General features: G+C 39.5%; 1 long non-coding RNA gene across 1 annotated transcript; it reads left to right on the forward strand.

Moving 5' to 3' along the window:
* The first annotated feature begins 7,952 nt into the window (after positions 1-7,952).
* On the forward strand, positions 7,953-29,951 carry LOC115836648. Its single transcript, XR_004031646.1, has 2 exons — positions 7,953-7,996; positions 29,298-29,951. It is a non-coding gene; the product is annotated as an uncharacterized LOC115836648 (long non-coding RNA).
* Positions 29,952-72,089: the final 42,138 nt, after the last annotated feature.

The raw sequence follows: 72,089 nt of genomic DNA on the forward strand, positions 1-72,089 counted from the left end.
GGGTTACACAGGATTTTGTTTGTTTGTTTGTTTGTTTTTGAGACAGAGTCTCACTCTGTTGCCCAGGCTGGAGTGCAGTGGTGCAATCCTGGTTCACTGCAGCCTCTACCTCCCAGGTTCAAGCGATTCTTGTCCCTCAGCCTCCTGAGTAGCTGGGATTACCGGCATGTACCACCACGCCCAGCTAATTTTTGTATTTTTAGTAGAGATGGGGTTTCACCATGTTGGCCAGGCTGGTCTCAAACTCCTGACTTCAGGTGATCCACCTGCCTCGGCCTCCCAAAGTGCTGGGATTACAGGTGTGGGCAACTGCGCCAGGCTGGGGTTATTACTTTTTTGTAATTAAAAAGTAAACTTTAATGTCGAAAATGCAAACTTGAGGAGGGCAGAAAGATCACACACAAGGCTGTCGCTTCACACTTGGAGGGTTGCACAGCCATTACTCTCAATGGCAAAAACTGCAATTACTTTTGCACCAACCTAATACAAGAAGCATGATGCCAGCATCTGATTGGCTTTTGGGAGGGCCTCAGATTGCTTCTGCTCAGGGCAGAAAGTAGAAGAGGAGTGGGTATGTACAGAGATGACATCTCAAGAGAGAGAAACTGAGGAAGCCAGACTCTTTAACAACATGCTCTCAAAAACTAATCCATTCTCAAGGAAGGGAGAACTCACCCCAAAGGAGAGCACTAATTTATTCACGAGGGTCCTGTCCCCATGACCTCCCTCTAGGCCCCAGCTCCTAACACTGCCACATTGGGAAACAAATTTCAATATCAGTTTTGGCAGAGACACCACATCCAAGCCATAGTGCACAGTGAAATAAAGCAGTATTCGGCTGTTAGATGATACTGTTATTATCACTATTGTATAGAGATGACTTCCCTTTAGGGGTCATAAAGGGCCTCAGAGCAGCTATACTGCTGCAATTTTATGATTTTGTGCAACTTGTGGACTAAAGATAAAGCAAGGGCTGCTCTGCCCTCTGGGGAAAGAATCTTAACTCTGAAAGGGCCAATTAGATTAAACATCCTTTCTTGAAAGAATAAACTAACAACTAAATGGAATTTGTATTTTGTAAAGAAAAGCAAGTTAAGTTTTCTTAAGATGAACTTAGAATCAACTTCCAGGTCTTTTTCCTCATAGAAACCATTAAGCTAGACTCCAGAAGTAAATATAACAGGTGATAATCGTGTATATGAGGTAAAATAGAGAATTGTGGTTTTATCGAGAAAATACAAGCCAGAAATAGTTCTAAAGCACTTCTTCATTCTAGACATCTAGTCAATATTTCGGATGGCAGAATGACAGAAAAAAATCCTTTCATATCTTTAATTTGTTTTGTATATATAGATTATAACAGGTGATCATAATAACACCTATCATAGGCTTACTGATTTCTAAGTTGCAAAGTTTCATCCACATACTTTATCTCCTTGGATTCACACTATTTCTGAAAAGTGAATAGAAAACATTATTCTCATTTCGCAGGTGAGGATAGTGGGATAATAGATACAAAGCCACATAATTGAATACTGGTTGAACTTGTGCCTAAACCAAGACCTTTGATTTCTAGGAGATGATTATTTATTATAATTTTTATACAGCTGTTGGTATATTTTGAATATATACTCTCTGTCAAGGTTGTGAGTATCATTCTCATGAGGCTGTTTGCAAATTCTAAAAGTTCATTTGTAATGAATTGGATATTTATTTGTACTTAATAAAATAAATTTGAGGGTGTGGAAACAGTGGTTTTCTGCCATTCAATTAGATGACTCAACCAGCCTGTTGTTAGTGAAGTCTGAGCAAATGAGGTATTGAGATGACAAAAGAATGAGTCAAAGATGGAGGCTGAAAAGGTGTCTGCAAAGTCCAGGACCTGGAATTATCAGCTATGAATTAACGTACTTTGGAGGAAGAGTTATAGTTCATGTTGTAAATACGGTGATGCTTTTATTCTAAGTATATTTTATGCAGTTCACTTGAATTCAATCAGGAAGCCAAGGCACAGAGAGTGATATGGTTTGGCTGTGTCCCTACCTAAATCTCATCTTGAATTATAACTCCCATAATTCCCACATGTCATGGGAGGGACCTGGTGGGAGGTAATCAAATCATGGGGACGGATCTTTCCTGTGCTGTTCTCGTGATAGTGAATAAGTCTTGTGAGACCTGATGGTTTTATAAAGCACAGTTCTCCTGCACGTGCCCTCTAGCGTGTGTCATGTAAGATGTCCCTTTTCTCTTCGTTTGTCTTCCACCATGATGGTGAGGTACCCCCAGCCTCACAGTGGAACTGTGAGTTCATTTAACCTCTTTCCTTTGTAAATTACCCAGTCTTGGGTACGTCTTTATTAGCAGCATGAGAACAGACTAATACAGGGGGTTAAGTTGCCCACAGCCTCCCAGCTAGTAAATGGATGAACCAGGATTCCAACCCTGGCTGAAGAACCCAGGCCCTTAAAATAGTTTTAATAATAATACCAACCTCACAAAGTTTCTATGAACATCAAAATGAGTTGATAGATGTAAAATGCCCAGTACTGTACCTGGCACATAGTAAGCATTTAATAAATATTTAAGAAATATTTTATTACTAATAATATTATAGTCTGCTATCTCTCAAAATGTAAAATATGAAGCCAGTGACAAATAAAATCAGAACGATCCATGTTCCAGAAAAATTTCATTAAAAGAAAATGAGGAACATTTACTAAAATGGGGGATTTTCAAGGATAAATCAACTCAGAATTAAGCACCAAAGAGTTTTAATGCTCAGAAGAAATGCATACAAGATACTGGGACATAAAATGAAAAAGAATGATTGACCAGAAGAAAACTAAACTGACTACTGACTAGCACAGTAGGAAAACCAACATATCCAAGTTGGTGTGTGTGGTTGCGTGCGGAAAGCAAAGCAACGCAGAACGTTCGTGGTCCTTCTCTCCCCATCACTCCCCAGTATCCTCCTCTTGTCTTCTGAGTTCCCAGATATGCAGACAACCAGAAGGCCTTTGTTCTTTTTTGACCCTATTTTTATTTTTACTTACTCATTTGTTTTCTGAGACAAGCTGTTGCTGGGGGACCCAGGCTGGGGTGAAGTGGCACAATCTTGGCTCACTGCAGCCTCTACCTCCCGAGCTCAAGTGATTCTCCCACCTCAGCCTCCCAAGAAGCTGGGACTACAGGCAAGTACCACCACGCCCAGCTAATTTTTGTATTTTTTGTAGAGACGGGGTCTCCCCATGTTGCCCGGGCTGGTCTCGAACTCCTGGGCTCAAGCAATCTGCCTGCCTTGGCCTCCTAAAATGCTGGGATTACAGGTGTGAGCCACCGCATATAGCCTTGACATTATTATTATTATTATTATTATTATTATTATTAAAGAGTTTTGCTCTTGTTGCCCAGGCTGGAGTACAATGGCACAATCTCAGCTCACTGCAATCTCCATTTCCTGGGTTCAAGCGATCCTCCTGACTCAGCCTCCCGAGTAGCTGGGATTACAGGTGCCGGCTACCATGCCTGGCTAATTTTTTTGTATTTTTAGTAGAGATGGGGTTTCACCATGTTGACCAGGCTGGTCTTGAACTCCTGACCTCAGATGATCTGCCTGCCTCCGCCTCGCAAAGTGCGGGAATTACAGGCGTGAGCCACAGTGCCTGGCTGGCCTTGACCCTATTATTAACAAAGAGGAAAAATCAAGCCATCCAGTGCAGAAAACCTACAGGATGAGCAGGAAGGTCAAATCAGCTGGGTCCCTGCTCAACTTCCTGCTGGCATATGTGAGCGTCGATGTAGCCTTCCTGATGAATATCAGTTTTATATTCCTGGTTTGGATTTCCAGCAAGATGAAGGGTAGGCAGTCTGTCAGCCCGAGCATCACAGAGCAGAGAACTCCTGTTTGATCTTTTGACCTTACTTCGTTGTCAGAGATGGAATTGTGTTGACAGCAAGGCTGGATGTGTGAGCTTGCGACCTGTGCAAAACCAGCAGACCCTCAGGCTCAGAGGATCTTGCACTTGATTTAGTGCTCTGCTATCACTGTCTTGAAACTCTTAATAATTTTATCTTTTTCTAATGTTTTATAAGTCACATCCAATGAGACAATGGGGAATAGGCATGAGCAGCAAAAATACTCACAACATGTGCTTCCTCTGTTCCTTGTCGCCTTATTCATATTGAACATTTGTGATGCCCCATGACCCATGGTGTGTAGGAATTCGGAGAGACTCAATGAGAGCACAAGATCAGTGTGTTGTGTTATTAGAAGGGGCATGTATCAAGAAGTGAAACTGTAATCCCAGCACTTTGGGAGGCCAAGGTGGGTGGATCATGAAGTCAGGAGATCGAGACCATCCTGGCCAACATAGTGAAACCCCATCTCTACTAAAAATACAAAAATTAGCCAGGTGTTGTGGTGCGTGCCTGTAGTCCCAGCTTCTCGGGAGGCTGAGACAGGAGAATCACTTGAACCCGGGAGGTGGAGGTTGCAGTGAGCCGAGATGCTCCACTGCACTCCAGCCTGGGTGACAGAGTGAGACTCCGTCTCAAAAAAAAGAAAAAAAACAAAAAAAATATGAGTTAGTTCTGTGCAGTGCTTCCTCTGTTCTGGTAACTATAACTGCATATGCATACATGAGCTACAAAACATGCATTGTGTAATTTCAGTCATTTTGCATACTAGTTAAATGCTCTTATCTCAAAAAAATATATGAGTTAGTTCTGTGCAGTGCTTTCTCTGTTCTGGTAACAATAACTGCATATGCATACATGAGCTACAAAACATGCATTGTGTAATTTCAGTTATTTTGCTTACTGGTTAAATGCTCTTATAATTTCATGCAAAACTAGCATCGTACAATATTAAAATGAGTGGTGAAATCCCTACTAATAATTGACATTTTTAAATTTTCTTTACCAAGAATGGTATTAAACAGCAAATAGGAAACACCATGACTCTCGAGAGAGGGTGAGTTCCTGGAGGGAAAGAAAAAGCTTTGTCTTATAATGCCTTTCATAGAACTTTTCTCCTGCTTTTTTGAACAAGTGGCCTTGCATTTTTATTTTGCTCTGGGTCTGCCAATCATGTGGCCATCCCTGGTTGGCACATTCTATGTGCCTGTGAGCAATGTGTTTCTGAGGTACCCCTTTCTTGTTGGAGTTTATTCCTGCGTGTCGTGAGTCACTGCTTGGCACAGGGGACTTATGTGTTTGGGAAGCCAGGCCACTTAGATTCCCACTGCGCTAGAGCCTCGGATCTATCATACCTGTTACCTCATTCCCTAGATATCCCTCACCTTGGCTGGGCTAAGTCCACTTCCTTTGTGTTCGCCACGATCTCGGTGAGCTTCACTAAGAAGCACTCTTTATTCCATTTGGCTTTGTTCCTACATTTTCTCTTCCTCACTGGACTATTAAGTAGCTCTTGGATGATGAAGACAAGGAACTGCATCCTTCATCTTATGTCCAGACCCTGAACACAGGCCCCTGCAGATGACAGTCACTCACAGACTAAATGACATCTCATCCTCCCAGTGCCCACCTCCTCCCACCCTTCATACACCTCCTCACACGTGTGCAATAAATAAAACCCTTTTCCCCCTAGTGTCTAATTGTAGAAGATAGAACTGTTTTGTTGTCTCTTAATTATCCCACTGGACTAAATACAAGGGCAAATAATCTAATTCTACCTGACATGCCCTGGCAACCGACAAGCCTCTTCTTCCTTCTCATAGTGCATTTCTCAAAGGGAAATGCAGCATATAAATGACAGCGTCAAGTTTTACAGACCTGAATCTGAGTCCCAGTTTGGCTTCTAACAAATGCCTCCAGCCAAACCATTCAAGTTATCTGAGCTTTAATTCCTTCATTTTATTAAACGGTGTAATAATAGTACCCCTGATGTGAAATATGCATGTCATTTCTGTAACATCTTCCATACAGTTTGTTGATTCATAATACATAACTGACTTTATCATTGTTATCCCTGCCTTCAGGGAGGTTAATATATTTTAGGTTCTACATTGGTGTTATATCCTCTGAATGAGTAGATTAGAAGCAACAAAGACCAGAGAAGTTTGTCAAGCACCAGCTCCTGAACCTGAGCCAAGGAAATCAGTGGGTCAAAGCACTATTACGATGCACCCTGCTTCTCGGATTGAGAGGAGTCCGTGGATGAGCTGGATCCTGAAATAAATAAATACTGCTGGTCTTTTATGAGAAGTAAGGGGTAGGCATTCCAGGCTACAAGGAAAGCATAAGCAAGAGTGTGCACACGACTGTGTTCGTCCATCCCTATGACAGTCTATGCACAAGGGCAGGCAGTAAGCACAGGGGGCAAAGGGATAGGTGACCCAGGAACTTGTATTATGTGCCAGCTTCGAGAGCACATGGTTCCTATACTTTTGGAGTTGAACAAAACAGTCACTACTAACGCTTGGCCAGTGAATCCTGCTAACTGTGCATATGTATCAGTAGAGAATGTCCAGTATATTTGCTTAGACTCTGTGGTCTGAATCTGAGCACAGGTCACTTACAGGTAGAGACTTCACCTCCTTTAGGCCAGGTTTCCTTTTATAGATCAGGCCAAAAGCTACTTGCTTAATTGCATCAAAGACTAATAAATGTCAGTGTCCAGTGAGACCCTGATCTCCAGGCACTCTGCTTCTCTTAGTTGAAAATAATAGTTCTTAGAGAAGGGCATTTTTAGGAGGGATCTTTTCTTCTTCAATATTTAGTGGACAGCAACTTTGAGGGCAGAAGGATAAGCAAGGCAATGTCCCTGCCCATAAGAAGACTCAACTCACAGTCTTTCATGTAATATCAGAACAAGACACCAATTTTATTCACCAGCTAGAGAGTGGACTTCTTAAACTGAACACTGGGACTTATGTTACCAAAGTAAGGGCCGTGTGTGTGTGTGCACGTGTGTGTATGCATGCATGTGCAGATGAGAGCAGATGAGGGAAGCATGATCAGAGTTTGGGCAGAGATGAAGTAACAATGACAGCTAATGAATCGACCAGTGGCTGGTGGTGGCAATAGCTTCAAGGACTGAACACAGAAGCAGAAACTATTTTAGGCCATACCTTTTATTGCTGATGCTTTGCAAAAGACAATAGATTTCCTTCATACATCACTGGCCTTTTTCTCTGGCTTTTCTCTTCCTTATCTGTAAGTAACCTTTGGAACAACGAATATTTAAGACCCATCTCAAAGTTTTTCCAAGATTGAGCTTTGATGTGATTGGCTGCTACTTAACAAACACAAGGAAGCTCCTTATTTTATCAGCCATTTATTTGATCTTCTTTCTTAGCCCTCTCCAGGACAGCACTCATAAGGAGACAGTATTCCTGAAGGCCCTTTATGGCCATGTGAAGAGAAACTTCTCTGCAGACTTGGTTCTGCGTACACACATCGTTCCTAAAATGGAATGCCAGCAATGTTGCCTAAAGCAACCCGACACACACAACAATATGTGTATTCATTGGAACATTAAACAGTAAGACAATCCTACAGCACAGGCTTTCAATCTGTAGATTACCAGCCCTTAGAGCCTAGCTTCGGCCCGCTCCGCGCCATCACCCTCTGCCCCCAGAAAATGCATTTTACTGCACATTTTGTGGCAAAGCTTATGACAATTATCACCCAAATCCATAATTAGCAAGTGGTAACATATAGGCAGATAGATCCACTTAAGGTGACATCTCTGACAGATTGACATCCCCCCCACCCACTCACCTTCAAAAACCCCTGCAAGGCTCTTCATTTTAAATGTGACCACGCTCAAACACAATGCTGGCAAGCCCAGTCTCGTGTTCGTGGAGGGGGGAGGGGGTTATAAAAGCGACATGTTCACACAAGCATGGCAGAGCCCATGCATAAACCATTTGGTTTTGCAATTAAAAACAGGTTTGACTTCCTTCTGCAACAGTAAGACAACGTCAAAGCAACAATCATCCCGAAAATTTTCCCTTGTGAATTCAAATGAACTGTGAGTCTTGGGGTTCTCTTTGTTTGCATGTGCATGCCTTGAGAATGAGTTTCTGGAAGGGTTCAACGTGTTTCTTTTTGGGGTAGTGCCGTTGAGGTGTGTGTTGAATCACTGCTACCAGATGGGTCTCGGTTACACTCACCATTTCGGGTTCCTTAGGTACAGGGTTAGCGCGTTTTGGATTTGTCCCATCAGGCTTATTGCTGCAGGTAGACTAACTCTCCAAGACCCATCCCTTTGCCCTAGAAAATAATCACTCGTCTTGAAGATCTGCCTGCAATCCATCCTTATAGACTGGACCTGAGTTTCAAAGGGACTAAAAACACAAATGTGCTTCCTACTAGGAAGTGTAGTAAATTTGACTACAATGACGGCTAATTATATCTTTATTGTTGTCATTCTTGAATGATGGATTGAACGATTAGATCCTATGATATTGGGAGAAATCTCTACCTTAAAGCTAAAATCCTACACTGTACAAGGAAGGGCTGAGGAGGATGCTATAAAAGCCAATCCTAGTTCCAGGGAACTTACCCATTTTCTGTAAGGTCGAAGATTACTTCCATTTTCCTTTCTCTCATTCTTTCTCCATTCAATGCAACGTAATATTGCCCATTATTTCAGTGTTTATTGTTAAAATGTGAGTTCGAATTTTCTGCCATATTAAAAAAAATGCAAAGTAACCGGTCCTTATCCATGCCTCAAAACTGTCAGAGCCTCGGTGACTCTGCGTTTGAAGAGATCGGAGGAACAGAATTGTTTGACAGCACCCTCAGCCCATCCTTTGATGTACAAGGAAAGTTCTGTGAAAAGACAATATATTAGAAATGTCAAATTTTGAATGATGATGATGATAATTAATATTAATTAAAAGAGAGACAGACAAAAAAGAACAATTAATCTCAGTGCAGTATACTTGATCTGAAAGTTATCGTGGAATGAATTTGCCTCTATTTACTTTATTAAAGCCTCACCAACTTCCTCTTAAGAACGTTTAGTTTATTGGTGTTTCTCTGGAATTATCTTATCTTACAATGTCACCATCAAAAGTTATTCAGTAAAATAATTTCTAAAATGTAGGTCAACTTTTATTGCATCATTCTGAAATTCATAATTTGAGATAAATATAAAACCTTCACAGTGTGTGAAGTAAAAATACTATTGACACAAAGTAAGTAAGATACACTAATACATATGAATAATATGTGTAGTTGCATTTAAAAATTCAAAAATTCCTTTAACCTATTTTGTCCTATATTTTACCTTTATATAAAAGTATAATTCATACACATAATTGTATATTTCCCCAAAATACATGTTTTGCTTGCTTTTGGTCTGTGGACTAGATGAATAGGAAAAGAGAAATGAAATTTTTCTAAATATGAATTTTTATTTTTGTTCTGATAAAGAAAATTGATTTTCTCAATTAACAAATTATTAACAATAAATAAAAATATTTTCAATATTTATTAATTATACATATTGGAAATTTTTTATTGATGTTGGACTCTCATTTGCTGGACTGTTTTCTAACCTTATACATAAAAAACAAAGCATAAAAAGCAGTTTTAAATTTAGTTTAAGGCAAAAATAAATTCAACTTTTAACATAACAAAAATAACATAATTTTGTAACAAAGTCAGACACCTAAAAATAAATACATATGATAATGAAAATAATTTTATAAAGCTTTATGTAATTTGAATTTTCCCCTCCATTTATCAAAACATTGCTTCTTATTGAAAACATTTTTTAATGAGCAAAAAACTACTATCACTTAATTCAAATATTGATTAGAGAAAACAGACTATCTGTGTTTTCTACAAGCTTCTAAATTTTACTAGAGGACCTACTTATTTAGGTTTCTTTTTTTAACTAATTTAGAGTTAATAGCTCCATTCCCTAACAAACAGCTGTGTATCTGAGGTGTTGTAAAAGAAAGAAGGGAATTAAGGGGTTATTAGGTCTTTAAACTCAAGTTTTCAAATGTCCAATAAAAGATGCAATTGTGACTAAAGAAAGTTTTAAGTTGGAGATGGTTAAATAAAGAAATATTCAGAACTCACATAGAATTGTGATAAATAGTTTTTGTGAGAGCTTAAATAGGCCAAACGTAAAGGATTGCTTCTAGGAAGGGGGCTGAAGAATCAGAAAGTTATTAACAAAAATTCTTAGATCTTAATCACGAGCTTGTATTTCAGTAAATTAAACACCTTTCATGTAAAGGATAGATGTACATAAGTCATTATATCATATGCTAATTTGTCACCTATCTGCACTGAAAAATCATATTGTGGGATTTATTCCCAACAATCAGAATTACGTGGTAGTTTTTTAAAGTTTGGAGTTGTTTAGGTTTTAAGCAACACATTCATCCTTATGAGTTGGAGAATCAACTTTCCCAAACTTATCATAAATTGCATTTCTTGAGGAGGTTTTTTAATAGAAACAGAATGAAATGAAAGCATCTGCTCATTGAAATGACGTCACTGAAGCTGCTCATAGCACATCAAACGTGAAGAAGCAGGCAGGTCCTCCCTTTTCTCCCTGTGGGTTAAAGTAAGGCACTGAGTTTAAAAATGGGATTCTGTCTCTCCTCTTTGTGTTTCTGCTCATACACTTCCCATAAAAACATGACTGAGAGCACAGACCCACTCCACAGGTGTGCCGTGGAAGCCGCTAGTAAAAAGTGATTTTAAAACATTTGGAAACTGCCAAGCTCTTGAGAAAATGCTTATTAAAGACCAATAAAATTGTGAAAATTGAGAAGAAAACATACAGTAAACTTTTTTGGTATGCTTTAAAGAAGGCAATTTCATCTCCAGTCACGTGGGCTTGGCTGTGGTAAACCCAGGCAAGAAAAACAAGCTTGTCCATGATTTCCTAATGAAGGGCTAAGGAGAGTTGAAAACAACAGTTCCATATTCACTAAGTCACCCATGTAGATATAAGCCACTTTCACCCGTAGCCACCATAACCCAGAATTTTGCAAGTGATTGAAAATTCTGCAAACACTCCCAGACAGAGTCCATATTATCAATAATAAATGAAGTGTGAGTACTGTCAACTGAAATTCAAAATGGTCATTGGGTCTATTTCTGCCAGACACCTGGACCATGATGCAAGTGAAAGAGAGAATTTGGTCATTTTAACAACCAGTCTGGGATTGTTTCATCAATAGCAACTGTAAGGAGAATCCACGTTGCATGGTCTCATAGTTCCTGATACTGCAGATTGACGATATGCTCCTAAAAAGCTACAGTTCTACAAGGACCAAAAGGAAAGATGAATTTTCTTCCAATTTTATAGCATTTGTGTAGAATGTTTCATTCTTTATTTTAAAAATTATTTTTCCCAACTCAATTGATTAGTACATTCTTGGAAATGAGATCGTGATGCAGAATTAGCTGATTCTGGGCTTTCCTCAATGACACTATTTTCAAATCTGCTTGATCCTAAGAATCTCCTGTGTACTGCCTAGACCTAAAGAACAAACTCTCAAATGAAAACTCTGAACATAGGCATTTTTTAAGCACTCTATTTTTTAAAGACACCCCAGGTGAGGATCAAACAAGTTTGGAAAATCCAGCTTAAGTTTAATTGGAACAAATTTAATGCTGACAACACAAAATACCCAAGAAGAAGAGAAAGGAGTCTTCATTGCATTGCTCCAAGAAGCATGGTGATCTTTCTCCTTAGAGACTTTCTGAGTTCTGTTATGTAGATATAGATCAGCACAATAACCAGTAGTTGGTGTCCCATTTAAACACTCAAGTACTATAAAAAACTGTTTTGTTTTTTTTTTTTGAGATGGAGTCTTGCTCTGTCACCAAGGCTGGAATGTAATGGCGTGATCTCGGCTCACTGCAACCTCCACCTCCTGGGTTCAAGTGATTCCCCTGCCTCAGTCTCCCGAGTAGCAGGGACTACAGGTGTGTGCCACCATGCCTGGCTAATTTTTGTATTTTTAGTAGAGACAAGATTTCACCATGTTGGCCAGGCTGCCCTCAAACTCCTGATCTCAAATGATCCACCTGCCTTGGCCTCCCAAAGTGCTGGGACTACAGGCATGAGCCACCGTACGTGGTTCACAAACATTTTTAAAAGCCATCTCAAAAGCTTTAGAGGAGTATCCAGGTTAAAAATTGTAACTCAAGAACTTCAAACATAGCAGTCAAAAAATTGTTAAATAATGTTAAGCTAAAGGAAAAAAATTATCTTCTGATGATATGTAATTATCCAATAGCTATTGGACTTTTTTAGTATCAGTCCCAACATAATGAATTGAATATGTCATATGGATTTGAGTCTAAGCACAGTGTGTATTCTTATAGAATAGCCTTGCAAGAATGCAACTTCTAAAGATAAGAGCTTGTAACATAGATTGCTTTGAGGGAGATGAAATAGCACAGTCACAAAAATATAGTGCTTTGTTTTTGAATTATTTTTATATTGAAAATAATATTCATTATAGAGCCAAAAATGCCTACAAAAATAGCATATAAAAATTATTTTGTTTCACCCTTTGAGAAAACTGCAACCAACTACACCACACACTATGGTGATTAATAACTCTGATTTACTGTAGAGAACATGAAATCATCCAGGCCTTCTATCCACTAGTTTGCATAATAAACAAGTTTAAAAAACAGCATCAGTACAAGTAGGAGGTCAGTTCATAAAAATTTCATGTAATACAAGTTTCTCTGAACTAATAGGTCTCATAAGTCAAACGCAGCTTCTCATTCCCCATCTCTACCAAATATGCATAAAGTGGAAGTAGTGGGGTGTAGATGAACAGATTTTTCTCTCAATATGGAATTAATATTCTAGATATTTTGCCCAGAGAAGTCTTCTGAATAAATTGTTACTAGCACTCCTCATAGTAATTCTCTGTTTTTATGAATCAAAAAGATAGTAATATTTAATAAATCAATAGTTTCACATCACCTTCTTCCAAATGGAGAAACTGAGGCCCAGGGAGCTGACTATAGTCACAGGAGCTGTCAGGTATTTTCAGATGAGTGAAGCTGATCAATATCTCAGAAAGACCTAGTAACGATTATGCAGAGAATAGAAATTAGTAGAGTTTTATCTGCATATCCGAATAAATAGTTGCCATTTTCATAAAACTTCACAAGGGAAAAGCCATTATGAATGATTTAATACAAAAGAAATGAAATAAAAGTTTCATCTCCAGAAATTTTAGTGACTTTGACTGCAGTGGTAGCTTGTGCAGTAGATCGTTTCTTGTCATTTTACTTAGCTTAAATGCCCCAAAGGAGATCCTAAGAGCTATACGATATTTCACTTTGGAATCAGATCTATTTGCTTTGGAATCAGATACTTGGAACTGTTAGCAGGTGACCTGAAAACTCGGTGATAAATTCAACCTTGGCCATTTGCTTATATGTCACCTGTATGTCATCATTGAACATTTCCAAACACTGGCTTTAAAACTAAGAGTCTGGAAAAATGTACACATGATATTCGTGGGTTGAAGTCAATTGCATTGATTTAACTCTGTTTCCAAATGGGGAATAAAAGAAGACATAGCTGTCTCTCCAATTTTTTCCCCTCTCTCTAGACAGAGGGGTACATTTTTAGACCTCCCGAGAGCTTCATTCATTGTGAACATAAATTTTCACCCTCGAGCTATGCCTGCCTCTTTCTCCTTTGCCGGGATTTGGCTATGGGAGAGAGGGAAGAGAGATCAGACCACAATCCAAGAATCTTCTTCTTTTTCTCTTCTCATCTTTCTAGCCTCAGCCCTACCATGCCCTAGTGTGAACAAGGTCATGTGTAACTCTGGTGAGAATTTACAGACAAGAATGTCATTTCTCCTGGGTTCACAAGAAAAACAAACCTAGGATTGCTCCTCATGTGAATCTGTGAATAGCCCAGTTTATGACACATCAATTATTAGCAAAAGGGGAGGGCTGAATCCAAAATGGGGCCCATCATCGCCCCCTCCTTTTGTTGACAGAAAAAAAGTTTAGTTACTGGCAACCACCCAGCCCCTGCCAATGAGAAGCTGTCCTGCTGTTGCTGGGTACAAACTCACGTGAGAAAGATGTCTAGGTATACACCACCCATCAGGCTGCAGAGACCTATTGAGAAGCCTATTATTATATGTAGGAGACTGCTGCAAGGAGAAACATCAGCATAAGTTACAGTCCAGACTTCTCATCTCATGAGTAAATGAGATTTACACATGAGAAAATCTTTGCCCCAAAAGAAAAAAACCTGACATGTGAGGGTTATATGTCTTAAGTAATAACTAAAGCAATAAATACATCCTATGTGATTGCTCAGAAAAGTAAGATCACAAGTTCCTAAGATGACTGGGATAGAAATAAATCAGATTTTGAGCAGTTCAACATCTGAGAGAGTTCGGAGGTGGGTAAATAATTACTTCTGATGTAAGAATTTGCTCTGACATCTCGTTTGTGACTCTCCTTAATTCATTTAAAATACTTTCTAACCAAGGAAAAACTGAGAGGTGAGATCATCATAGAGGAAAAGGCAATAGAAACAAACATTAGAAGATACTTTCTTGTGTTAGGTTTTTAAATTTTGTTTGGTTTGACTTATTTCTTCCCTGTCGGAATGTTCGGTGTTGAATTTGCTGACTTCTCTAGAAAAAAATGAAGCAGGATGTCTCAGAAGTCTCTGAGTGCACTGAATAATTACACTCTGTTTTTCTTACTCTACCATTCCAATATTACAGCAATGGTAATTCTAACAAGTCGGTACAGATTCATCAAAACAAAGTTAATGAAGAAGTGGAGACTACATTCAACTTGTCATTTTTTTAATGTTTCTTTGTTATGTGTAGCCATTTTAGGCCAAACTTTCTCCACTATTCTCTGCATGTTACTTACATTGATTTAATGCATTTAGACAATTTATCTATCATACATTTTCACAATTCAGGGCTGACAGGAATTGTCAGGTTAAAGCTGACAATTGAAAAGTTAAAGCTCTTTAACCTTTGTGGCAGATGAAAACCTACACTTTTGTCACTGCCTATTATGCATGTGTTGCCAAAGTCGTTTTGTTGGCTATTTATTTGAAGAAAATAGAAGAGCTGATTACCCAACATTCAAAAGAGGAGTGGAGGAAATGAAGAAGTGAAGAAGGAAGGATTGGGAAGAAGGGGGAGGGAAGAAGAGAGATAAGAGGGAGAAATGGAAAGAGAGAGTGATGAATAAAGAGAGGAAAGAAGGAAGAAGAGAGAAAAATAAAGAAGGAGAAAAAGAGAAAGGAAAGAAAGAAGGAAAGAAAAAGAAGAAAAAAGGGGAAAGAGAGAGAGAGAAAGAAGGAAGAGGGGGAGAGGGAGAGGGAAGGAAGGATGGAAGGAAGGAAGGAAGGAAGGAAGGAAGGAAGAAGGAAGGAGGGAGGGAGGGAGGAAGGAAGGAGGGAGGGAGGGAGGAAGGAGGGAGGGAGGGAGGGAGGAAGGAGGGAGGGAGGGAGGGAGGAAGGAGGGAGGGAGGGAGGAAGGAAGGAAGAAAGAAAGGAGAAAGACTGAAAGAGAAAGAATGAACGAACAGAACAGTAAGCGTCTATTGTTGCAGAGCTCTGTCTTGGCTTGTCATGGAGATATTTCACTTGACTGAAATAAGAGTGCAATAAAGTTATAACATCAGTTACCTCAACAACAAGCCTGCCACCCACACAACCTTGCCATTCAAATGTCTTGCTCATTTTTCTCGTTACATTATTATGATCAGCCTCTTAGTCAAGTCTCAATTTGGCTAACCTATTGCCACGGGCTACTAGTTGGTCAATTTTCATCATATTTAACAAAAGCAATGAAATGGCCCTGGACACTCCCGTTGTTTCCACTCCTCTCACAACCTTGACAAGATAATCCAGCTTATCAGCTATGGCTGAGATTGAGGGGCCCTTTAGGACCACCGGCTCTTCTTCGTTAGTACTTCCTTTTATAACGAAGGGATATGTTCTCAATGGCAACTGAACATTCAAAATGCAACAACGCATGTATTAAAGAACGTGTTTTTCCTTGTTCACATTTACATTTGGAAGAGGGACATTCCAGTAGCTTGGAAGGAACTGCGAATTAAAGTAAAAATAACCTACCTAACATGTTGCTTACCATATACCAAATGCAGTTCTGAGAACGTGGCTCACGTGGACTCGTTTCACCTTCATCACAGTTCAGAGAGGAGGGTGCTAGCCATAATTACCCATTTTACAGACCAGAACATGAAAGCACAGAGAAACTAGTTGCTGTGCCCAAGGTCACAGAGCAGGGAAGTGGCATGGTCAGAGTTGAAAGCCAGGAAGTTTCATTCTAGATCCACACTCTTAACCCCATGCTCCACTGAAAACAATAAAGATACATTGTTTAGTAAAATTGTAAAATCGGATCCAATAGAAACTTTAAATACAAAAGAGTTGTAGGAAAAAACAGAGTCGAGGAATGATTTCCCAAAATCAACATTAAACTCTGAGAATCTCAATCGATGTATCAAATTTTCTATGTCTGAAGCCTCCTTTGAAAAAAATATGGGCCAGGTGCGGTGGCTCACGCCTGTAATCCCAGCACATTGGGAGGCCAAGGCGGGTGGATCATCTGAGGTCAGGAGTTTGAGACCAGCCTGGCCAACATGGTGAAACCCCATCTGTACTGAAAATACAAAAATTAGCCGGGTGTGGTGGAGCGCACCTGTAATCCCAGCTACTCAGGAGGCTGAGTGGGGAGAATAGCTTGAACCTGGGAGGCAGAGGTTGCAGTGAGCTGAGATCGCACCACTGCACTCCAGCCTGGGCAACAGAGTGAGACACTGTCTCAAAAATAAAGAAAAGAAAACAAAAAATATGTTTCACAGCCAAGAAGGATTGAGTCCTGGTTTCCTCATCCATATAGGGGAAACAACACAGCCCTCCTTATACAGTCTTTGGGATGATTATGATAATGTATGCAAAGCCCACGGCATGGAGTTTGATGTATGTTAGATGATCGATAAATAGCAGCTACTATTTATAACTGTTATTGGATCTTTTCCCCCTGTGTTCCCCTGATACATCCTATCAGATGTATCTTGCATTTAGGTGCCTCCTTTCACTTCACAAAGCAAATAAATGTTCCCACTTTCCCATCAAAACAAACCGCAATGCTGTGAAATGATATCTTGAACAGAACTCCAATTGGGAAATAGCAAATACATCAGCTAGTACTCTGTGGACTTAATAAACAGGTTTCAAAGTGAGCACTTGTATATGATGGTGAAAGTTATTTTAGAAAGATCTGTTAGAGCAGATACAGAGATGGAAACTTGGATAGGCACACTGGCTGAAAGAAGACAGTTACAGCCATGTAGTTATAATTAGATAAGGCGCCTCCAAATACATGCATGAATCAGCCACTGAACTCCTTAAGGTTGGGAACCATTGAAGCATGTGTCTACAGAAGATTCCTCTCCTGCAGACTGATTCTCTCTCTCTCTCTCTCCTTCCTTCAGAGAAGGAGAGCAGATAGACAAAGCACGTGAAGGAATGCGGTTCTGAGATTTGCACAGGAAGTGGCCTGAACTGGTCTAAGTGCTTCTGTACCCAAGTATTTGTCCCATTGCCCTGGCCAGGACTTCCTGTTCCACTTTGTTAACAGATTTGGAGTCCCACTGTCAGGAGTCACAGAGCAGAAGCCCTAGATTTCAAGGAACAACCAGACAGGGTGTTTTACATACTGTTGATGCATAGAATATAAAATTAATTACAGTGCAAATGGCAAATGGTTACACATAACCTAATTCACACATCCTGATTTCTGTTTACTACTACCGTTTACAACTGAGACAGAGAAAAGTTTTATGTAAATAGTGATCAACAGAGATCTAATACAGTGGGCACACATGTATGTATGTGTTTGTAAAGACATGTACAAATTCAGACACATGCATTCATACATGTGGGCACACACATATATGTATGTATGCATACGTGATCAAATAAATGCTCTACTGGAAATCTTTGCAAAATTATAACACTAGTAAATGAAGTGTAAAGAAATATGCATTACTGATGCAAAATGTTGATTTGCCAAAATGAAACCTTGCAGAGTTGCAAACTTAAATGAAATTTTTTCAACAGCAATAATTATCCTGTGCAGTAGAGATCTTCTGAGCTATTCATAAAAGCTTCTGAGGAAATTTTTTTTGAAATAGACCTTACTCAGAGCAGTTTTGGGGTCACAGCACAATTGAACAGAGGGCACAGAGATTTCCCATATGCTCCCTGCTCCCCTACACCCACAGCCTCTCCAATTAACAATATCTCCCACTAGAGTGGTCCATTTGTTACATGGATGAACCGACATTGACATACCATCATCATCCAGAGTCCAGAACATGAGGGCTCACTCTTCGTGTTATACATTCTGTAGGTTTGGGCAAATGTACGATGACATGTGTCCATCACTGTAGTATCATACAGAGTAGTTTCACTACCTTAAAGTCCCTTGTGCTCCACCTGTTCCTCCCTTCCTCCCCCAACCCCTGGCAACCACTTATCTTTTTACTGTTTCCATAGTTTTGCCTTTCCCGAAATGTCATATAGAATGCAACCTTTTCAGATGGATTTCTTTCACTTAGTAATATGCACTTAAGGTTTTTCAGTGTCTTTTGGTGGCTTGATAGCTTACTTCTTCTTAGCACTTAATAACATCCTATTGTATGGATGGATCACTGTTTATTTATCCAGTCATCTACTGAAAGGTATCATGATTGCTTCCAAGTTTTGGCAATTATGAAGAAAACGTCTGTAAACATCTATGTGCAGTCATTTGTGGGCATAATTTTTCAACTCCTTTGGACAAATACCAAGGTGCATGAGTCCTGGATCCACGGTAAGAATATCCCTATAATCCCAGCACTTTGGGAGGTTGAGGTGGGAGGGTTGCTTGAGCCCAGGAGTTTGAGACTAGCCTGGGCAACAAAGTAAGACATCATCTCCAAAAAATTTTCTTAATTGGCTGGGTGCAGAAGTGCACACCTGTAGTTCCAACTATTCAGGAGGCTGAACCAGGAGGATTGGTTCACCAGGAGGTCAAGGCTGCAATGAGTCATGACTACACCACTGCACTCCAGCCTAGGCAACAGAGCACGGCCCTGTCTGTAAAAAATAAAATAAAATAAATAAATAGAGGGCTGGGCACAGTGGCTCATGACTGTAATCTCAGCATTTTGGATCGCTTGAGCCCAGGAGTTCAATACCAGCCTGGGCAACAAAGCAAGACCCCATCTCTAAAAAAAAAAAAAATTAAGAATATGTGTAGTTTTGTAAGAAACCACCAAACTGTCTTCCAAAGTGGCTGCAAATGGACCATTTTACATTTCCATCCGCAGTGAACGAGGGTTCAGTGTTCTGGATTTTAGCATATCTAATAGGTGTGTAGTGGTTTATCATGGTTGTTTTAATTTGCATTTCCCTGATGACAGATGATATGGACCATCTTTTATATGCTTATTTGCCATCTGTAGATCTTTGGTGAGGTGTCTGTTCAGAACTTCAGCCCATACCATTTACTTTATCTCTGACAAATTTAAGTGTATAGAGTTGACACAATAAACCAGCAGACACTTAAGACAACCCTGCTGAGACAACCTCAGAAGAGGGAGAAGTCCTGATACAAATCCTGCCTTTACTTTTTGAAATTTGATTAAAAAAATAAGCAAATAATTTGAGGGATCTCCAATCACAAGGCTTTGGAAAAGACTGGAAAGTCTTAATTGGCTGCTGATAAATGTTTGATTAGAAATATCCTCTTAAAAATGTTTAAATTTACTCACCTGATGAAAACTTTCGCACACTGATTTTGGCTTCTCATTACGAAGCTAATACTCAGGATGGTTTCTCCTGGTATTTTATTTCTCAAATTTTCACTGTTCGTTTTTCTTAGGACAATTTGCAAAGAGCGGAATTTTAAACAGCCAAAATCACATCTAATCCTTTACTCACTTGTAGTAAAAAGTACTATAATGTGGTATAAAGAGAGAGTGGGTTGGTGGGGGAATTAGGTGATTTGAAAGATAACTTTGGAAAGTTTGTAAACCAGCATGATTGTGTGGTGTGTGTGTGTGTGTCTGTGCGCGCGCGTGTGTGTGTAGTTAACACCGGATTTAGACATCAAGGCACAGTTTACAACTCCTAGGCTGATAATCTCATCTGGCCTGAATTCTCATCTTTACACTTCACTGATTTCTGATTTCCTGATTGGCCTCAGGCAAGTTACTTCCAGTTGCCCACAGTGGTTACAATGGCCCTGCTCAACCAGTCTGTGTGGATTTGAGCTCTCTCTCAACTACTTATGAACCGTGTAACTTTGGGCAAGTTTCTTACTTCTTGTGCCTCTGTTTTCTCATCTGTGAAATGAGCATAACAGTCTCTAGTCCACAGAGCTGTAACAGGGGGCAGGGGGGAGCGAATGAGATCATGCGTGTACAGTATTGCTTGGACTATCATAAGTACTCAATAAATATTGGCCATTGTTATTAGCTGAGTCATAGTTTCCTCATATACTTCATGAGAGGGTCGGACCAAGTGACCTCATGAATTCTTTCGATCAGTCTTAAGGAAAACCCTATCATATAGAATGTAACTAATTACCCAACCTCCCAAAATCTCTGCAGCCACAGAGCCCTCATCACCACACTGCTGGTTGCGCAGGCTTCATTGATTCCTATTTTACATGCAATTCTAACAACTGCATTTATTCGATTTCTCAGACTACAGCAAATCAGATGCCCGAATTAGGAAGGAGAAAGAATGCTGAAAGAAAAATGCCTTGGGAGCCAGAGTGATTGCAAATTGTCTGGCATTAGGGAAAGACAGACTAAACAATTGCTATCACAGAATAATGTGGCTGTGCACAACCATAATGCCAACATCACTAAAAACTTTTTTTTTTTTTTTTTTTTGAGATGGAGTCTCTTGCTCTCACCCAGGCTGGAGTGCGGTGGCGCAATCTCGGCTCACTGCAAGCTCCGCCTCCCGGGTTCACGCCATTCTCCTGCCTCAGCCTCTCTGAGTAGCTGGGACTACAGGCGCCCGCCACCATGCCCGGCTAATTTTTTGTATTTTTTAGTAGAGACGGGGTTTCACCGTGGTCTCGATCTCCTGACCTCATGATCCGCCCGCCTCGGCCTCCCAAAGTGCTGGGATTACAAGCGTGAGCCACCGCGCCCGGCCAAAACTTTTGAATTACATTTAGTATATTGCTTACGGCAGTGATCAATTTTAAAACTATTTATATCAAAAATTATTAGCATGTTATAGGTTTGGGGATTATCAGTTTCTGGTTGTTTTTCTTATGGGAAAAATGTCCCTGGTTGTTGTTTAGGTCTCTCCCAGACTGGCTGGCCCTCTCTGATCCCTCCTGGTGGGGCCTCCCTGCACCACACCGACTGGGGTAGGGCTGTGCACAACAGTTCTCTCCCAATAGGAAGGTTGACATGGGATTAGAGAATAACAACCCATGTAGCCAGCACTGATACAGCAGTGCTGTTCTGTATATGTTTGACTTCGAACTCCAGCCACATTCATGCTTACACCTCAGTAGTAAGGGTGAGTTTACCATTAGAGTTTACTATCTATTAGTGCCATTAGCGAGTAACAACTACTTACTATCTATTGGTGTTATCAGAGAGTAACAACCCAGGTAGCCAGCACTGATTACAGCAGGGCTGTCCTGTGTACATTTGACTTCAAACCCCAGCCACACTCACGCTTACACCTCAATAATAGTGATCTCTTTCCTTGGCCCTCACATCACCTGCTTCTTTTCCAACCTAGGAGGTAATGGGTTCAATGAAGACTTTGGTAGACCTAGATAAAGGTCTGAATCCTGTCTCAATCACTTGCCTGCTACACAACTTTGGGCAAGACATTTGAACTTTGCACATCATTTTCTCATCTATAAGATGTGGATAGTAATGCCATACCTCCCAAGGCTCTCAAGGGGAGTCAATGAGACTGTGGAGGTCAAGCACAGAGCTGGGAGAGAGGAGGTGTTCAAGGGGGAGTAGCAATTCCTGGTGCCCATTTTAACTGCATCTAAGATTTTGACAGGCCTTCCCAACCACAGCTCATCACACTACATAGGACGCATAGTGGGTGAAGCATAGGTTTGGAGTCAGATAGACCCAGATTGGAATGCCCATTCTATTGGTTGCCATCTGGGTGGCCATGGGCAAAGTGTTTAGGCTTTCTGAGGCTCAGTTTCTCCCACGTGTATATTGAGGATACCACCACTCTCCTGCAAGATTTGTTGTAATGATTTCATCAGAAACATGTTTAAGAGGAGTCTCATAGGAGTGGGTGATTAACATTTAAAATATCTATATTGAGGCTGGGCGCGGTGGCTCATGCCTGTAATCCCAGCACTTCGGGAGGCCGAGGCGGGTGGATCACAAAGTCAGGAGATCGAGACCATCCTGGCTAACACAGTGAAACCCTGTCTCTACTAAAAAAATACAAAAAAATTAGTTGGGCATGGTGGTGGACGCCTGTAGTACCGGCTACTTGGGAAGCTGAGGCAGGAAAATGGCCATGAACCCAGGAGTCAGAGCTTGCAGTGAGAGCTTGCAGTGAGCCGAGATCGTGCCATGTGCTCCAGCCTGGGCAACAGAGCGAGACTCCATCTCAAAATATATATATGTAAATATATTTATTATATACATTTTATACATAGAAGAGATATATATATATACATATATATATATATATATATATATAGAGAGAGAGAGAGAGAGAGAGAGAGAGAGAGCCTGTACTCTTCAAAGCAGTTTCACTGACATTATCCTATTTTATTCTTACAGAAACCCTGTAAGGTAGTTGGGGCAGGTATTTTCTATCCATTTAAAGAGAAAGAAAGAAACTAAGTGATGCTAAGTGTTTAATCCAACATTACATAGCCCATAAATATGCCAGGGCCCAAACTAGAGTCCAGGCTTCTGCCTCCTGCACTAATGCTTTTCTGCAGAGTTAAGATCATTTCTGCACTGCAGATTTCCATTGTAAACATAGAGGAGAAGGCAAAACAAGTGAACCCATCTTTCCTCACACTCTTCTAGCAGCTTTAGAATGTCTGCGATGACCTTTTCAGCAGCAGGTGATAGAAAGCCCCATCACCAACTAGCTTAAATAACAAGGAAATGTACTATTTCACATAACTGCAGATTCAGAGCGTGAAAGGAGGGCTCCAGGCTCAGTATGATCATCAGCACAATCGTGTCAACAAAGACTGTGTTTCTTTCTGTCTTACCTCCCTACAGGCATCAATTTCACCTTAAGGTTGGTCACCCTCATGGTCATCAGGTGGCTGCCCATGGCAATTAGAACTACAAAGCTCTCTTGTTCATGTCTGGCAGGACCAAGAGAGAAAGCTCTCCCTCAAGCACTGGGTGCAAGTGCTCCCATCAGTCTGTTCGGTCTACTACTATAGACCTACCCCTGGGCCAGTAAGAGAAAACAGAGAAATGCCTGCACTTACTGTCCCAGATTAAGCATGATCTGCTCCTACGGTGGAGAACGAGGTCGTCTGCTCCTTAGTCATCAGAGGGAGGGGTGAATGTATAAGTAATTAGGTTCTTAATTAATGAGTACAGGAGCACAGGTGTTGGGTGGATAACCAACAGTATCCACAATGTGGGGCAATAATAAAATTCACTACCAAATTATTGCAACACATTTCCATTTTTAGTCCACCTGCATTCTTCTTCACTGAAACATTGATTTCACGTGATTATTGAAATAAAAATTGTGAAGACAGCAGGCAAAGATACTTGCTCACAAATTATTTTTATGTCTTTTGTGACTTTATTATCTTAACTTAAAATCAAACACGAAGCCCTTTCAACATTTTCTATGAAATAGAAGAAAGGCGATGAGCATTTTTATAAACCCAAGTTTTATTGAGAGAAATCAACCTGGAACAAAGACAGATTTGATATTTCTAAAAATAAAATTTAATGGTACAGAGCCATTTGATTGAGAAGAAATATATAAAATAAAATTGGGAGCATGATATGATGGGGAAAATTTAAGGCTAAAAATTAGGGGAACCTCTGTTTTTAATCCACCTCTGTCACCAACAAATTATATGTCCATGAGTAACTCACTAAGAATAGAACTAAATCAGTGGTTGCAAACTGGCAGCCCACAGGTCAAATCTGGTCCAAGACGTGATTTTTCTTTCTTTCTTTCTTTTTTTTTTTTGGCTAGCACTTAAGATTCAGTTGCATCTCAGATAACCCTATGGTTAGTAGCATAAGAAAATTTCTGAAAGTAAACACAGCCACCAAAACTCTAGAGACCAGATACCAAAGGTTCAAAGTCACTTACAATGAAAATATACATACAAGTTATCCCAGAGCCAATAAAAATGCATCATATTATCAAGATATCAAGAAATAAATATCTTCACTCAGAATTACTGTTGGTCCATTGTGGTTGAAAGATCGTTTATGTAGTTCAAGTCAAAATCTTTGTATTACCTGTATTATAGGACCCAGATCTGTTAGAAGAAGAAGAAGAAAATACAGTGTTTTAAAGAGACAGTTCCCCAAATTGGTTACTCTGGAGGATTTAATTTAACTTTATGCTGGAGTAGAATGAAGTCGATCCTGCCGAAGAGTTGATGTGTTCTGAATGTGGAAATTAGCTCTTCCGTGGAATCAGAAGGATTCGCAGTTTGTATAAATGAATGTTTATTTTCCTCAGTTTACTTGCAAAACAGTGCCTGACTCAGTTTCACCAAGTAATAGTGAAACCTTTGTCGAGTTGTAAAGTACTCGCCTTTCAAAGAACCACAGAGCTCTTTTGAGACCATGAAATGTGTTTCCTGATGAGCGTCTCAGAATCTATGCTAACATAGGTAATGCATTTTTCTTTTCACCACTCAGAACTCATTTATCCTGATTAGAAGCTTTTGGCACACCTTGAATATTACATAATCAGACATCAGTACAGAAGCTTTTAGCCTCTCGTCACTGTTCAGGCTAAGCCATCGCCAATGTTGTAACATCATTGATATCTCCAGAAGATAACCCAAAGTTGTCTACTGGCTATATAATTTGTCAGACATTAATAGTGACTAGAGCTATCAGTAAACATACAGCATTTTTTGTCATCTTTTCCTGATAGTGGTTTTGATAAGATTTAAAGTAGACTCAGCTTTAGCTTCCTTAAGTACTAGGATGTGTGTGTGTGTTTTAAACAGGTGGCTTAAAATGTCGGATGCCATCATCGTCTCTAACTGTAAGCCAAAGAATTGCCACATTTTCTGACTTCTTTTGTCAGTTTTTGACATTTGCTTTCCCTGGTTGGAAAAAGTTGTCTTTTTCAATGTGTTAGTGCTTGATCCATTGAATGTAATGAAAGCTAACCTCAAGGAAATTCTCTGGAAAGTCCCCAAAGAAGGGAGGTTCTCCATTAGCAGGTAAAACATTCTCCAAAGATCCTCAGCAGGTTGCTTTTTGAAAACCTCAGCAATTTAGTAGAAAATAGCACATAAATTATATGTTAAACTTTTATTACTTAAATGCAGTTGATTTCTAATGGAGGAGGAGGGAAGATTTTCCCTAACTGTGGTTAGGAAGCTGAACAACGAAATGAGATTAATTTTTAACAAACAAATCAATCAGTACAGTGAAATTTCAGAAATCTTCCACTGAATTAACCCATGTGATTTTTTAAAAACTAATCTTGGCCAAGCGTGGTGGCTTATGCCTGTAACCCCAGCACTTTGGGAGGCCAAGGCGGGCAGATCACTTGAGGTCAGCATTTCGAGACCAGCCTGGCCAATATGATGAAACTTCATCTCTACTGAAAAATAAAAAAAATTAGCCGAGTGTGGTGGTGCCCACTTGTAATCCAGGCTGAGGCATGAGTGCTTGAGCCTGGGAGGCAGAGGTTGCAGTGAGCTGAGATCATGCCACTGCACTTCAGCCTGGGCAACCGAGCAAGACTCTGTCTCAAAAAAATAAATACATAAAAAATAAACAAAAACAAACAAACAAATGAATCTGATAAAATAAGACAGGTTAAAAAAAACTTTACTAACCCTCTTAGATTAATATTTCAAAGCTCTTTAACAACTGCCCACTTTACCTCTACAGAATTTTCAACATAACATCTTTGCATAAAACATCCATTCCAACCAACCAGTTCTACTCCCTGCCAAGCAATCTTGACTATCCCTTCTCATTGCCATTGTGCCCTGTGTGTGTCCTGGCCTTAGCTGCTTTCGTTTTTCTCTCTGATTATCTCCTAGGCTAAATTCAAGTCATGCTTCCTCCACGAAGTTTGCGCAAATGACTTTCTCTCTGAATCTCTAGAGCACTGATGGTCCATCCCCAAGGGTTTAAGATCTCTTAGATTATTGCTATCATTTTATGTCTCTATTACTATTTCCAATTGACTAGGCACTTTTATTTTATGTGCTTCAGGTAGATTTTCAGTTCCCAAAGATGTCTTGTACTTGTTATTGTGTCTCTCCAATACCTTACCCAATGGCTTGCACATGGCTGATTGTCTCATACATTCGCTAATCTGAATAGTCCAGCTGATCTAGTTAAATCATTTAACCTGAATCAAAGGACTAAGTGATGGACTGTTGTGGAATAGTGGTAAAAATTTTAATCCTATTTGTAGTCCAGATGCCTTAAATAGATAGATTTCCAGATCTGCCACTTCCTAGATAGTGACTTATCTTGGACAAGTCATTTCACCTCTTATAGCCCCAGTTTTCCCATCTGTAAAATTGAAAGAATAATAATGACTTTCTTGCCTATTTCACTAGATTACTGAGAGAGGCAAATGATGTAATGTCTTTGAAGGTGTTTATACAAAGTCAAGTACCTTACAAAATGAATGATCCTAGTTGGGCAAATGAAACACTATTTTTAGAAATCCCATATCAAATGCAGTGAGGAACCCCTAAACTGATCAAGACTGGTGATCAAGATCATTTTAAGGTATATTATGATCAATTTTAAACAGTGTTGTGTGTCAGATTGCTATCCTCACCTTACAGGTGGAAGTTTGATGTTATCTAGAAGCAAATGGTTTAAGTAAAATCACTGACAGCACAAGTATGAGATGTCTTTACTGTTCCAGTTTGTAGCTTTCAGTCTATTTAGCACCACTGCTTCCTCCTAAACTTGTCTTTAAGCCTCATTAAAGTTCTGATTCTTAGGGATTATAAGAAGACACTGATAATATCAAGCTCTCCTCTCTATAATTCCAAGAACCCTTGGAATTAGCATAAATTACATTCCTGAATCCATATTTGGTTCCATATCTCTTCAAAATCTTTTCCGACCCTTCTCATCACCCTCAAATCCATGTTCCTTTCTCATAAGCTCAGTTCTTTGCCATTCCATCACTACTAACTTCCTGTAGGACATCTCCACTTGGATGTCTCACAAGAATCTTGAATTTAGGAAAATCAAGGGGCTAAGGCAAGCAGACTGCTTGAGGTCAGAAGTTCAAGATCAACCTGGCAACATGGTGAAACCCCGACTCTACAAAAAATACAAAATTTAGCCAGTCATGGTGGTAAGCACCTGTAGTCCCAGACACTTGGGAGGCTGAGACAGGAGGATCACTTGAGCTGGGGAGGTCAAGGCTGTAGTGAATGTGTTCAGGCCACTGAACTCAAGCCTGGGTGACAGAGCAAGACTCTGTCTCCAAAAAAAAAAAAAAAAAAAAAAAAGAAAGAAAGAAAAAAAGAAAAGTACATAAAAGAAAAGAAAAACTAAACAACAAAAGAAAAGCTAAACTTGTTGCCTCTTCCTGTCTCACCCCTCCTGTTCTGAAACCCACAACTCTTTCTGTGTTGTCCAACTCAGGACACGCAGTGTCATCCATCCCATGGCCAAAACCCGAAACCTGGGAGTTAGTCTTGCCTCACTCTTTTTCAAGCCTTACTCACTGCTGCGATTCTGTCTCCTGTTCATCTCATTAATTCGCACACACTCCTGTATCTCCATTGAGACCTTGGCTTGGCTCATTGATTGCTTAGATTACCGCAACAGTCTTCAGACTATCCTCACCTTCAGTTTGTCTCTCTCCAATCCATTGTCACTTCTGTAACCAGTGTAACCCCTTTAAGATGCAAACTTAATCCTATTAATTCCTGGCTTGGGATCTTTCACTGGGTCCCCATTTCCCTCTGTAAGGGGGACGTAAGATGAAATGTACATCCAAACTTCTCCACGTGACAGCCAGAGCCTCCTGTACCCGGGTCATCTCTCCCCTTCCTTTATGCCTTAACTTAGTTGCCAATGTCTCCTAGAAGATTTTTCTATAAACTCACATCCAATAATCAACTGGTTAGTGCCCTACAATTGCCCAAATGAACATTCTCCCACGCTTATAATTGACTTCAACTTGCCTAGGCACCCTGTAAGCTTGAAACCTCCTTCATGACAGGACCATTCCTTTCATCAACTTATCTCAGTTACTCTTCATCCCTAAACACCATCTCCAGGTTTAGGTGGATGATATACTCTCAGTAAATGAGAAAGACAATGTACTCTCCCTTCCTCTTGCATATTTCCCTTTATTCCCAAATATTCTACCTCTTCTGCTCTGTTAGATTTCATGAATCACTGCCAGCCTTGGTGGCTCACTCCTGTAATCTCAGCACTTTGGGAAGCTGAGGCAGGCAGATCACCTGGGGTCACGAGTTCAAGGCCAGCCTGGCCAACATGGTGAAATCCCATCTCTACTAAAAATACAAAAAAAAAATTAGCCAGGCATGGTGGCAGGTGCCTGTAATCCCAGCTACTTGGGAGGCTGAGGCACGAGAATTGCTGGAACCCAGGAGGCAGAGGTTGCAGTGAGCTGAGATCACGCCACTCCACTCCAGCCTGGGCGACAGAGGGGGACTCCACCTCAAAAAAAAAAAAAAAAGATTTTGTGAATCATGTTTATTTCAGGAAATCTTCCTAATGCCGTCTGCTCCAGTCAGCCCTTATTCTGCCTCACCTTTGAATGTATTCATCGAATGCGTCTCCTGTAGCACTTTTTGGAATGCTATAGAAGAAGATTGTGAAGTTCAGGTCTGGGTATGTAGTGTGTCCTGACATCAGTGGTAAGCTGCATGGGTAAGCAATCAGGGGTAATCTTCAGTTACCCCGATCTCCCACCTTCATAGCAGTCATATAATGCTTATTCAAGGCTATTTAGAATGTGCCATCACCCCTTCCAGTGTTCACATCCCAACCTCCTGTGATTCATGGTTCATTATGCGTCTTTCTCTCTTCACTCTCAGGTAATACCAATGGATGGTTCATTACGTTGCCCCATCGCAGAGATTCAGAGTGCTCATGGACAGGGCCAGAAAGGCTGAGTGGATGTGCCCTACTGAGAGCCAGTCTTGACTTTAAGAGAAAAGATGTGCTTTCTCGGAGATCTAGGGCTCTTGCTTTTATATTCGACAAGTTGTTTTCAACACTTCAGTCTTTTCAACTGTTGGGAGAAGGACTGTAAGCTTCCTGCTAGCTCTACACAAGAAATATTGCAAAAGTGCTCATCACCAAAACAAATGACTGATCTGACTGTCGATCTATGAGAGTCAAAATTAACTTACCACAATAGAGAAGAACGTCTTTAATATGTTTAAAACATGTTCTGAAAGGGGACAGAAAGGATGGAGCCAGAGCACCTGATATTGTTGTTTCACTGTCACACAGCCTGTGCCTGCAGCATGAATTTTCCTAGGAAATGTCATTCTGATGCCTTCTATGTAGAAGAAACTTGAATTGACAAATACTCACCAAACTAGCACAGTCTTCCAAAAATCGGGAAGACCTGGAACCAAACAGAAAACGAATATTCAGCCAAGCATGAAACTTTCAAAGAAAATAAACTGCATCTATCCGTATTAAACTCTTTGTTCATTCTGAATAAAAACAATTTAATTAATTCACTTAGGCAATTCCACACCAAATGTCTAGTAATTGAGGGAAACCTATATATGAGAAAAGAGGGAGTAAACAGATAAGGAGAGTGGCCTGAAAAACCTGTCAAGTTGACTCCATTCAATTTTAATTGTATACAGATAGTCACTGCCTCAGCCACAATATCACATGGTGTGGTCTGTGTTTTAGATATTCTTTTGTTCCAGTACCACTATCTACATAACATCAGAATTGCCATTTGATTAACTACAACTGCCACAGAGAGATTTCTTTTTATCTTACTTTAGTAACAATACTCTGTGTGTGTGTGTGTGTGTGTGTGTGTATGTGTGTGTGTGTGTGTGTGTTATTTGGAGTAATGACTCTTCAAGATATATTTTACAAATTTTAAAAATTAATAGAAACTTACCAATCCTAATTTCTTATTTTTGTATATTTGCACACTGCATCAGTCATGTTATTCTCATTTTTAATCTATAAAGTATCCATTTATGCTGCAATATGTGGTTACCTTCCATATTTCCTAATCTGGGAGTGTTTGAATTGCTTAAAAGTTGAGACTTTACAAATAGTTCTGCTATATATATCTTTACTCAGATTTCTCTTCTGCATACCTGCCTAATAATTGAATGAATGGATCTAGGTCTAGAAGAGTGTCTAGCTCCTTTTACATCATTGCAAGTTTGTGTCTAGCAAAATTAAACCAATTTATAAATTTATAAATTCCACCAATGGCAGTCATATATGAATGTATGTCCCCTGGATCCTAGCCTTCAGTGATTTTTTTAAAATATTGTCTATTGTTTTGCTAGGTTAATTGGCATACAAAGATACCTAAAATTTGAATAACTTTCATTTATTTTACTATTAATGAGTGTGTATATCGTGTTTGCCATGGTCCCTCACTACTTCATTTCTATGATGGAAATCTACAGACCACAACTGTGCATGAAGTGCTGTGTCAAGATCCTAAAGATGACCAGGGCATCCATGGTACCCTCAAAGGGCACATAGTATAAATGAAGGATACAAACATAAAAGGAAAACCACAACAAAAAATAAGTTACACCAAAAACAATGAAATACCATATAGCAATAAAAAGGAACGAGCTGCTGACACGTGCAACATCAGATAAGAACTTCAGAAGCATGAAGCTAGGTAAAAGAAGGAAGACTCAAAAAGCCATATACAGCACAATGCCACTTATATAACATTCTGGAAAAGTCAAAACTATATTAACAAAAAACACAGAAGCAATTGCCAGGGACTGGGAGAGGGGAAGGGGGCTGACTAGGAGTGGGTGATAGAATATTCTGTGTTTTGATTATGGCATGATGTCAAAATACATAGAGCTGTACACCTCAAAAGGAAGGATTTTACTAAATAGGATTGATATCTCAACAAACCTGATGTTAAAAAGGGAGAAATGAAATGGTTGACGGTATCTGCTGAGAATGAAGATTCTCAGATCAGGCTGCTGGAATTTGTATCTCTTTCCTATCCCTTACTGACTATGTGACTCTACACAATTATTTAACCTCTCTGTGCATCAACTTGTTCATCTTTAAAACGGGTATAATGGTGCCTACTTCATGGTATTATTAGGAGAGATAATCAGTGCAACGTATCTGGAATATGATAAGAGCTCAATAGATTTTGTTTCTTTTTTTTTTTTCCAAGTGCTACAATGGAATTTTTGTTTGTTTTGTTTTGTTTTTTTGTTTTGTTTTGCTTTTTATTGAGGGAGTCTCGCTCTGTCACCCAGGCTGGAGTGCAATGGCACAATCTCGGCTCACTGCAACCTCTGCCTCCTGGGTTCAAGAGATTATCCTGTCTCAGCCTCCCAAGTAGCTGGGACTACAGGTGCCCACCACCACAGCTGGCTAATTTTTGTATTTTTAGTAAGACAGGTTTTCACCATATTGGTCAAGTTGGTCTCAAACTCCCGACCTCAGGTGATCCACCCACCTTGGCCTCCCAAAGTGCTGGGATTACAGGCGTGAGCCACTGTGCCCAGCCTACAATAGAGTATTACACAATGAACAATGAAAGGTGGTAACACTGGGGCCGGGTGCAATGGTTCATGCCTGTAATGCCAGCACATTGGGAGACCAAGGCAGGAGAATCACTTGAGGACAGGAGTTCAAGACCTGCCTGGGCAACAAACGAAGACCTTGCCCTATAAAAAAATAAAAATAAAAGAATTAGCTGGTGGCGCATGCCTGTAGTCCCAGATACTCAGGAGACTGATGTGGGAGGATTGCTTGAGCCCAGGAGTTCCAGGCTGCAGCGAGCTATGATGGCACCACTGCACTCCAACCTGGGCAACAGAGTGGGACCCCAGCTCTAAAAGAGAAAAGTAAATGGGCAAATGGTCAGAAATGCCAATTCATAGAAGAACGAATACAGATACCCACAAGTAACAGAAAGATAACTTTAGCCTAACTACTAATCAGAAAAATCTATATTAAATATAAACAGCAGTTTTGTTTACAAAATAAGCAAAACTTTTCTTTTCCTTTCTTTTTTTTTTTTTTTAAATTGAGAATGAGACCCAGGGTGGAGACAGATCCGACACTGAAACAGATAAACCTTTATAGAAAACAACATGGCATGTGTACCAAGGGCAGGAAAATATTAAAACTCTTTATTCTTATCATTTTTTAAATTTTTTTTCCTAGAAAAGCATCAGCAAAAATCAGAGGGATCTATGTGTGAGCGCAATTATTGTGTTATATTTATAGGAGAGAAAAAAAGTGGCAACTCCCTAAATATTAGGGGAAAGGTTAAATAAATTTTGATATACGCATAACTGTATTATAACAAATATATATGTTTTTTGGAAATTACTAAATGGGCACAGGAAGATAGATAACCAGAACACAATCTTTTCGAAGTGGCAGAATCTGCCTCTTGAAGGAAAATAGAAGTTTCCCAGGTGCAGAAAAATGAGGACCTGGATTCCAGGCAGAAGAAGATTCTGTGCAATAGAGGCCAAAAAGCTAAGGACTCTCATGGCCTGGGAAGGTCACCTAATCCAAAGCAGTTAGAGTATAGAGGTCCCAGGAGGAAGCAACAAGATGAAAAGTAAAAAAACTAGGTAGCTCCAGGTAGTAAAAGCCTGTACAGGCTGGGCGCAGTGGCTCACGCCTGTAATCCCAGCACTTTGGGAGGCCAAAGCAGGCGGATCACCTGAGGTCAGGAGTTCAAGACCAGCCTGGCCAACATGGTGAAACTCCTTCTTTACTAAAAATACAAAAATTAGCTGGGCATGGTGGTGCATGCCTGTAATCCCAGCTACTCGGGAGGCTGAGGCAGGAGAATCACTTGAACAATCCGGGAGGTGGAGGTTGCTGTGAGCTGAGATCACAACATAGCACTCCAGCCTGGGCAACAAGAGCTGTCTCAAAAAAAAAAAAGCTTGTACATCAGGCTAATATGTCTGAACTCTTTTTGCAACCACAAACCTTTAGAGCTCGTAAGAAAAGGCTTAACACAATTGTTTGACTTTAGAAAGGCATCTTCAGCAGGTAGGAACATCTCATTTTCCTCCTTTGGACATTTAACAAATAGAATTAGATATTTTTAAAAGAAGCTTGAAAATGAATAGCAGGGGTTATCTACCAAGCTCAGTATACCAAGTAGGTGGTTACAAACGCAGCAAGAGGCACAGTGATTTAAAACACCTCCTCGGGAACTCACAAATATTTGTCGAATCCACTGTTTTCAAAGAAAGGCAATTCCATTATTGCCAGCACCCATGCTTGTTGTTTGGTTTGGATGATTTTCTAACAAAGACTTGCTTCCCCTACTTTGATCTGTTTTTCTCCCCTTCTTGGCTGTTCTGTCCCACTTTTTGAGCCTAGTTTCGCCTCCGGTATTTCTCAATCATATTTCTTTATTCTCGATAGGTTAATCAGCTAACACCTGTGCCGTGTGGTATCCCAAAACAGCAACCCAGTTAAGCTGAGTCTTTCCCCTTTACTTTCCAATCTTTGAATCATCATTTTGAAAATGGCAGTCACTGCTTCTAAACAGTGATCAAGGCTTGGGGTGGTTACACCCTGGGCGAAATACAAGTCTCCTTGGCCAAACTTTTATCAGAAGGCGTTGCAGAAACTCATTAAGGCACTTGAGTCAAAGATCCAGGTGAATCATTCTAAACCTCCACCCAGTTCAGCTTTCCCTCTGGTAACAATTAATTACGTTTTTCCCCTTTCCCACTGCCACCTCCACCAGCACTCAAGCACATGTTCCACCTGGCCACACACTCAGTCTGAGTTGCAAACTCACCTGAGGTTCACTTGCTTGGCACTCACAGGAGAGAGATAAGAAAGAAAATGTCTATGGCTTGTCTACATCATGCCTGGCAGTAGGAAAAAAAGTCTCAAAACCTAACCCTAAGAGTCATGCAGCTTGATCTTAAATAGCACATGCTATTCAGCTTCACAGTTTAATGCTCTAATAAGGAGAATGTAAGGAAAGTACTTCACCTGAAAATATTCAAGTGATAGTGTGCTACCTTATTAATTATTCAAATACTTGTTCTAACTTGCATTATTAGGCCCAGTCTGAATACAGAATTGATGGATCTTAGAAGTGAAAGTATTCACAGAATGTGCACGGGCTCTCCAGTTAATGAGACTGGATTTGAATACCTGCCCTCTCACCTATCAGCTGAGTGACCTTAAGCAAGTCCTTCTACTACATAGAGCCATGATTCCATCTATTGGGATAAAAACCATGTCAGAGGATAGCCATGTGGATTGATTGTAACAATCTATTCAATGCTGGACAGGACTACCTCTTTTGGAAATAATCATGAAAACAACAAGCAAACAACCTGATAACATTTACCCTTTTGAACATTCTAGCTAAATCAACTAACTCACTTAATTCTGTCAAAAACCTCATGTGGGGGACACTGCCAATATGCCTACTTTACAGATGGGGAAACTGAGACACAAAAAGGTGAATTTCTTCATTCAAGATCATGAAGATATGAATTGAATAACCTGGATCTGAACCCAGAATCCATCCACGACAATGCCTCTGAATTTATCCCCGTCTCTCCTTCAAGAATAAGAAGGGGTAAACTGACAGTCTCAATAATTCAAAGTCATACTGAAGTTCATTAATTGAATCAGAAGCTAGGACCTATAAGCCTAAGTCTGCCAATCCTATTCTAGTGCAATTTCCCTAAGAAACAAAACACAGATGAACAAGAGACAGAATAAAGCACTGAATAAATGCAGACAGTGGGTTTTGAATAATGAATGAGAACGTTTCACTACTGCTCGGCGACCGTGAGGAGTCTGTTACAGTGACCAGTTAGCTGGTAATTACTTATTTTGAAATAACCATATCAAGTCCTTACCCTGCTTAAGGATCAAATCTATAATACTCTAGAAAGACCCTATCTCAGGAGCTCTAAAGAAGAGGAAATCGTCTTCCATACTGACACTGTGGCTTATACTTTCTTTTTTGTTTTTGTTTTGAGAAAGGGTCTCTTCTTTCACCCAGACTGGAGTACGGTGGCACGATCATAGCTCACTGTAGCCTCTACCTCCTAGGCTCAAGCAATCCTCTAGCCTCAGCCTCCTGAGTAGCTGGGACTACAGGTGCATGCCATTGTGCCTTTTTAATTTTTTGTAGAGTCGGGGTCTCACAATGTTCCCCAGGCTCATCTCAAACTAATGAGCTCAAGTGATCCTCCTGCCTCAGCCTCCCAAATTGCTGGGATTGCAGGCATGAGCCACTGCACCTGGTCATAGCCCACCCTTTCTTTATGCCATGCTGATGTCATAATTGGAGTTAGCCCCTGCAACACTCTCAAGTAGGCAAGACTGGATTTCAGTGCCATGTCCCACTCTCCCTCCAAGTGTTCCCCACTCCCACTCCCATCCCCACCCCTGCCTTCATCATGCTGGTGAAGTAACGAATCCCTGAAGGTAGAATGACAGGTAATGGAGTTGACATGGCATAGTTCCTGACAAAGCCCCGTAGAGTCACCTCTTAGAAACAACTGCCTACCAGGTGGATCAAGAGGTCAAGAGACCGAGACTACCCTGACCAACATGCTGAAACCCCATCTCTACTAAAAATACAAAGCCTTTCTCCTTAAGTACTTTATTCTCAACAATCAAAAGCAAAGATTGATAAGCTTTATCTGTGAACGATCAGACAGTAAATGCATTAGGCTTTGCACACTGTATAGTTCCTCTCACAACCACTCAAGTCTTCCATTGTAAATCGAAAGCAGCTATCAACAATACTTAACAGGCTTTTCTGTGTTCCAATAAAACTTTATGTTTATACGAGAAAAATGTTTTTACAATTGACTTTCTTCTTTGCATTGTATTTACTTATAAATATGAAAAAATAAAAAACTTTATGTATAAACACTGAAATTTGAATGTCATACCATTTTCACATTTATTCAAATATTCTTTCAGTTTTTTTCAACAATTTAAAAACATACAAACCATTCTTAGCTCACAGTCCCTATGAAAACCGGTGTCAGGCCAGATTAATCCACAAACCATAGTTTGTGACCCTGATCAAGAGGATTGAAAGACAATAAAAGCAAAGACATTTGGAGGGAAATATTAATCATGTTATCTCTGCCACTTTTACATTGCATTTATTTCAACCTGAAAATGAAGCTGTCCATCCTTCCTTTTGATACCATCTGAACCCACACAGTCCAACTCCAGAACCTGGTTCAAATCTCCCTATTTAGCAAGCTGTGTGGCTTTGGGCAGTTTACTTAACTCTAAGCCACAACTTCCTCCTTACAACACAGTAGTTATCCAACTTAATTGGTTGTTGTAGGTTATATGGTTTGGCTCTGTGTCCCCACCCAAATCTCATCTCAAATTGTAATCTCCACGTGTCAAGGAAGGGACCTGATGGGAGGTGACTGGGTCATGGGGGCAGTTTCCCCCATGCTGTTATTGTGATAGTGAGTGAGTTCTCATAAGCTCAGATGGTTTTAAAGTATTTTGTAGTTCCCAAACTTGCTCTCTTTCTCTCTCCTTCCACCTTGTGGAGAAGATGCCTGCTTCGCCTTTGCCTTCTGCCATGATTGTAAGTTTCCTGAGGCCTCCCTAGCCATGTGGAACTGTGAGTCAATTAAACCTCTTCTGTTTATAAGTTACCCAGTCTCAGGTAGTTCTTTATAGCAATGTAAAAATAGACTAATATAGTAGGCATTAAATTAAATAATAAATGTTAAGCAATTATCACAGCTCCCAAGCAGTGTAAATTCTCGATAAATATTAACTCTTATTACAACTATTATTATTAGCAGTACTAGTATTATAAACGTCATAATCACCCCACACCTAAAAATCAAAAAGAGTGCATCCCCTGGCATGCACCTCTGCAATTTGCTTTTGACAAATTCTCTCCTCAGAGGGTGAATTTTAAAGGTCCTCTAAATCTCCTTTCCCCGGTCCCCACTATACTGTCACTCTATCACAACCCAAACATAGATCCACAGGAAAAAAAAAATCCACCTTACTCTATGCTCTCACCGTTCTAGAAAAAAGGTCTCCTATGTGTAGCATCTAACAGAGTTCTTGCTACTTTTCTCAAGCTTACTGTCCTACAATAATCAGATTCATTCTAATCTGCAATTCTGACATTTCACTCACCTGTCTTTAGCTTTTTTGGTGCTTATTTGCAATGCTCATGGATCACAGTAAGAGCAAGAAGATACAAGACCTCTGTAATATACCCTCTCTGAGCAACCACGTTGATATCTCATTTAATCAGGCTATATGTGTGTAGAATGCTACTTCGGGTTGGTAGCAAAGGCAACACATCTCCTGAAGCACGTTGCTTAAACCACTGAGAATAGCTCTCATCATCGCTGTTAGCCTCATTCTCTAATATTTATTGAATGTTTACTGAATCTCTGGCATCATTCCTCTAATCGTTTCTGTTATGGCAGCATTCGCTGCTACAGATGAAATGGACAAATAGGATGTTGATGATGACAAGGAAGTTACTGCTATCAATGTGTGGGCCAAGGAAACCATGACTATGCTAAAAGTCATGAGGCTGCCTCATTATCTCTGACTCTGGTCCTTTTCTTCTCAAAAGAAACTTGTGGGCAGGGAGCCTCAGTAAAGTTCACCATTTATCGGCTGGCAAATCAGCTGAGCATGACCTGGTTATCTGATCCCCTATTTCAGAGGGCTCATGGGTTATGTTCTCAGAAGAGCATGACAATTCATCAGGGAAAGGAGCGAGCGGCGGTTCCCCGAAAATGCCTTACTCGTCATTTCAAGGTTTCCATTTCACTGAAACCAAATGTTAGCTCTGGTGGTCTGGGACAGCAAGAGGCATCCTGGCCCTTTTTGAGAAAGAAATGGGCTTTTCATAATTTTGAAAGTGTGTTCATATAAAATCAAATAATCATAGCCCAGATGATTGGAATAATTCAGTATCTCAATGGGAAATGTTTAGAGCAAACCCAGATTATTCAGTGTACATTAGCAGACAAATGCCCACCCTCCTCTCTAGGACTAACCCCGTCATTTCAAACATTTTCTCTACAGTTGTTGTGTTAAGAGCTTTTCCTCCTTCCCAAACCAGTTTGGGTGTATGTGTGTGTGTGTGTGTGTGTGCATATATATGTATATATATTATATATGTATGTATATTATATATGTATATATAAAATATATGTATATATGTGTGTCTGCACGTATATACATATATGTACATATAATATACATATATACATGTACATATAATATGCATATACATATGTATATATAATATGCATATACATATGTACATATAAATATACGTATACACATACATATGTACATATACGTATGTACATACAATATACGCATACATATGTACATATACACGTGTACATGTAATATACATATACACATGTACATATACACGTGTACATATATACATATACACGTGTACATATACATATGTACATATACACATGTACATATACACATGTACATATACATATGTACATATACACATGTACATATACATATGTATATATAATATACACATCTACACATATGTACATGCTATATATACATATATATACACACATATATGACAATTCTGTTGATAAAATATTTTATTTGATTTGTTTTCTAGAACCACAAAATTATTCAATGAATTGAAGACTTGGTATTAAACCTAGTGGCCTAGCCAATGTCTTGATTTGATTGTAAAATTGAGCACCCTAAGGAATGAACAGAGAGATGATTCGACAGAGTTTCATCTCTTTTTTCCCCAGGAGATCAATCTCAGGCAAAAATGTGTAGAATTTACCTCTCACACATTCCCATCTCTAAGCTTCCAATTGTATTGGTCCCTTCTCTCTCCTTTCCTCATAGTTACTTTCTTTAACAAGAATAGTGATGTACACAAAGCAGGAAATATCTAATAATAGCATCTTACACATTTACAGCAATACAGTGGGAATGAAATTTATCAGCAGCACTCTTCCAAGGATCTCTCACCTCTTACCAGTAGGTCATCTCCTGATTTACTTGGTCTATGTGCATGATGCCATTTGGTTCACAATCCATTACACAACTTTGGGGTCATAATAGGAGAGATTAGTAAGCACCGTAAAGAAAGCTCTGAAGTCTTCCAAGGAATTAACAGATAATTGAAATGCAATTTACCATTCCATGTCAGAAGAGATGGGAGATTTGTGGGAAAGTCTTCTCGTTTTCCTTCTCTCTCTCTCTCTCTCTCCCTCACCCACACACACAGAGAAAGAGAGACTTTATGAAAGAGTAATTGGAGCAGAGAATACTGGTGCATACAGACAGCAAAGTATGTGTCATTATTTGTTCAGAAACATCCTTGTTCCTTACTTCATTATCAAGAATAGTGTCTAAGAAATGGTTAGCACATAGCAGCCGCTCAATCAATGTTTGTTAAATGACTGAAAGGTGCTTGCATATACCAAGTACTTGAAAGCAGCCTGAAGGCACACTTCTTTGCCCTGGGTGCCTAGTGAGTTAGGATCTAAGGAAGCTGTCATCCAAAAAGTTTTAAGTGTCAGGATACCCAGGATGTCAACAATGATTTCTTCTGTACATTGCTTTGTGTGTCATATTGATTCTTATTTCTCCACCTGAAGATAAGGAAATTTTAAAAATACAAGCCTACCCAAGAGAAATGAAAACTCATGTCCACACAGCATGTCCACCTGTACACAATGCTTATAGTGGCTTCATTTGCATTCACCAAAAACCAGAAAAAAAAATGTTCCTCACATGCAGAATCAATTAACTAACCATGGTACCTCCCAACATTGCAAGTACACTACGAAAATATGCAACAACATGGATGAACTCAAAAGCATTCCACCAAGTAGAAGAAACCAGAGTTCAAAGGCTGCATATTATACGATGACCTTTATAACCCTTTTGCCAAGGCAGAGCTATAGAGACAGAATTGCCTGTGATTGGGGGCAGGAGGAGACATTGACTAAAAGTGACGGGGGGATTTGGAGGGCATCATAGACTTGTTCTGTGTCTCAATTATGTGTGATGGTTGCTTAACTGTAAACATTTGTGAAAAGTCATGCCGAAGCATGCACTAAAAAGAATGACTTGTAAATTATACCTTAATTTATTTTAATGAAAGGAAAAGTGTGACACTTCTCTGCAGCTCAGTAAGGTAGATATTTTATAGGTATTCAATTTTTTATCTTGTTAAGATCCACGCTTTTTAAAATTTGGAGCCAGTAAAGGGAGTATCTCCTTTGAAACAGGAGTACTGTGGAAACCTGGTTACCACTGAAGGGACTTCTGTTTGGAGGCATTATTGAGAAGACCGAGAATCTAAGATTTTAATCACTTCTGGATCCCCGAATATTCTAATCCATGGTGATTATACCTGTTACCTGACAAGAGTGTTATAAGGACAAATTAGTTAATGTATGCCAAGAACTTTGAAGATGAAAAGGCTCAGATGAGTTTTTGAATGCCACTTTTAGCACTAAGACCAGACTTACTGCAAAAGCATTTTTGAAGCAGGTACCTGGGCAGTTTTTCTATCACTGATTTTCAGCTGGCTTCTACAACAGCTTTAGAACTGCAACAGAGACCTCTTGAAAAAGAAAGGGTCTGTGCAAATGCTGTAAAAACCATGGTGAGGTGGTAACTGGGCTAACAGGAAGTTTCAAATCAAAGAATAAGAATCTAGAAGTCAATATCTTAGAAGTAAACAGAGCAAACCATATTTCCAATGACGGAAACATGTCACCTCATGGAGTTGATGTGTTTCCAAAATGCACAGCATACAAAGACTTATTCTACCAAGAGTTTAAGTGGTGAAATAAAGCATCTATCCGTAATCACAACTGAAAGTATGTGATGGTTAAGTTCAGAGTTTATAAATTAAATTATTTTTAAGACGGCCAGGGTCTTCACTGGTGAGGTCTATAGCTATGGATTGATGCATGCAGATGCCAGCATTTGTGTCTCCTTTTGTAGTAACAACAATTGAACACAGCTAACTGCAATCTGCAGATCATCCAAACCCCCATGGCATGCTTATCCTCCCACATGGCTACACTAATTGTTTTGATCTTTATCGCTCTTTATTTCCCCATTCTTCTCTAGTTGAGGTTCAAAGCCAAGGAGTTGAAGGAAAAAGGAAGTGAAAAAAGGGTCATGGCTAAGTATGTGGTAGGATACCCTAGCCTTGAGTCACTGAGACTTTCCACTATAAGAGTGCTGCAGGTGGCCAGGCGCAGTGGCTCAAGCCTGTAATCCCAGCACTTTGGGAGGCCGAGGTGAGCGGATCATGAGGTCAGGAGATAGAGACTATCCTGGCTAACATGGTGAAACCCCGTCTCTACTAAAAATACAAAAAATAATAATAATAATAATAATTAGCCAGGTGTGGTGGCGGGCACTTGTAGTCCCAGCTACTTGGGAGGCTGAGGCAGGAGAATGGCATGAACCCAGGAAGCAGAGGTTGCAGTGAGCCCAGATCGTGTACTCCAGCCTGGGCGACAGCAAGACTCCATCTCAAAAAAAAAAAAAAAAAAAAAAAAAAATGTGCTGCAGATGAACCTCAGGTACGCCATTTAATTGAAAAAGAAGAGCACAACAATAATCAATTTTTTCCTCTTAAATGATTAACAAAATCATTGAAAGAATGAGTACCTACACACTTCTGATGGGCAATATGATATAGTACAAAATTATACAGGACCAAGTATTATGAGACCTGAATTCTGGTCCCAATTCTGCCGTGAAAAAAACTGTTGAGGACATTGGGTAAGGCATGTGGTCCTTCTGGAACTCACTTTCTTCATCTGTGAAATGAGGATATTGCCTGAGGTAAGCTCTAAGTTTTCTTCCAGTTCAGATTCTATGGTTCTTTTTTTAAGGCTAAAACAGCTATTTTTGAATATAGAAATAACTCCAAGATTTGTCTTTCCATTTTCCAATTTATAGAACAAGATAACAGGAAAGAATACCACTAGTGATACTGCAAATATTAGGTCTGTTCTTCTTATTTAGAAAGGGAATCTCAGACTGAGCTTAAACTAAACCTGTCATTGAAAGACATTCCTGAGTTTCTGAGTACACTTGGAGAAATAATAAAATGGCAAAGAATAAAAAATCTGTTTGCATAATGGCTGAGGAGACTCTTGCAGGATGATTCTTCCTTGGGGAGAATAGAATCATCATGAAAGCACACTTAGCCCAATTACAAAGCCTTAGTTTTAGAGGAGCAAGTGATTCTGACACAGCTTGGTGTCTGGTACTTGGATTTCCCTGCCATCTTTGCCCCTGTAAGACCCATAGTCAACCAATGGGATGTAGGATCTCAAGTAGAGAGAGGCATCCCATAGCATTGTGTGGTTTAAGCCCATTGAGAACATAAGTAGATCTGCAGGGGTAGAGAAAGGGCAGGACTTGGTTGAACTGAGTGCCTGGAAGCCATATCCAGGCAGCCAACTGTCACGTTGAAACCCAGCCTTGGTACACAACGGTATACACCGACTTATTCTACCAAGAGTTTAATTGGTGAAATAAGGCATCTATAAGTAAGCACAACTGAAAGTATGTGATGGTTAAGTTCAGAGTTTATAAATAAAATTTTTAAGAGAGCCAGGGTGTTCATTGGCGAGGTCTGTAGCTGTAGATCGTAACAGTAGCAGTGCCAGAGACCTAGTGAGCAAGATGTGCCCAGCCAAGGGACAGACAGAGGCTGAATTAAAGTAACCAATCTCCTGACTCCAAGGGAAGGGACACAGATGAGTTATGTTGTGTGTGCAGATGCAATGTCCCCAGGAACTTCTCGTTATGGGGGGCAAGTGGGGAAGGGGAGAGGAGGTAATTGGTGCAGGGATTTTTTAAGGAAATAGGAATACAATCCAACAAAATTCAGGTTGTAGTTGTGATTTTGCTTCAATTCACAATATTGCCATAAGACTATCAGTTTCACAGAAGAAACCATAGAGAAAAAGCTACAGCCCTTAATCAAATCCACTGTGTAGGTATTGGAAAGAGGGAGGCATGCTTCATGCGAGTAAAGACTTGAAAGAAAATTACAGAATGTCTTTTCTATTTCTCAGATGAGGAAACATTGAATGCTAGCAATTCCCTTGCCTCTGTTTAGAACCTGAGGACACTCTTAACCTTATTCTTTCTCCCCAAATTTTGCCTCTACCCATCTATAGCATCCAATATAATGGCATTTGAATTTTTTTCTCTCGCAAATGGTAAACACAACTGTCTCCCATTCAATTAGTATTTGGGGGATTGAGGATTTGGGATAAACTTAGTCCCTAAATTCAAAACTATTCTAAATCGTCTATTTTGAGGGAAAAAAATCAATGACTGCAAAATATAGTTACAGACCTATTTATTATATTTACAGAGTAAAGAATCAGAGAAAACCCACTGTGCTTGCTTAGAAGGAAAATTAAATCATAAAATTAGGATTGTCGTCCATACAGCTGTTCTGTTGTTTTAGAACTATAGCTTCTGTGTGTGTGTGTGAGTGTGTACGTGTGTGTGTCTGCGTGTGTATGTGTGTGTGTGTGTCCCTCTTTTGCTCTCTCCACATCCTTCCACCCTCCCATTCTTTTATTCTCCTATATTCTATGTTTCTCTAGGAAAGTCTTTTCCTAATATCACCTGATCACACTAAAGACGACTTCTCAAAGATTCTGAGGCATCTGCGTGGCCCAGGCTACCTCTTTCATCCCTGCACTAAGTCACCTGGTTGCAAGAAACCCTCTGTCCTCAGGACCTGGAGTAAAAGTGCAACATAAATGTTTCCCCTCCTGCAGGGCCGTCTGAGATTCCCCCAGCCAGATGTCACCAATCCTTTCTCTCATTCATTCCTTTGTATTTTATTCAATATTTTTTCCCAACAAATATTTTCAGTCCAACTGTTTATGAGATGAAATGGAAAGCACTCCATGGTTTTCTTGTGGCTTTCACCATGGTCTACTCTACTGTCCTGGCTGGCCTTTACTGAGGTGCTACTGTGTGCCAGGAACTGGGCTGGGCACTTCATGTACATTCATTTATTTCATCTTCACAACAAATCTGTGAAGCCTGGGTGTTATTCACTTTAAATAGATAAGCAAACAAGCTCAGAAGGATTAAGCAGCACCATAGTAAATAGAAGAGTTGTGTCTGACTCCAACACCTGTTATTTTTCTAGTACGTAAAATAGATAACATCAGAGCTACTCTGATTGAAGCAAGATTGTGGAATCCAGAAACCACACAGATTACCATCCCTTACTCCTGAGGAAACCGTGTCCTTTCTGGATTCCACAATTTGAAAACAATTTTACTACTATACTCCTTTAATCCCTGCGTAATTCGAATTTCCTCAAAGACAAGAACAATACCTTATTAATTATACTAATTTCAACAGCACTTTGCCCTGTGCCATGGATATGAAGGGTGCTCAGCAGAGACGAGCTGAATTCCTCAGCACTCCATCACATGCAACATTATGCCAGAGAACAGCCAGCATCCTCTATGAATTCCCACAGCCACCAAGTTTCATCATTGCTGTCTATGAGCACAAGAAAACTCTCCTTCAGGTAAGATGTTAGGACATAACTTTCTTGGAGTAGGGCTTTACATCATTATGGATTGCCAGGGGGCAAGTCCCTACAGGAATCTTTGTAATTATTCCAATAAATGGAATGTAAGAAGAGCTCATTTCTACTACTGCTATTTTGTAGTCATCTGGAAGGCCAGTGGGCACATAGTCATGCTCCACTAATACCTATTAGGGAAAGCCAAGCTGGCATAAGAAAAATAACTATCAGGATAAGAGACGAAGGAAAAATTCTACCTGAATGGCTTTTGGAGTTTGGGAGAGTGTCTGAAGCCAGCTTGTGTGGGGCAGACATCTGGTTTCAGGCATCACATAATCCAGTTGTTGTCATGGGGCAGGGTAGACAACATCAGAGACTCTAATCTCCCTGGGGAACATACCCAGGGATGTGTTCTGAAGATGGTAAGAGGCAGAAGTACAAGAAGCTTCTACGAATGAACAGGTTTGGGAAATGTTGCCTCCTTCATCTTCTCTTTGACATTCTCAATGCATTTTAAAAATTTTAAGTCCAAGAAGTCTCACCCGTATTTACCAAATTTCCTTAACCACAGACACATTTTTCGAGGAACACCAATTGCCACCTTGCAGAACACAGGCTTCCATGGGACTCATTTTGACGACTGTTAAGTAGCAAAATGCCACTCTTTAGTTATGGCTACACTTTTGTCATTGGTCTCAGTCTGGGAACATGGAAGCAGGCACAGGTCTAGTTGAGGCTTGGTGTGAGGCCAGAGTAATCTAAGACTGGGATGGGTAAACTGTGGCCCACAGGCCAAATCCAGGCTGCCTCATGGCATTATAAATGAAGTTTCATTGGAAAACACCCATGTCCAAGCATACTGACTACATCTATTTCAGTGCTACATTGGCAGAGTTGAGTAGTTGTGATAGAGATCATAAAGCCTGCAAAGCCCTAAAAGAAGTGAATATCTATCCCTACACAGAAAATGGTTGGCACTCTAGGTATCTAGATGTCAGGTCCAGGATATCTCATTCCTATTTAAATCGTGTTACACAAAAAAATTGAATTTTAAAAACCATGCTATGAACCTATTCTATCTTCTCTTTCTTAACTTCAAACTCTTGCACATATTTATTTTTTGCCATATTTCCAATGTGAGATCCCACACACAAGTACTATGAAAATACTGGCTCTTACAACTCACAGATTTAGCCTAAATAAATGACCCAATTCATATCATCTTCTTCTCCCTTTTCCTATGTCTACTTTTGTTGAGATCTTATTCTCCTTATTTCTAGTTAATATCCCTTACTCCCTAAGGCTTTTTAGTTCAAAGGAATATTCTAGAGAAACCTAGTGATTTCCACCAGACTTGACACAAATAAGACCCTTTGCAGTGCCCTCTGCCAATATGAAATGTGTGCTCCAAAGCCGCTTTCTTGATATGGGGAGAGAACGGCATGATAACGTCAGCCCAATGTTAGCACTACTTGCCCACTCTCTGTTTAAATGTGCTGAGGCAAGACTTTAGCAAAATAAATACAACTTGAATCCTAATGATGTTTTTTTCAATAGATCTCTTGGGACCATCTTTCTGTAGAAGAGAGTCCCAGGACGAGGCTGTTCCTTTAAGGAAGTACATGTATTGTACTTTCTTTTTCCAATATTCAAAATTAAGCCCCTCCAAATGGCTTACAAACCGAAGTTTATAACCTCAGCCTACACAAGTTCAGTGCAAAAAGATCTACAGCCTGCAGGCAGAGCGAGGAAGCTCTTTAAAGATGAATCATTTTCATAAATGAGTGCAGAGGGAGGTCAGGCCAGGGGACAGGGAAGGTTACGTGTGTGCCTGAGATAAGGCCTCATCCATCCTCCTCTTACAGTCAGGCCTTGATGGGTGAACATTGCCTTGAGCTCCTATAAAACATGTTGTTTGCAGAAAACTTGCAGGTGGTTCATAAAAAAGTCCAAACTGTTACCGTGAAATTTATCTCCCACTGTGGGATCTGTTTATAATAGAAACGAAGGATCTCAAATAGAAATTAAGTATCTCAGACTGACTTATATTGGCTGGGAGGATTGAAAAATTCAACCTGCTTCCCAATCATCGCACTAAAAATGTCAAAGTATTTGTATTGATGACATCTTGACAAGATACGAGTATGTTCAAAAGAAAAATAATGTCCATTGTGTGCACAGTCCTTATCCCTGGGGTAAGAATAGGCTAGGTGAGATTTTATGGGGAGAATTTAATCAGACAACTGAACTCTTCATCACATTTTATTTCTGAAGAGTGTCAAGGATCTGTTATTTACAATTTTTCCATCTGTATGGTCAAAGTGAAAAGGGCATCTCAATTTTTTTAAGTTGTTAAAAGATGTTTATTATCTCAAAGCCAAACAGAGATTGGGGGGGTAATATTGGCCATAATTTGAGCTATCTCCATACAGAAATTGAAGGGGGTGATGCTGGGACAATTCATGTAGATAATTCAGACCCTAAAGCTTCTAGAACTTGAAATAAAGAGATAAGTGAGGAAGATGCACTAAATTTTGCTTGTCTTTGTTTTCCCAGAATTGTGCTTATAATTGACTCAATTTATCACATCACATACACATGCACCTGTATGGTGGTGTGAAGTTACTGAAAAGATTTGTAGTCATAAATTTTAAATTGATGAACTTTAGCATCTACATGGAAGAATATTATGCAGAAAACAATTTATAGAATCCGAGCATGTTCTAGCTGGAGGGACCTTGGATAGGACATAGCTCAGGATCTCAACCCCCAACCACAGACAAGAAAGACAAAAGTCTGCAAAAATAAGGAGGACTCACAAGTGCTTCTTCTACTGTGACAGTAGTTGTGATCCAGGTCTTCATTCCACCCGAACTCCTCTTCTCCATTCCTTCTCACCAGGGTGGATGTGTAAGGTCAGAGTACAACGTGGGCTGAGAAGCACTGTATCTAATCCAATACCTTCCATTTAAATGAGACCTGGCTTTAAAAAATAGTAACAAGTCAGAGATGTCCCACTTCAGTACCTTCTTTCTCCTACTTTTTACCTGCCTCCAATCCTGCACCTCGGACACTCAAGCCACTCTTGGAGGAATCACTGTGGCCTTCCCTCATAAAAGGTCCTGTGTACTCTACCCAAAAAGTATTCAACTCCTCCTCATTTAATTTAAAATTAGCACTTTATATCCATGCTCTTCCCCTCTCTCACTGTCAAGAAAAGATGTGAAACAGTTTGGCTCAGTGTCCCCACCCACATCTCATCTCTAATTGTAATCCCCAGTGTTGGAGGAGGGACCTGGTGGGAAGTCACTGGGTCATGGGGGCAGTTTCTAATGGTCTAGCACCATCCCCCTAGTGCTGTCTGGTGACGGAGTTCTCACAAAATCTGGTTGTTTAAAAGGTGTAGCATTACCCAACAATGGGCACACATAAAAAAAGGTGTGGAGCGCCTCTCTTCATTCCTCTCTTCCTCCTGCTCTGGCATGTGAAGTGCCAACTTCCCCTTCGCCTTTTGCCATGACTGAAGCTGGGCAGATGCTACCATGCTTCTTGTACAGCCTGCAGAACGATGAGCCAATTAAACCCTTTTTCTTCGTAAATTACCCAGTCTCAGTTATTTCTTTATAGCAGTGTGAGAACAGACTAAGACAAGACGTCTAAGGACTGAATAGTTCTAAGACTTAATGTTACCCTGTTTGTGATAATAGCAAGTCAAAGTGGGTAGATAATTCCAGTCAAGTATGTTGTTCAAAAAAAATGGATTTTTAACAATGGAGTTTTAGGCATCATGACAAGCAGAAGAAGAGTATATTTGGAAATAAGGTGGTATTATGGACTGAATGTATGTGACCCCCCCAAAATTCATATGCTGAACCCCTAGCCTCCATAATGGGAGGGTATTAGGAGGTGGGACCTTTGGAAGGTAATTAGGTCATGAGAGTGGAGGCCTCATGATGGGATTAGTGTCATTATAAGATGAGATACCAGAGAGCTTGGCCCTTCTCTCTGCTCTCCACCATATGAGGATACAGCAAGAAGGCAGCCATCTGCAAACCAGGAAGAGGGCCCTTGCTAGATGCAGGATCTGCCAGCACTTTGATTATGGATTTCCAGGCTCCACAACTGTAAGAAATAAACATTTGTTGTTTAGCCCTCCAAGTTTAGGGTAATCTGGTATAGCAGCACTAACTGACTTAGACAGGGAGCTTCTCAGCACTTTAGGGACCCATTTACATATATAGCTTTCCACATATTTTTGTCAGTTCTTGTTTTATATTTCAGGTGTTGAAGTTAAGTAGTAGCTTACAATTTAAAATATTGGGTTGGAGGAATTTAGCAAATGTCATGCCCCTAAGGTTATTTAATTAATATTCTCTGAAGTAGACAGCTTGAATATAAATAATATGCTAAGAGGCATTGTCTATACTATTGGACCATTGTTATTTGCAGTTTTAAATCAAGAAATAGAAATGACTTCATCTGCCCTTAAGTCTTCTCTACTGTTCTAGCAGGATTCTATGATGACTCAGACAAGTAAACTACTATCTTAATCCCAAAGACTTCAATGAAAAGATTCACCCCTGTCTTTTCCTCTCATTTCAATATTTAATATCACTTGCCATCATGGAATGCTTTCCAGTCTAAACCCTTCCCATGACAAGGTTTTAATAGTTACTAAGCACCATGGAAGGCCTTGATGTACTCATTTAATAAACAAAAATCACTTGAGCAATTTCAACATCTAAACAGTATATTAAATAGAGATAAGGTGTCTCATGCATGTAGCCTACAACCAAACAAAGAAGTGAAAAGGCAAATGTAACTACTCTTGTAAGTCATGGTATATATAATAGTTAAAACTTATACAATGCTGATTATCATAACAAAAACTACTATGCGAAGAAGTTTACTAAAAATAACTAATTTACTCCTACAACACTATAGAGTGTTATTATCCCTATTTTATAGATGAGAAAACTAAGACTTAGGTTAAGTTACTTACTCAAGGACACAGAAAGTGGAAGAGCTCAGAGTTTATCAATTAAGTGAAATTTTAAGTTTTCTAAAATATTTTCAGTATTTCTCACTTCCGTGACCTCATGGAACCAATAACCCTTATTTAAAAGAAAAGAAATCTATTCTATATGTAAATGTGCCAAGCAAGTGTCTCCATTTGTTATCAAACTATCTTGGTCTTAGTTCAACTTCCAGAATGATAGTTTTAGAAAAATAAAGTTAAGAAGATCACTAAACTGGATTATAGTACCACTATACCAAGCACCTTGGTGTTTTGCCAGTCAAGCTTTAGTGTTGAATTGTTAATATACTAATCTTCTTTGACCTAAAAGAAAACCATCAAAAAAAAAAAAAAAAAAGAATCTCAAAAAGATACTCTTTCCTGCTCAACCCAATGCGCCATGAGTTATATTTCCTCCCATGGTCACCAGTAGGCACCAGACCTAACATTCCTGAAATTTTTTGCTCATTTAGAATTATTTGGATAAAATTGGTTTAAGTGACTTTTTGTGCCCCTTTACTTATCATTCTCCAGGCTTTTGTTGAAAACCAGTTATTCAGTGCAAAGCAGAGTAGAAAATAGAGGAATAAGCCTTATGCCTACCTTGCCCTCAAACTGTTGTATAGTCAATAAAGGAGATAAGATAGATGCATAAATAAAAAAGGATAAAGTAAAAAGTGGGAGTAGCCGTAAGAGAATAAAACTTCCAATCTGGAGAGGATCAAATGAGGCTGCGTGTGAAAGAGGCTTTTGAGTTAGACCTTGGAAGTGAAAAAAAAAAAAAAGAATGCACATTCTATTAAAGTTTAAGAAAGCAAAGAGAATATTTGATGTACAGAGAGAACAAAAAGCTGTTTGATTTAACCAAAAAGGTATGTTGTATAAGATCTTATAACTGTCACACAAAGGCATTTGAATTTCGTTTTCTTAGAGGATGAAATTCGTGAAGGGATTTTTAACAGGAGGGGCAAACATTAAAGTTTTGGTTTAGTATGATTGGTTCATCCCGAGCCAGCTCTCAACACTTCTTGGAACAAGAACATATTCAATTCATATTTGAAGACTTGTTTAGTGTATACATGTTGTTGAGAGGAGAGACTGTTAGGGCAATTCAAGTGACATTTTATTAGAGCCTAAACTAGGAAGCAGAAGTGCAGAGGAGTAACAGATGAGAATAATTTTGTAAAGACACAGTTGATATAATTTGACATCAGATATCAAGATGATGGAGAAGAATGGGAAAGATTCAATTATAAATTCACCACTATCATGAGGATAGTAGTAACATTATTCAAAGTACAAAATAATAGATATATTATTTCTAATTACTCAATAAATTTGTAAATATTGTTCTTAACCTTCTTGATCACAATTTGCACATACATTCCACCTGTAATAAAACATCGTATGATACAATGAGCTGAAATAGAGGCAAAGATGGCAGGACATGTTTTGCCAAGGACATTTTTACAGATCAGTATTAAAATTCGCCAGTGGTTAAGGATAATGATTTGTGGAATGAGGTAGAGAAAAAGCTTACAGAACTATCCGCTTATTATTCAGAAAAATCACTTTGCTTTAGCAAGTTGCAATCATGCTATTGAGAAAAAATAAATGAAAAAAAGTAAAAAAGATTGTTAAAACCATGTAAGAAGATTGGGTAATTAGACTTAATTCTAGCCTAAGAATCATATATTCTAGAAGAATGTGGGAAATATAATTTCAAACAAAGATAACCTAGTTAAGATGGAATAAAGGCATTCAAATTTCCTTCTCACCTAAAACAATAAAAAACTTGACAAAATATATGAAATAATGGTCTATGAGCCCTTGGATATAGGAAAATAAAGGGCAATTATTATTAAAATATGGGGAACAAATAAAACGAGCCTTAAAATTGTCCAAGCTTACTTCCTCAAGAGAGTTTGCAGTCCACAGTGGAGCGAAGGGTAACTCAGATCAAATTTGGTATATTCCACGAGTTGTGAAGATGGAATTGAGGGGAGTCAAGGCAGCTAGTATTTGAAGGATAAAGCATCAAATAGGAGACAGCTACACCCAGAGCGAATGCCAGGATCTACAGTGTTCCCCTCTGACATTCAACTTAGTTCTGATCAGCTTATGCATGTGAAGTCCAGGAAAATAACCACCTGAAAGGATCAGGAGGTCACAGTGCCTGGCACTCACCCAAGGCTGGGAATAGTATCTATTTCCAAGAGTGAGATTGTAAATCCTCGAGATTCACAGGGCCCTCAGTAGAGTACACAAATCGATCTTTCTTCAGTAGTGGAGCAGAATTAGTCCTAGAGTAAGCACTGCTCCAGTTCACCTACCAAATCTGAAAAACAAGACCCAAAAAGTATCGAACTGTTTCTAAGTAACTTGTCTACATCCCAGAACAAAGCTTAAGAATATCCCTAGAAAAGAAAAATATCCAACACCTAATAAGGTGAGATTCACAATGTCTGGCATTCAATCAAAAAGTTTCAGGCATGCAAAGAACACAGGAAAAAGCCATCAATCAGACCCATAACAGACACAGATATTAAAACTAGTAGCTGACAAGGACATTAAAACCATTGTTACAAGTCAATTTCATTCATTCCAAAAGTTAAATAGAAAGGTGAACGGTATAGAAAAGACTCAAGGCCAGCTACTAGAAATGAAAAATCAATGTGTGTGAAAAGGAAATCTCCCTAGATGAGATTAATGGCAGATTAGATATTATGGAGGAAAAAAGTAATAAACTCTATAACATAACAATAGAAACTGTCCAAAATAAAACATATACAGAAAAAAAAATTTTTTAAAAAGATGTATCACTAAGCTATGAGAAGATTTCAAGCAATCAAATATATATATATATATCCTATATGTAATTGGAGTCTCCAAGAGAGAAGAAGGGGAAGAAAATTAATTGAAGAAATAATGGACGAAATTTTTGTACATTTAATGAAAACTATAAACCCATAGATTGAAGAAGGTTAACAAATCCCAGATATTAGGAACATGTAGAAAACCACACCAAGGCACATGTGTCAAATTGTTCAAAACCAGTGCTAAAGAGAAAACCATTAAAACAGCCAGAGGAAAAAAGACACATTACATACAAAAAAAAAAAAACAAAAAACAAAGATACAGGTGGCAGCAGATTTCTTCTCAGAAACAATCCAGTTAAGAAGACACACTTTGAAATATTGAAAGAAAACCAAAATTGTCAAAGTAGAATTATTCACCAAACAAAAAAAAATACCTCTCAAAAGCAAAGATAAAATGAATTTGTCTGCAGCAGACCCACATTACATGAAATGTTGTCCTTCAGACAGAAGGAAAATAAAACCAGATGGAAATATAAATATATACAAGAGAATCTAGAGTACTGGAAAGATTAACACTAGGGCAGGTATATAAGATTTTTTTTCTTATTATTTAAATTTCTATCAAAGATAATCAACTAGTTAAGCAAAAATAATATAAATGTAGCATAATAAACATAAAATACTATACAATTATAGCATAACGATGAAGGAGGGAGAAACAGAAGTCTGCTATTGTAGCATTCTTATACTTATATATGTGGAGTGGTACATGATTACTTAAAGATAGACTTCAATAAGTTAAAGATGCATACAATAAATCCTAAAGCAACTACTGAACAAGCACAAATAAAGATATATGGTCATACGTCCACAAGGGAGATAAAATAGAATCATAAAAAATATTTAATTAACCCAAAAGAAGGCAGAACAGGTGAAGAGAGAGAGAGAGAGAGAGGGAGAACAGATGGGACACATAGAAAATAAATTGCAAGGTAATGTATTTCAACCTAATCATATCAATAATAACATTAAATACAAGTAGTGTAAATGTCCAATCTAAAGGCAGACATTATAAGGTTAAATAAAAAACAAGACCTAACTGTGTGCTGCTTACTTTAAATATAGATAAGAAGTAAAAGGGTTGAAAAAGATATTTTATTCCAACAGTAGTAAAATGAAATCTGGCTATATTAATATCAGACAAAGTGGATTTCAGAGAAAAGAATATTACTGGGGATAAAGAAGGTAATTTCATAATGATAAAGGGATCAATTACTAAGAGTTCATAAAAATCGTAAATATTTATGCAGCTGAAAACAAGCAAAAATGGATAGAATTGCAAGGAGAAATAGACAAACCCATAAGTAAGAGAGTGACTAATTGTTAACAACATTCATTCAATAAAAATATATTAAAATCCTCCAAACACAAGACACTGTGCCAGATGCGAAGGAGACTACAAATGACTTTAGACTCCTCAGTTACACAACAAAAAATTTGTGTAATAATCTCTACTCACTCTTCCAATTCTTCTATGATTTTATTTTTTACAAGTTCACAAATCCTTATCAAAATAATAATAATAATTAATACCTCTCAAATTTGGCATGATCTAGGTGCCCAGGTGTGATACTCAGTTTTATGTATCAGCTTTCCTGGGCTACAGGATGCCCAGATAGCTGGTTAAACATTATTTCTGGATGTGTCTACAAAGGTGTTTCCAGAAGAGATTACCATTTGAATTGGTGGGCTCAGTACAGCAGATTACCCTCACCAATGTGGGTAGGCATCATCCAAGGGATTTAGCTCTTGAATAAGACAAAAAAAAAAAAAAAATAGAGAAAGGGAAGATATTCTCTCTCTCTCTCTCTCTCTCCCCCTCCCTCTGGACTGCTTGAGCTGTGGGATCAATCTCCTGCCCTCATGTTTCTTAGGCCTTCAGACCCAGACTGGAATCTATACTATAGTCTCCAGCTCTCAGGCCTTCAAACTACATCACCAGATTTCCTGGGTCTCCAACTTGCAGATGGCAAATCTTGGGACTTCTGAGCCTCCATAATCATGTGAGTTGATATCTCATAATATATTCTAATGGTTCTGCTTCTCTGGAGAACCGTAATACACCAGGATACAAAATTCAAAGTACCAGATTTCTTTGCCTTAAATCTCTTTTGAATGTAGGCAGCTACAAGTCAATAACAATAAACAAAAACAGGGCCATGTGGTAAGTACCCTAACATGGGTATGTTAAAAGACCCAACTATGCCTAGGGAGGGGAGGTAAAACTACAGAGAAAAGGTGGCATAACCTGAATGTGGAGTTCGAGGGGAACCCCTCCCCTTGGAAGAGGACCCTGGGGGAAAGAAGGGCAGCATCTCCAGAGCTCAGGAGCACCATAGAATATTCAGCAAATGTCAAGAATCCAAGTCCATCTTGAAAACTGGTGTACAAAGAAGCCTGAATTTCCAACAGGATCACCCATTCAATCATGAAGAGATTTCCAAGTCATGCGAAACAACTGTTTTTCCAATCCATAGGTAATGGGGAACAATGAAAGGGTTTATTTTTATTATAAACATAATTTGTGCATTTATGAGAAATATTAAGTATAAAGTAATAGTTTCCCTTACCTATCTACTCAAACTTCTTCCTCTCATGACAGAATTTTAAGCAGAGGAGTAATGAGCATTTATTACATTAGCATTTTAAACATATCACTATGGTAGCCACATAGGTGGAGACGAAAATCAAAACTGGAAACATACTTGGGGTTGTAAAATCGAGAGAGTCCCTGAATGCAAAAGGATTAAAATCAATTAGAGGATACAGGGCCTATTCAGATAAGTCATTTTGCAGGATATCAGAGGAGATTGTTTGCATATCAGAAATGACATTCAGCCAGGTTTGGTGGCTTACACCTGTAATCCTAGCACTTTGGGAGGCCAAGGTGAGAGGATTGCTTGAGCCTAGGAGTTCAAGACCAGCCTGGGCTACATAGTAAAACTCCATCTCTATAAAATTAAATTAAATTGAATTAAATTAAATTAAATTAGCTGAGTGTGGTGGTATGCACCTGTAGTCTCACCTACTCAGGAGGCTGAGCTGGGACTATCATTTGAGCCAGGGAGGTCGAGGCTGCAATGAGCCATGATTGTGCCACTGCAGTCTAGCCTGGGTGACAAAGCAAGACCCTGTGTCAAAAAAAGATTAAAAAGGAAGAAAGGAAGAGAGAAAGAAAGAGGAAGGAAGGAAGAAAGAAAGGAAGGAAGGAAGGAAGGAAGGAAGGAAAAAGAAAGAGAGAAAAGAAGAAAGAAGAAAGAAAGAAAGAGAAAGAAAGAAAAGAAGAAGAAGGAAAGAAAGAAAGAAAGAAAGAAAGAGAAAGAAAGGAAGGACATTCAAGACATGTTCAAATGCTGAAATGGGAGAAAGAGTATTTTAGTTGAAAGGACTGGCATAAGAAATGATACAGAACAAGTAAAGTGCCACACATATCTCAAAAGCAGCAACCACTCCAGTGGGGCTTGAATAAAGGGTCCTGGCTGGGCCATAATGAGAAAGAAGGCTGGGAAGGGGAATAGGAGGAAGTCCACAAAGAGCTTCAAACAGCAGTCTAAGCTGTAGGAATCCCTTGACCATGTCTGACCAGGAGATAGGATCTGTGATTTAGGATGGGTTAGAAAGGAGGAGAAGGGAGCCTGGTTACGAAACCGCTCATTAATGAAGAACCAAGTTAACATGGTAGCACTAGGAGCACACAGGTGCAAAAGATGTTATGGAAGCAATGCGTTGGGGGAGGCGGAAGAAAAGTTGTAGAATTTCTGGAAAGCTAGAGAGCCTCAGGCTCCAAACTATTTAGGCCCTTTTCGAGTTTCCTCTTGTTATCCATGAATTCCAGACTGGAGTTAGTAATCTGGGCTTATTCATGCCAACATGTCCCATAAAGATAGAAAAGAAGATACACACATTCACAAATAGACATATACACAGATATAAAGATACACAGATAGACTGATACCAAGGTACATCGACTCATAGATTCAGGTACAATGTATAATTGGAAGGATACCTGTTTGTTATTCCAGATCTCAACTGTGCTTCGCAAAGAGCGAGAAAATGTTCCAAAGTTTGGTTCCAAACATTTCTAAAAACTGGGTGATAGGTCAGAGAGTAAGTGGGAAGAGCAGGAGTTCTCACTTTTTCCAAACCAGTTCTCCCATTTCTCTACCACATAACATTACCAGTATAACAGGTTTGCCGGTTGATTGAACATAAAGGCACTCCTACTCCTTCCCAAAATGCCCCAAGTCTGTTTAAGTGCACACAGGACCCTTAAATTTTAAGCTGTCTTCCTAAATACACACAAACAGTGCAGTGAGTGATATTACACTTGTTGAGTCAACCATGCTAGGGCTTTGAGCCTGGGTGAAGTTCCAGGTATTTCAAAACCTCAGGCTCAGGCCACTTAAACTAGCCCTAAGGCTTTTATAAGAGCTATAATCCCCAGCTAAACACAAGCAGCAAGAACTTGATTTTGCACATTTCATGAATGCTGATCACAAGTTAAGTCACCGGGTTCTGGGTGATGCAATGACTCTTGAATAACTAGGTAGCTGCTTTGGGTATGTTAGTTAATGCTACATGATAACATAGTAATAACAATTAACTCAATCACATTCTAAAGGAAGTGCTGTAAGGATCCTACACTGTGGTTTAGAAAGCAGAGGTAATTACAGCTCTACCCTATAATTTCATGGTTTATCTAGCCCTATAAGCATGCCACTTGATGAGAACAAAAGAGGTGCTATGCAACTTTCATTGAGAAACCAGGGAGCCTTGTGAAACACTGAAGATTTACCCATAAAAATCTGAATTTTTAACTTGAAACAAGAAAGTTAAGATCTTATCCATCCCAGTTTTAATTAGAGAGATAAAAGGATGTGAAAAGAAAAGAAATAATGCAATTGGCAATTAAAGCTCATCTATGAATAAAATTCTTTGTTCTCCAAATGTGGTTTAGAATTGAGTGAACAGCTTCCTGTTTAGAGACTCCCATACTGGAAGGCAGAGAAATGCCCTGTGTTCCAGTGGCCTCTGTCCCATGGTATCTGGCTATCCGCCAAAACAACTACTTCTCCTGTTCTGCATTTCTCACACAATGATGAAATGTCTTGACTCTAGACTTACAACCTGGGTTTGCAATCTACCTCCTTGCCAGCTCTATTATGTTAAATAAATGACTTGCCCCATCAACCTCAGGTTCCGCACCTGTAAATTGGGACTAATAATTTATTTGAAAGATTATTGGAAAAGCTTGTAAAAATGCTTTGTAAAATCTAAATACTAAAAATAAAAATTATCACTGTGCCATATACGTGTTAACTGATACACTATGAGGGTGGAAATGCAACATATTATAGAAGAAACACTAAAGTGTTTGTATTTAGAAGTTTGTGCAAATGAAAACACATATGTAATACTTTCTAAACCAGCATATTTTTTAAATGTGCTACTATCCCTACTAAAGTAGCAGCATTTCAGTTGGATAGTAATGTAGATTCTATTAAGCAAGGGCGTATGAAGAGAGTTGCATAGCTAAGCACAAAAATATTATGTAGTCAACCATGGTTACTGCCTAGATGATGAAACAAAATACGCCCGAACTGAAATAAAAACATCACTAGTGTTGTGTTCTATAATAACCTTTCATATCCCAGGAGAGGAAGTTAAATAGCATTCTCTCACTGGTCTTAAAATATTTGTCTATCAGGTGGAAATATTGGTAATAATGTATGGAATACTTTCTGAATGTCATTTCCTGTTATAAAGAGACAAAACTAAGCCTTGATGTCCACTTTCCCCAAACATCTGACCAAAAAAAAAAAAAAAAAGATGTTTTAAGTTTATTAACGGAAACATGAAATGAAAACTTGCAATAAAGAAAATAATGAGAGTTATCTGGGGCTGAGACCCTTTAGAAATTCTCTTAGGTCATTGGAGACAGTACCACTCTCTGCTCAGTCCTGACTCCAAACTGCACCTCTCCCACTCCTAAGCCGACTTGGATGAAAACCAGTCCCACTTTAGGGTTGACTGTGTAAGACCCTATATTGTCATTCCACGGCATGTTTAAGTCCTTCTAATGGATTAGGTCAGGATGGTATCCTCATAATTTAGTTTTGTGAATAGTACAAATAAAGGCTTCAATGACATCTAATCAGAACATTTTCTTTCTCTTCTCGAAGACCCTTATTCCACAGAGGTCCAGATTTCCCCAGCCTGTCAGTCATTACAACGCCAAGCTGTCTTAGCGCATTTGAAAGCCATTGAGTAGCTAATTTGCCAATATAGATTTAAAAGAGATGAGACAGCTTATGGTTGTGGTCTCTCTCTAGCTTCTCCCACACAAAGAAGTCTGGAGCACATGGGGGATTTCTTTTGCTGAAGGCAGACCATTGTTTAAACATTGATTGCCTCTTTTTCCTATCATTCACTTTTTCACTCTCCCTGTACACGGCCACCACCAGACACAGATTTCATTCATGGCCCATCGGCTGAAAGTTACCTGCTCAACACACTGATAAATGAGCCATTTATAGGTCAGAGTGATGGGAGAAAAAAAAATAACTCATATATATTAACTAAGCTTTGAGTGAATTTTTCTCATCTACTCAAAAGACTTACAAGCTTTTTATTATGCCAATGAACTCTGGCATATACAACAGAAAATGAACTAACTTGTGTTAAAGTAATTTCATAATGCAAAAGAAAAAAAACACCTATGCAAATGCAGGGCACTTGAGAAATCTATGGCACATCTCATTTGGGACTAAAGAGACCCTGGGACAATTTTTCCCAGGCTACTTTACACAGAGCAAGTGCCCGGTGATTCTGGTCCGGGGACGAAGAACAGATTTTAGAATCAGACCTAAGGGCAAATTCTGACTTGAGTACTTACCAATGATCTTGGAAAACTTACTTAATTTCTCTGGGCCTCAATTCCCTGTTTGGGAAATGGGACGCTATTACCTACCACACAGGGTTGTATTCTGTGAAAATCAGAAGCAGAGGTTGTTTTTCTCATAGTAAACAACACAGAAAGAGCAATGATAATATTAAACATGTATATAATATTGATATGGTTTGGCTCTGTGTCCTCACCCAAATTTCATCCCGAATTGTAATCTCCATGTGTCAAAGGAGGGACCTGGTGGGAGGTGATTGGATCATGGAGGCGGTTTCCCCCACGCCATTCTAATGACAGTGAGGGAGTTCTCGCGAGATCTGATGGATTTAAAAGTGGCAATTCCCCTTGCGCTCTCTCTCTCTCTCCTGACACCTTGTGAAAAAGGTGCCTGCTTCACCTTTGCTTTCTGCCATGATTGCAAATTTCCTGAGGTCTCCCCAGCCATGGGAAAGTGTGAATAAATTAAACCTCTTTTCTTTATAAATTACCCAGTCTCAGGTAGTTCTTTACAGCACTGTGAAAATGAACTAATACAAATATTAACAATGTGCCATGAAGCATTCTATAATGAAATTGAGGCACAGAGAGATAAAGTGATTTGCCCATGGTCACACAGATAATAAGTGTTGAATCTAGATTAAGACCCAGGCAGTTTGGCTGCATAATCTGTGGTGCTAATCATCACACTCTAAAATGAATATTTTCTAAGTCCAGGAATCTATTATATTCTAGCCCTCATGAATATAAAAAACAGAAAAACATTTGAATGAACCTGAATAAGAAGAGGTGATTATAAGCCTAACAGAGACTCTTCAGGCCATGGAAGTTGGGTTCCCAGTCATGACTCAAAGGAGCAGAACTGGACAGTAGGTCTGAATTCCAGGCAATGGCTGGAGAACTTAACAGAAGGAGCTCTGGCTTTTCTTTAGGGCCAACCAGCCATGGAATAACCTTGCTCCAGGGACTCCACCCCTTTCTCCTGTTTTCATCTTCTGGTGGGAGCCCTCTACTCACTTTACTGAATTTTTGCATTCTGTTCCCACATTTCAGTTCCTCCATAATTCAATCTGAGATTCCAAGGGAAAAAATCAGCTATGATGCCCTTGATGGGTGGTCTCCATCCCAGAACCAGCCAAGTCTGCCTGAAGAGGCAGAATCCATGCCACAAACATGGCTGCCTGATTCTTCTTCAGTAGAAACTTTAGAGAGAGGAAGTATCAACAGGCACTTCAAAATAGACCTTTCCCATTGTGACCTTGCTGTCGTCTTATCCTTCCCATCCTGGGAGGCTGAGGAGCGCAGAGCTTGAACTCAGCCTTTAGAATCAGTGAGCCTAAAAAGTAAATCCTGTCTCTCCCATAGCTGGCTGTGTGACATTAGACAAGTTACTAAGCCTCTGCAGAACAGTTTCCCCTTGTGTAAAATGGCGATAATAATAACTCCTTCATACATTTATTTTGAGTATTAAATGAGATAATATATATAAAATACTTTAACACAAATCTTGGCACATAGTAAGTGTATAGTAAATGTTATTTATATTTTAGCACTATTCACAGCTCAAGAGGCTTCATCCATGTACTTACCCTTTTGAGTTTTAAGGCCACCAACTCCTTTGTCCTCTTTCCTCCCAGATCTTTGCTTTTTCTTTAACACCCAAGTAGAAAAGGCATCCAAGTAATCAGAAAGGACCAAGGATAAATGACCAGGCAGGGAAGCCACTAAGTAAGTAGGGATATGCAGTAGATACTGCTGCTCATCCTCCAGTTTGGTTATTCCCTTAGTAACAGAATCTTGATATTATTTGTGTTGACATGGCACCTAACACTACAGCTGATACTACATTTTCCTGCCTCCCTTGCAGCAAAGTATAGCCTCACCTCCAACGTCTGGCCAATGAGCTGTAATGAGGTACTTTGTGGGTTTCCAGAAAGCTGTTTCAAGGAGCTGGCTACAGGTGCATCCCATGGTCCACCAACCTTTCTTCCCAACCTACAACATAGACATTTGGCTCCTGGTCCCAGAGCCACTTTAGGATATGCAAGCTGTCTGCTGAGGACAGTTTAGTGGGGAGGGGTGGGGAAATAGAAGTAGCCTGAGTCTCAGAAATCTATAGAACCTCCTACCAGCTGTAAACTACCTACTCCAGACTTCTATTTTGTGAGACAGAAACATGTATCTTGCTTAAGCCACTGTTACTTCAGGGTGTTTGTTGCAGAATATAATCCTAACTGGCCACTTGCAACAACACGGATGAACCTGGAGGACATCATGCTAAGTGAAATAAGCCAGGCACAGAAAGACAAATATTGCATGATCTCACTTCTATGTGGAATCTAATAGTCAAACTCATAGAAACAGAGTAGAACAGTGGTTACCAGGCGTGGGGAGGATAAGGAAGTGAGGAGAAGTAGTCCAGGGGTACACACTTGCAGTTATGGAGGATGAGTCAGCCTAGAGTTCAGCTTGAGGACTAGAGTTAATAATAATGTACTGCATACTGCAAATTTGCTCTAAGAGTGAATTTTAGGTGCTCTTACCCCACACAAAAAGGGTAACTATGGAAGGTGGGTGGATAAGGTCATTGGCTTAGCTGTAATAATCACTTCACTATCTACATGCATATCAAAAACATCATGTTATACACCTTAAATATATACAATTTAAGTATATATGTATACAATTCTAACTGATGTAATGAATCTGGAAGTCCTCAATTAATATCAAATAATTAAAATATTAGAGATGTTGCATTTATCAAGAGAGAATGGGTACATGGAAATGATATAAAAGAAGAAAAGATATATGGAATACTTGCAATCAGAAATAATATCCCTGAATAAAAACCTGTATACTACAGCAGAATTTTTTTTTTTTTTGAGATGAGATCTCACTCTGTCGCCCAGGCTGGAGTACAGTGCCATTGACAATGATAGTTCACTGCAGCCTCAACCTCCTGGTCTAAAGCGATTCTCCAACCTCAGTCTCCCAAGCAGCTGGGACTACAGGAGCATACCATCATGCCTATCTAATTTTTTTGTTATTTGTAGAGATGGAGTCTTGCTATGTTGCTCAGGCTGGTCTCAAACTTCTGGGCTCAAGCAATCCTCCTGCCTTAGCCTCCCAAAGTGCTGGGATTACAGGTGTGAGCCACTGCACCCAGCCAAGAAAAATTATTATGACCTGGTACTCCACACTTGGATACTTAGGCACCTACCTGATCCACTAAACTTCTTAATAACCCTGATTGAATGACTTGAACTTTCTCTGTCTTAAGATTTTATTTTTCTGGATGGACATCATAAGCCTTACCTGACAGAGGTAATCTGAGAATTACTTAGGACATCGCTCACAATATTTTGCTAACATAATCACAAATTTTCTTGGATATCTGACCAACAAGTTTCTTTCAACCACAGCTACCAAATTCTCAGGTAAGTGTATACAAATGTATTAATCATATCTTTGGAGGGCACTAAGTCATTGATACCTGTACATAAAAGAACGGACAATAGTCCACAACCTTATTAAAGAAGTAACAATAATACCAACCTATGCTTCTGTGGTTTTAGATTTTCTTGGTCCACATTGCAAGATGTGAGCCCTTAGATTCACTTCCAGCTGCAGACCTCATCTCAGCTGCTTGTCTATCCACTCCAAGCTTGCCCAAGAGTGGCCCCTGCATAGGTGGCATTTGCCCTTTGGGTAATAAGTTCTTCCATGTTACATTATTCTCATTGGGCCACAGGAATGCCCAAGGCAGCATTACCAGCTTGAACCAAAGCTCTGGCAATTAACAGAAATCTGATGACAATGATAATCACATGAAGACAGACCATGGCATAACCCACTCTTTTAGGAGTTTTCAGATTATCATCTTGCAAAATTCTCAGGATACATATGGTTTCATGCCATAAAGACAAAGGCTTTTGTTTTCCTTCTGCAAAAATTGGAATGTTATTCTTATGTCTGTTGGCTCTGCCTGGGGCGCTAATGCAAGTGTAGCCATTGCACATTAACGTCAAGTTCCTGACAGTGGGCGCAAAGGTGTACGATGATTGCCTTGAGAAATATAAGCAGTGCATCCAAGTGTCCAGTAGGTGTTGACTTGCCTTTCTAAGCCATAGGTTTCCATGATGTGTTTGGCCTAAATGGGAACCTTTCATGTATTACATTTTCTATATTTACTAAAGATCCTTTTCACTACAAACATCATTAGCATCATATACAAATATTTATTGATGTTTACTTGCATCCAAGGCACTGAGACAAAGCATAGAATTAATGGTTACTGCCTCTAATACGGTTACCGTATAGCTCAGAAGAGCAGAGGGTGAAAGGACGCCGGTGATTTTTCCTAGTTCATTTTAAAACTGGAGACTCTGACACCAGGATGGTTGATTTACCTAAACTTACAAAGACAGGGAAAAGTATCAATTAAAAGAAACAAAAAGATCGTGAAGAGCCTCCATGAGATTCTTGTTGCATTAGGAAGCTTTGGTAGCAACACTGAAGTGAAATTGTCGCTTCAGTGAAATAAACATAGTATTGCATTAAAGATTATTTCCATAGAGAGATGTTGTCATATATGTTACACACAATATTTGTTTTAAATTTGGCTTCCATTTGAAATATAGTTGAATATAAATTCAATGCTCTTGGGTAGTGGAATTAGAGGAGGGCGTGGAGAAAAGGTATTTGATTCTTTTTGTTATATGTGTGACCGCTCTCAACAATACCTTCTCATTATAGGGATTTCTTAATTTTATTTTAACAAAATGTTAAGTAGGGGAACTCAAGGTGACCATGAAAACAGCTCCGCCTGAAGTGGAGTCTGGAAATCAGCTTAAGTGTAACCAGTGAAAGAAAAGGGCTGAAAAAACTGACCAAATCTGACCTTATATTCCACAAAGACCTTGTTCAGGAAGAACAAACAGAATTATCAGACAAATCCTAATGTCCAGAATTCACTAAGTATTCAGAGAAGTTGCATAGAAGACAGTCCCATTGGCCCAAAAGCCAAAAATGGTGGCATAAAATAGAAGAGAACAAAAAGGGGGGGCTTTAAAGAAGATGCCACAGCAAACCAAAGTTCCATCAGCGCTTCAGCCTCCCCAGGGGAATTTGATCACTTCTGATTCAACAGTCATAAGAACCGCAAAAATGGCCTTAGAAGTAATAATCTTGTATTTGCATATGTGTACTTATAACACCTAAATTTTGAGTGTTAGTTGATAATTTATCCAAATCAACTTCTCTGAGATAAATTACAAGCACTTACCTTGTGTTGTTAACATTATTTGGCTCTTTACTTGTTTTACTCACTATTTTGGGGGATGTGTTTTTCATTTCTTTCTTTCTTTTTTTGATTTTGTTTCGCACTTGATTCTGACAATATTCTGATCATCAGGTGAGTAATAGCAAAAATAATATAGGAAAGACAAGCTATGGGGGGAGCTGGGGCCATTGGGAATTCTTCAGGAAGGAGGCTTCAGTATTTGGATGTGGCTTTATTTCATTGCCAATGGAAAGAGCAAATGAAAATTTGGCATCTTGCCCCATTCACCAAAATGAAGCCATTCTTTTTTATTTAAAAATAAAAAATCCACCTGCTTTACAGTTTGGAGATTTCTCAAAGAACCTAAAATAGAACTGCCATTCAATCTAGCAAGCCAACTACTGGTTATATACTCAAAGGAAAATAATCCATTCTATCAAAAAGACATATGCCCTTATATGTTCATTGCAGCACTATTCACAATAACAAAGACACAGAATCAACCTAAATCCCCATCAACAGTGGACTGGATAAAGAAAGTGTGGTACATATATGCCATGAAATACTATGTAGCCATAAAAAAGAACAAAGTCATGCCCTTTGCAGCAATGGAGCTAGGTGCCATTATCCTGAGAAACCTCATGTGAAAACAGAACACCAAACACAGCATGTTCTCATGGCATGTACTCACTAAACATTGAGGACACATAGACATCAAGATGGGAACAACAGACACTGGGGTCACTGGATGGGGGTGAAGGGGCTGAAGAACTACTTGTTGGGTTCTATGCTCACCTCCTGGGTGACAGCATTGTTTGGACCCCAAACCTCAGCATCACGCAATTTACCCATGTAACAAACCTGGACGTGTACTTTTAATCTATAATAAAAGTTGAAATTAAAAATCTACCTGCTGTAATCAAATAGCTAGGTACCTTTATCTAAAAGATGAATACCAGTGCTTAGATGGTTGCTTTTTGCTTATGATTTTAGTCCCTTAAATATCAGATATTGTAGAGTAAACATAGTTTCACACACTGGACTTTAAAAGACACATAACGTCCACAACTTTAATATAAATATGGCGTCATGTAGCCACGAGCAAACATCCACCTTAAGCTGCCAACGCTTCACACAGCTCAGTCCATCTCATTACCTCTCTCTGATCTGACACCTCCTTTGAACTGACTGACTTTCCTCCAACCCACGGAAAGAGCCCACCTAGCAATTGTCCATGCTGTATGTCTCAATCAGCTGAAATAGATATCACTACTGGTAGCAGAGATACACATTAAATAGACAGAAAGGAGGTTTTCTTTGCACGACTTGTAAATTGCCACCACTGTCACTGCTCCTTCTGCTCATTAAGTGGCTCTCCTTGGTTCGGTCCCTTCCACTATGCAGTCTCTCTGACAGTAAAAGTATCTTCTCCTCTCACAGCTACCATTTGAAGGAACCTATTGGTCACCCGGGGCTTTATCTGCTCACTGATTCATTCTGGATCTTGCCTCCAAGGGCACTCTATTCCCTGCACTAATCACTTACTATTACCAAGATTCTTCTCTCACGTCTTCCTTGAAGCTGAATACAAAGTCCTGATTCATCCGTGCACCTGCAGGTGTGAAGCTGCAGGTGCTTATCTGTACAGAGGTTACCAGAAGTCAGTGCAAATCAGGGCTGTCCCTCTAGCAACAAAAATTAATATGTAGCAGAGTTACAGGCCCCAGCAATGCTTCTTCCCAATTATATTTACTCATTTTTATAAGGTGTGATTTTAATTCCCCGTGTTTCATGATAAACTGTACCAACGCCGTTCGGTGTTCAAATGCAATTTGTGATTCTGTCACGTGAAAAGACACTATATTAAGTAAAAATTAGTCTTAATATCAGGCCCCTCTGTTCTCTAAGCGGGAAACTCATTGCCAAGCAATTCTCATTTACAGTAATACATCTTTGCTTTGAAAACCATGATAGCAGAAAAGTGCATAAGGGAGAAGGAAACTGTGCTTCAAAATGTCAAACAACATCTGTTTCCCATTTCTGAGAATTACGGAGCTTTCTCTAGCCCTTTAACCCCTTAGCCCACATTGTATCTGTCCCTTCATAGTTTATGGGCTTTATCTTCAGAAGCCTTTCAGTAAGTGAAACCTGATATAGAAAGTGAATCTCTTCTTTAGGTTCTCTCTGAGGATTAGGGACGAGATTTATTAGAACAACACTGCTCGTGCTACGATGCTTTAAGGTTGTGTCAACATTTCAATTATAAACCCCTGCTTCCAGGGGTGTGCACGCAATCTGTTAGAAAAATAATTGTCTAGCTTCAAATTTGGAAAGTGGGGTAGTGATTTGAAGATCCACGTTCGGCTTATGAGACTTTTTAGAAGACACATAGGATTGCCCTTTCTAGGTGTAGAAAAGTCTATCCCAGAGACTGTATTTTATACTTCAGAATGTGCCCCACGGCCCGAGCAAGAATGTCACGCTGAGATTATAAGTAAAATAGTCGGAGCTAAAAATCCAAATACGATCATGCTAGGAAAAGGCAAAATGGGTCAATGCTTTAACATTTCTTCTGGGAACAAGGCAGAAGTTATTTTGTCGTGTGTAGCAATAGGTTGGTCACATTCTTCTTTCGAATGTAACATTAGATCAACTGGTCATCTGGGGTTTCTTTTAAGTGATCTGCATCAAACCTTTCTGCCATCTAGACAAACAACGGCTGAGAGGTCTGACTGAAAAGCACTGGGGAATCAAGGACAGTTGACAACAAAGCTGGGGACGTATTTGAGATTATCCCATTTATCCTCCTCCTTAGCCCTGTCTCCCTTCTCCCTCCGCTCCGTGCCTTCTGGCTGCCCTCCTCATACTGTGGCCTCAGTCTGTCCCCCGCTTTCACTGCCTTGGCGCTAAGACTCCATCTCTTCACCATCTCTGCCACCTGGCATCACCCTCCATCCTGAGCACCTGACTGGTCCAGAACCACGTATCACCTTGTAAAGAACCTACTGGGTTCTTAGTGATTTCCTAGCAGCTGCTAATTTTTACATGCTTGTCTGTCCCAAAGATGTTTATAATCTTTTCAAGGAGCAAAGCTGATGGAATTCAGGGCATCCTACAGGCACAAGGAAAAGATGTTTTTAAGTACAGGTCCTGAAAGTATTCTTCAAAGAACATCACATACGAACAGTCATTAAAACATTTAAACAATTTCTCAGTTGTTCTATACCCACGTGGAGACTCGGTCATAAACTGCAAGTCCCATAAGAGCAGGTTTTTTTAGTTTTGTTTTCCACAAAACACCTGGCACATAAAACATTGTAGATACTCAATAAATATCCAGTGAAAGAAGGGATAAATTAATTAATTAATGAACGTATCAAATACCTCTTGATCAACTCAAAGCCTTCATTATAAATCACCTACAGATACATTTCCTCAATGCAAAAAAAAAAATCTATTGTAGTAAAGAAATGACTGCTGATATGTTGGCATCTCGAGTGAGGTGATACAAAAGATAATCTCATAAAAAATAAGTGAGTAGCTAAGAGAAATAGCCCAGAGCAATGATCACCCTTTTTTCTGGCTTCTGAGTACCACTCGAACCTTCACTATGTAGAATTTGAAACTGAAAGAAAATCTAACTTTTCTGTCACACTGAGCATCTCCTGTTTCTCAAATATGAAAAATTTCTCGAACTGGTGTTTTTTAAATATGCAGTGATTTGCCAATTCAGCCAAATAGATTGTAAGTGCTATGAAGGCAAGCTGATACAATTTTTTTTAATATACCTACAAAGGTCCTGATGGTGGGCTGCCTCCAGAATGTGTTAAATAAAGGCATATTATGTTGGATTGTGTCTTAAGAATCAAGACTCTCTCTCTTCACCCCTCCTCTGTAGCCAGCATTGTATCTAAACTGCTAATGAGCCTCAGAATCTGCTTTGGTTTTCATCTACTCTCCCTTCCTCTACCAAGGTTCAGAACATGCAAGAAAAAGAGATAAAAGATGACATGGAAAGAAAAACATCCTGACAGTCAGACCTTAAGTACTTAGATGATATAATAGGAGCATTTGAAGAAACTTCATGTATGGCTTATCTATATTTTCTAAAATAAACCAGTATTACCTTCATGAAGAAAATGGCATATTTATTCATCATAATGAAGTCTCATGCCGCTGTTGGTTGAGAAACATATCTTGGCCACAGAACAACTTCTGGTCTGTTCCTTTGCTCCCTGTCCCTTGAAACAACAGGATCAGAAGGTCCCAAAGGCATTTGCACCATGGCTGATATTCCAAGCTATTGCACCTATTTTTTTTTTTTTTTTTTCAGTTGGAGCCTTGCTCTGTTGCCAGGTTGGAGTGCGCTGGCATAATCTCGGCTCACTGCAACCTCTGCCTCCTGGGTTCAAGTGATTCTTCTGCCTCAGCCTCCCAAGTAGCTGAGACTACAGATGCATGCTACCGCGCCCAGCCAATTTTTGTGTTTTTCAGTAGAGACGGGGTTTCACCATGTTGGCCAGGATGATCTCGATCTCTTGACCTCGTGATCCGCCAGCCTCGGCTTCCCAAAGTGCTGGGATTACCGGTGTGAGCCACCGCACCCGGCCTCTTCTGTTATTTCTGTGTGGCCTTTCTGCAGAACTAAAAATACACTGAAGCTCCCCACTTCAACTCTCTAATTCTGTTTCAATTAGCAGACAGATTTCTGATTCCTTCCATGGAAACTAAGGGTGTTCATCTCTTGGAAGTTGCATTCTGCTAGCAAATTGCAAAGAGGGACACCCTCTATGCAGTACAAAAAAATAAATGCATTGTGCTCCTAAGTGTTTGTGTCTTTAGTATTAATAGCAATTTGTTCATAAGAACAAGAAAAAAAAATCTCCACGCACTGGCACAACCAGAGTCTGATTTCATTCCAGCAACTAACAACGACAATGGCAACAACAACAAAAGCAAAGCCCTTTTTCTTTGGTTTAATTAAATTCTTTCAAGCCATGTGGAGCAATACTGCTGGGTAGATCTCGTAAGAAGAGATAATTAAAACGCAAACAAACTAGTTCTTTCATTTGGAATAGCAGCGACCGCACATGCTCAGGACAGCTAGCCCTAACAAACTCCCAAAGGATTCTTAGTATGCAAACCCAGTCGGCTTTAGAAACAGGTTCAGCAGTTTGTTATAGAGCTAGAAACCCCTTCACACTGGGAATTGGGCGGGATATCTCTGGAAAGTCAGACTTTTTCTGAGACATCGCCAAGGAGCTGGGCAAATGAAATGATGCCTTTGGCAACGGGCTCTCAGCAGACTCATGGGTCTCAAAAAAGAAATTTCTCATCCTGCAGTCTTGAGCTGAAGTCAGGCAATCAGGAATCTCTAGGCCTTTCAAAGGAGAATTAAAGTGAAAGGACAGAAAAATGTTTTCATACTCATAAATGTATTTTCCCCCAAATGCTAGTAGAAGTTGTTTTCAGAATCCACGTGTTATATATTCTGATTGGAAGTGATATCTAAATCTCACCACACAATCTGTGATGTTTCCAGGGGACTGTCCATAGAGTTGACAACCTTATTAAATGTAGTAAAGTGTGTTGACCTTGTGAATTCTCTGTGATAACTTTGAGATAACACAGCATTTGGAGTGAGATCCACCAAAATTAGAACCATGCCTTCTCATGTGACCTTGGCAAAGTCACGATACTTTCTGAGCATTGGTCTTCTCTTGAAGGTAAGGACAAGGATAGCTGGTCTTAAAGCAGATGTTTGTCATGCCAAACTCCTGTGGTCCAACTGACTTCAGTGCAGCTGTGATGGACAGTTCTTGACTTGTTTAAAATTGTCCTATCTTGAGCCTGACATGGTGGCTCACACCATGAGCCACCCGACACTTTATCCCAACACTTGAAGGGACAGAGTTGGGAGGATAGCTTGAGGCCAAGAGTTTGAGACCAGCCTGGACAACATAGTGAGACATACACCCCCATCTCAAAAAAAAAAAAAATGGCCAGCATGATGGTTCACACCTGCAGTCCCACCTAGTTTGGAGGCTGAGGGGGGAAGATCCCTTGAGCTCAGGAGTTGAAGGCTGCAGTGAGCCATGATCACACCACTGCACTCCAGCCTGGGTAACAGTATAAGACCCTATCTTGAAAAGAAAAAAAAAAAAAAAAAAAAAGGTGTTCATCCTTGGACATAAGCCCTTGTATCTGTGACTTCTCTGCCTCCTGGCTTTCTCTGAAGGTTTTGGAGGCTACTCAGTATACGCACAAGCACAGCCTATTCCCCTTATAAGGGAAATAATGACCCCTCCCTGGGCAACCCTGAACCAGCGCAGGACAGAAATCAGGGGACAAATGCCCTGCCTCCCAGTACTCCAGTAGGTCAATTTTGATGTGGTTTTTCAGTGGCCTTTTTTCCTGTACCTGTTCTATTCTACACTCCCTCACTTCCAATTCTTGGATCAATTCCCAAGAGAACGAATTACTGGCACCCAAGGGTCTTTCTTTGTCACCCACACCTGAGTGAGTTCTGTCATCCAGTCTGCAGTGGTGCAACCTGGCTCACTGCAGCCTCAAACCCCTGAGCTCAAGTGATTCTCCCACCTTAGCCTCTTGTTTCAGATTCTGCTTTAGAGGAGACAAACTGGGATTTGCATGGGTTAAATAAGATAATAAATGGAAAGACTTCTTTGCAGACTCTAAATGTATGGACAAATGTTAGCTAAAATATTAAAAGTATTTCTAGCTATTATTGGGATCTAAGGTTAAACTGAAAACATTGATTGTTACTATTTTGTGAGTTATTTCTATTACAAACATGTTGTACTTGTCAGATTTATAATAAACATGTTTGGGGCACCAAAATATGTGGCACTACAGAAAAAAATGAGTGAACAACTTTGGTGGATGGAATTACCCACATCCTATCAGGCTTCTGTAACTTCATTCTTGTTTTTTTGTTGTTGTTTGTTTCG

The sequence above is a fragment of the Nomascus leucogenys genome, chromosome 9 (genome assembly GCF_006542625.1).
Source record: "Nomascus leucogenys isolate Asia chromosome 9, Asia_NLE_v1, whole genome shotgun sequence".
In the NCBI taxonomy this organism is placed as follows: domain Eukaryota; kingdom Metazoa; phylum Chordata; class Mammalia; order Primates; family Hylobatidae; genus Nomascus; species Nomascus leucogenys.